The following is a 72,089-nucleotide window of genomic DNA, read 5'->3' on the forward strand; positions in this document are numbered from 1 at the left end:
TTGGTGTTATTATTAGACCCAGTTATTAAATTGAATATTAAATATTATATCATATATTAAATATTACACCCAGAATTAAGGAAAAGGCTTCTAATCTTTCTACCTTGCATTTGTATATCAAACAATATATCATGTGCATTTTTTATTTGCACTACACAAGAACATTAAGATGTGTTTTGACACCCATCTTACATAAGAGAAAATGAGGTTGCCTGGGATCATAGAGCTACTGAGTAGCAAAACCATATATCTTATTGCAAAGTACTCTGTTATTTCTGTTCTGCATCCAGTTCTGTAGTTTTGGCATAGCCTTTTTTATTTATAAGTTTGTTATTTGGGGCATGCTGTTAGCTTCACTACACCTCAGTTGCTCCATTTATTAAGAGTTTAAGGATGAGTTGGGGTGGAAGAATGAGGGGTTGGGTATGTGTGAACATGAGCTTGGGATTAGTCTAGTTTTCTGATTTGATCATGGCTGAAAGAATGACATTTACAGGCAGGACATATATTTTGGCTAATAAATTTAAAATTTAATTCTCTCTCTTTCTATAACAACAATACTAACAAAAATCAAAGACTAACATTTACTGAACACTCATTCCAGTTTAGGCATTGTGCTTAAATGTTTGCATGCTTAATTTAATCTTCACAACCACCTCATGAATTAGATGCCATTATAATCCCCATTTTGCAAATATGGAAACTGATGCTTAAAGATAATACATAGTTGCCCAAGGACACACAGCTTGTCAACTGGGGCTGCATAGCCTCTGCAAGTGGTCCTGACTGCCAGGCCAACTGTTTGCCTCCACTAAAGGACCACTAAATTTGAGAAACTAGGGTAGATCATATTATAGGGACTTCTGGGACTTATTAAAAAGAGACGGGCTTCATGAATTGCTGTATTAAGTGATACTGTAGCAAATTACTTGCATCGCTGACATCAGAGTTGAAAGTTACTTAAAGTTTCCAAGACCTCCTTCTACTCTAAAAGTCTCTGTTGTTTGTTAAAGTGACTGAAAAAAAAAAAAAAAGATTACATAAAGAACATGCCTCCTCAAACCTTACCACTTTTAATCTGTTCCCAGCAAATTCAGAGCTATTATCTATGCAATTCACATACTTACTCCAGGAGTCTTCAAAGCTGAATGGGCATGATAATCCTTTGGGGGCAGGGATAAATATTAGAATTCTATTTTTAGCTCATCCCTTTAAAAATCTATATCTGGGAGGGAGAAGATGGTGGCATAGAGAGGAATGGAAGTTAGTTAGCTCCCCCAGAGCAACTAACAACAACAACAAAAAAAAAACAGAAACAAATAGCAAAAGATCTGGAATAACTGCTGGGAGACAATGGCTACTGTCCACACATCGTGCAACAATCTGAATTGGGAGAAATGCCCAAGATCACAGCATAAAATCTGTAAGTAAAAACTGCAGACCTGAGCCGAGAGCCCCTCTCCCACGGCAACCTGAACTGCAAAACCCCGCAGTGCTACGGAGCAGCCCTCTCTGACAAGCGAATATGCCTCAGCCCAGCTCCAACTGTTTTTTTTTTTTTTAATTTTTATTGAGATGTTCACATACCATACAATTATCCAAAGATTCAAAGTGTACAATCAGTTGCCCCCAGTACCCTCATACAGCTGTGCATCCATCACCACACTTAATTTTTGTTAAATTTTTAGAATCTTTTCATTACTCTAGACAAGAAATAAAGCAAAAGAAGAAAAGAAAAAAAAAAAAAAAGGGAAAGTTAACTCTAATCCTCCCATATCCCTAACCTTCCATTGTTGACTCATAGTATTGGTATAGTACATTTGTTACTGTTTATGAAAGAACGTTGAAATACTACTAACTGTAATATATAGTTTGCAATAGATATATATTTTTTCCCTATATGCCTCTCTATTATTAACTTCTAGTTGTAGCATCATACATTTGTTCTGGTTCATGGAAGAGATTTCTAATATTTGTACAGTTAATCATGGACATTGCCCACCATAGGATTCAGTTTTATACATTCCCATCTTTTGACCTCCAACTTTCCTTCTGGTGATATATGTGACTCTGAGCTTCCCCTTTCCACCACATTCACGCACCATTTGGCACTGTTAGTTATTCTCACATCTTGCTACTGACACCTCTATTCATTTCCAAACATTTAAGTTCAACCTAGTTGAACATTCTGGTCATACTAAGCAACTGCTCCCCATTATTTAGCCTCGTTTTATATCTTGGTACCTTATATTTCATGTCTATGAATTCACATATTATAATTAGTTCCTATCAGTGAGACCCTGCAAGATTTGTCCTTATGTGTCTGGCTTATTTCACTCAGTATATTGCCCTCAAGTTTTTGCCATCAACCCATTTTTTTTTTTTTTAAGATGGTTTTGTTCACATGCCGTACACTTCATCCTAAGTAAGCAATCAATGGTTCCCTGTATAGTCACATATTTATGTGTTCACCACCCTCACCACTATCTATATAAGGGAATCTACATTTCTTCCACAAGGCAGGAGGGAGAGTCAAAGAAAGTAGAGAGGCTAAAGAAAAAGAAAAAAGAAAAGAAGAAAAAAAATGACAGCTAGGAAGCAGCAAAAGGAAAGATAAACTTAGATCAAAGTAGAACGAAGAGTCAGACAACACCACCAATGTCAAGTGTCTCACACCCTTCCCCTATCCCCTGCTCTTACCTGCATTTACCTTGGTATATCACCATTGTTACATTAAAGGAAGCATAATACAATGATTCTGTTAATTGCAGTCTCTAGTTTATTTTGATTGCATCCCTCCCCCAATGCCTTCCCCCCCATTTTTAACACCTTGCAAGGTTGACATTCACTTGTTATCCCTTGTGAAAGAACATATTTGTACATTTTATCACAATTGTTGAACACTCTAGATGTCACTGAGTTACACAGTCCCAGTCTTTATCTTTCCTCCTTTCTTCTGGTGTCTCTCATGCCCCCAACCTTCCTCTCTCAACCACATTCATAGTTATATTCAGTGTACTTACTTTGCTGTGCTACCATCTCCCAAAATCATGTTCCAAATCTCTCACTCCTGTCTTGTCCTATCACTCTGTAGTGCTCCCTTTAGTATTTCCTGTAGGGTGGGTGTCTTGTTCAAAAAGTCTCTCGTTGTCTGTTTGTCTGAAAATATTTTGAGCTCTCCCTCATATTTGAAGGACAGTTTTGCTGGATATAGGATTCTTGGTTGGAGGTTTTCTCTTTCAGTATCTCAAATACATCACAACACTTCCTTCTTGCCTCCATGGTTTCTGCTGAGAGATCTGCACATAGTCTTATTAAGCTTCCTTTATAGTGATGGATCGCTTTTCTCTTGCTGCTTTCAGGATTCTCTCTTTGTCTTTGACATTTGATAATCTGATTATTAAGTGTCTTGGCATAGGCCTATTCAGATCTATTCTGCTTGGAGTATGCTGTGCTTCTTGAATACGTAATTTTATGTCTTTCATAAGAGATGGGAAATTTTCATTGATTACTTCCTCTATTATTGCTTCTGCCCCTTTTCCCTTCTCTTCTCCTTCTGGGACACCAATGATACATACATTCTTGTATTTTGTTTCATCCTTAAGTTCCCGGAAACATTGCTCATATTTTTTCATTCTTTACTCCATCTGCTCCTTTGCATGTAGGCTTTCAGGTGCCTTGTTCTCCAGTTCCTGAGTGTTTTCTTCTACCTCTTGAGATCTGCTGTTGTATGTTTCCATTGTGTCTTTCATCTCTTGTGTTGTGCCTTTTATTTCCATAGATTCTGCTAGTTGTTTTTCCAAACTTTCGATTTTTGCCTTTTGTATGCCCAGTGTTTTCTTTATAGCGTTTATCTCTTTTGCCATATCTTCTCTAAACTTTTTGAATTGATTTAGCATTAGTTGTTTAAATTCCTGTATCTCAGTTGAAGTGTAAGTTTGTTCCTGTGACTGGGCCATAACTTCATTTTTCTTAGTGTAGGTTGTAGTTTCCTGTTGTCTAGGCACCTGACCTCCTAGGCCACTCCAATCAGGTTTTCCCAGACGAGAACAAGCTCAGGTCACAGAAGGAGGAAATATTCAGTATCTGGTTTCCCTGATGGTTTTTCTTAGAGGATTGACACACCCTGTGCTTTTCTGCCCAGCAGGTGCACCTGTCAGCCTGTCAGGGGCTGCTGTAAGGGGGTGTGGCCTGCCCCTTACCTCCCCCAGGCTCTGGGGTTTGGTTTTGAATGGAAGGCAGGTGGTAGAGCTGGGCCCCTCCCTTTCCTCTTGGGAAACTGTGGCCCCTCCAGAGAGGTCATTTGCATACAAATAGATTCTTTGTTTTCTGACTCTCCTGGTCAGAGTGCTGCAATTTTAAAATGGCTGAGGCTTTCTCTACTGCAAAGAGCTGTGAGCTGAAAATGGCTGAGGCTATCTCCACTGAGCTGCCCAGGTTGACAGAGAGAGAAAGGGACAGAAAGCTCCCAGATTCACCCTTCGGCTAGAGATAGCACCTGATCCTCTGGGCTCCCTGCCCTGAGACAGATATTTCCCCTAACTCTCCCAAGGTCAGTCGTCACCAAAAGCCTCTGTCTGCTTGTTGGGGATTTGCTGTCTATATTGAGCAGTTAACATTAAAAGCCCAGTTGGAGGTGGGCTGAGGTACACTCAGTTCTGCTCTCTAGCACCGCGAGGTTTCCATGAAGGAGGGGCTCTTGGCTCTCAGCTCTTGGCTCTCAGCGCGGGTCCGCAATTTTACTTACAGATTTTATGCTGCGATCTCGGGCATTCCTCCCAATTCACATTGGTGTATGATGAGTGGACAGTCACATTTGTCTCCCTGCAGTTATTCCAGGTTATTTACTAGTTTCTCGGTTGTTTATGAATTGTTCCAGGGGGACTAACAGTCTTCCACTCCTCTCTATGCCATCATCTTAGCTTCTCTTTCCAACTGGCATTTTAATGTTAACTGCTCAATACAGACAGCGAATCCCCAACAAGCAGACAAGGCTTTTGGTGATGACTGACCTTGAAGAGTCAGGGGAAGTATCTGTCTCAGGATGGGGAGCCCAAAGGATCAGGTGCTATCTCTGGCCGACGGGTGAATCTGGGGGCCATAGACTGACCCTGAAAGGGGACTTTCTGTCCCTTTCTCTCTCTCTCAATCTGGGCAGCTCAGTGGAGAAAGCCTCAGCCATTTTCAGCTTGCAGTGCTCTGCAGTAGAGAAAGCCTCAGCCATTTTAAACTCACAGAACTCTGACCCAGACAAGGATGGAGGTAGCAGAGTCAGAGAAACAAAGAATCTATTTATATGCAATGACCTCTCTCTAGGGGGCATATCTTCCCAAGAGGAAAGAGGTGGGGCCCAGCTGTACTACTACCTGCCTTCCATTCAGAACCAGACCCCAGAACCTGGGGGAAAACAGCCATTGGCCACACATCCTTACACCACTCTGGAGTGACAGGCTGACAGGTGCCACCTGCTGGGCAGAAAAGCTTGGGGTGTGTCAATCCTCTAAGACACACCATCAGTGAAACCGGATACTGTATGTTTCTTCCTTCTGGGACCTGAACCTGTTCTCATCTGGGAAAACCTGATTGGAGTGGCCAAGGAGGTCAGATGCCTAGACAACAGAAAACTACAACCTACACTAAGAAACATGAAGTTATGGCCCAGTCAAAGGAACAAACTTACACTTCAACTGAGATACAGGAATTAAAACAACTAATGCTAAATCAATTCAAAAAGTTTAGAGAAGATATGGCAAAAGAAATAAAGGCTATAAAGAAAACACTGGGCATGTATAAGGCAGAAATTGAAAGTCTGAAAAAACAACTAGCAGAATCTATGGAAGTGAAAGGCACAAAACAAGATATGAAAGACACAATGGAAACATACAACAGCAGATCTCAAGAGGTAGAAGAAAACACTCAGGAACTGGAGAACAAGGAACCTGAAAGCCTACACACAAAGGAACAGATGGAGTAAAGAATGAAAAAATATGAGCAATGTTTCCGGGAACTTAAGGATGAAACAAAATACAAGAATGTATGTATCATTGGTGTCCCAGAAGGAGAAGAGAAGGGAAAAGGGGCAGAAGCAATAATAGAGGAAGTAATCAATGAAAATTTCCCATCTCTTATGAAAGACATAAAATTACGTATTCAAGAAGCACAGCATACTCCAAACAGAATAGATCTGAATGGGCTTATGCCAAGACACTTAATAATCAGATTATCAAATGTCAAAGACAAAGAGAGAATCCTGAAAGCAGCAAGAGAAAAGCGATCCATCACATATAAAGGAAGCTTAATAAGACTATGTGCAGATCTCTCAGCAGAAACCATGGAGGCAAGAAGGAAGTGGTGTGATGTATTTGAGATACTGAAAGAGAAAACCTCCAACCAAGAATCCTATATCCAGCAAAACTGTCCTTCAAATATGAGGGAGAGTTCAAAATATTCTCTGACAAACAGACAATGACAGAGTTTGTGAACAAGATACCAGCTCTACAGGAAATACTAAAGGGAGCACTATAGGCTGATAGGAAAAAACAGGAGTGAGAGGTTTGGAGCACAATTTTGGGTGATGGTGGCACAGCAATGTCAGTACACTGAACAAGGATAACTATGAATATGGTTCAAAGAGGAAGGTTAGGAGCATGTGGGACACCAGAAGAAAAGAAGAAAGATACAGACTGGGACTGTATAACTCAGTGAAATCTAGAGTGTTCAACAATTGTGATAAAATATACAAATATGTTTTTTCATGAGGGAGAACAAATGAATGTCAACCTTGCAGGGTGTTAAAAATAGGGAGGTATTGGGGGAAAAATACAATCAACGTAAACTAGAGATTATAGTTAACAGAATCATTGTATTATGCTTCCCTTAGTGTAACCAAGGCAGTACACCAAGGTAAATGCAGATAAAAGGGGGGCATAGGAGAGGTGTGTGAGACTGTTGGTATTGGTGATGTTGTCTGACTCTTTATTCTACTTTGATCTAAGGTTATCTTTTCTTTTGCTGCTTCCTAGCTGTCATTTTTTTTTCTCTTTTGTTTTTCTTTTTCTTTTGCCACTCTACCTTCTTTGATTCTTCCTCCTGCTTTGTGGAAGAAATGTAGATGTCCTTATATAGATAGTGGTGAGGGTGATGAACACATAAATATGTGACTATGCAGGGAGCCATCGATTGCTTACCTAGGATGGAATGTATGGGGTGTGAACAAAACCATCTTAAAAAAAAAAAAATGGGTGGGTGATGAAACCTTGAGGGCAATATACTGAGTGAAATAAGCCAGACACATAAGGACAAATATTGCAGGGTTTCACTGATAGGAACTAATTATAATATGTAAACTCTTAGACATGAAATATAAGTTACCAAGACATAGAATGAGGCTAAAGAATGGGGAGCAGTTGCTAAGTCTGAGCAGAATGTTCAACAGGTTGAACTTAATGTTTGGAAATGAACAGAGATAACAGTAGCACGTTGTGTGAATAACTAACAGTGCTGAATGGTGCGTGAATGTGGTGGAAAGGGGAAACTCAGAGTCATACATGTCACCAGAAGGAAAGCTGGAGGTTAAAAGTTGGGAATGTATAAAACAGTGAACCTTGTGGTGGGCAATGTCTGAGATTAACTGTACAAATATTAGAAATCTCTTCCATGAACCAGAACAAACGTATGACGCTACAACTAGAAGTTAATAATAGAGGGGCATACAGGAAAATATATATACCTATTGCAAACTATATATTACAGTTAGTAGTATTTCAACCTTCTTTCATAAACAGTAACAAATGTACTATACCAATACTATGAGTCAGCAATGGAAGGGGATTGATTAGGGATATGGGAGGATTTGAGTTTCCTTTTTTTTTTTTTGGTCTTTGTTTCTTTTCTGAAGTAATGAAAATGTTCTAAAAATTGAACAAAAATTAATTGTGGTGATGGATGTACAGCTGTATGATGGTACCAGGGGCAATTGATTGTACACTTTGGATCTTTGGATAATTGTATGGTATGTGAACAATCACAATAAAAAAAAAAAGAAAAAAAAGTCTGTGTGCATAATACATTAATGTAGTCATGCTTATATTAAAACATTAAATCAATTAATAAGTAAACAAATATTTGTTATGGGTTTGTGATAAAAAAAGTTTGGAGGCTAGTGGTTTACCTATTTTTCTATGTGAAGCTTGATATTCCTATGGATAGAGAGAAAGCCTATGTTCCACTTATCTATTCCTGTGTAACAAACCAACCTCAAAAAATTGGTAGTTTAAAATAGTATCAATAGCATAGCATTTTGAATATACTTAATGCTACTGAATTGTACACTTGAAAGTGGTGAAAATGGGAAATTTTATGTTGTGTACAGGTTGCCACAGTAAAAATAATAATAAAAAAAAAAACACAGCAGTATCATTATTTAATTTTTAATTTGGTTTTATTGAGATATATTCACATACCATACAATCATCCAGATTTTACAATTAGTTGTTCACAGTACCATAATATAGTTGTGCATTTATCACCACAGTTTTTGAACATTTTCAGCACTTCAAAAAGATAAAAATAAGAATAAAAATTAAAATAAGAAAGAACACCCAAAACATCCCATTCCCTCCATACCCCCTTTTTATTCATTTAATTTTTGTCCCCATTTTTCTACTCATCTTCCCATATACTGGATAAACGGAGTGTGAGCCACAAGGTTTTCACAATCACATGGTCTCACCATGTAAGCTATATAGTTATACAATCATCTTCAAGAATCAAGGCTACTGGGTTGCAGTGCAAATGTTTCAGGTATTTCCTTCTAGCTATTCCAACACACTATACACTGAAAAGGGATATCTATATATTGCATAAGAATAACCTCTAGAATGACCTCTCAACTCTATCTGAAATTGCTCAGCCAGCAAAATTTTATTTGTTTCATTTCTCTTCCCTCCTTTGGTTGAGAAGACTTTCTCAGTCCCATGATGCTGGGTCCAGGCTCATCCCTGAGAGTTATGTCCCACATTGCCAGGGAGATTTATACCATTGGGATCCGTGTCCCATGTAGGGGAGGGAGTGAGTTTACCTGTAGAATTGGCTTAGAGAGGCCATATTGGAGCAACAAGAGGTTTTCAGGGACAATTGTAAGTAGGCTTAGCCTCTCCTTTGCATAAACAAGCTTCATAAGGGCAAGCCCCAAGATCAAGGGCTTGGCCTTCCAAATTGTTAGGTCCCAATTCTTGTGAGAATATCAGTAATTCCCCTGGTGGGGAAGTGTAATATGTCCACATTTTTCCCCAGTCCCTCAAGGGGATTTTGCAAATTCAGTATTTAATTTTGCCACAAATCTATCATTTGGACAGGGCTCAGCAAGGGACAGATTCTTTCTTCTCTATTAGTTATAGTGGATTGAAGACTGAGCTAGAACATTCTGCAGATTGCTCACTCATAGGTGTTGTGGTTGATAGGAAGACTCAGTTGGAGACAAAATACCTGGAGCTCCTCAGCATCCTTCTCATGCTCTGTGTGGTTTCTCCACATGATCTCTCTATCACGGCAGTTTTAGGTTAGCTGGATGTATTCCATGGCAGCTCAGGGCCCTCAAGGTATATATCCCAAGAGAGACAGAGCCAGGCAAAAGCTCAATTGCCTTATGCCAGTGTAGCTTCAGACATAGTATAGGGTCATTTCTATTGCATCCTATTCCTTAGGAGTAAATCATTTTGGGAAGTAGATTCTGCCTTTTTATGGGAGGGAGGCATGTCAAAGAATTAGCAAACATATTTTAACACCTCCATACTTTGCATAACCTGGTTGAGGACAGTGAAAGGCCAACAATGCAGTTAGGAGCCACTTAACTAAATTTGGGCATTAAGCTGTGGAATGGGTTTGTACCAGAGTTACTGAGCTGGTCTGGATGGGTCTCCAGACTAGAGTGCATTAAACCCACCTGTCTCACTTCCATTCCCTCCTCCCTACCATAGTCCTTTCAGAGGCAGTGGGAAGCACCTCCTTGTATATGAGGATTTGAAAGGGCATTTGAAAACTCTTCTTTGGAGGTAGAAATGGGAAAAAGATTTAAAAATAGACTAGCTGGCACCTTTCCAAAGGAGTGTGGGCGGCTGGATTCTTTTTCCTGCTTTAAACCTGAAAGCAGCTAGTCAAAGATCCTCCCACAAAAATATCATCTGTGTCAAAATGTCATAATAGGTGTGTCAGCTAATAAAAAATATGTACAACTCCCCTTAAACAGATCATTTCACTAATAGGTGTGTGTGCTAATAAAAATATGTATGCCCTCATCATAAGGTCATATCAATAATAAAGTTATGTGCTAATAAAAAGTAAGTACTTTTGCTATAAGAATTTTCCTAGTATAAATTAATTGGTGTTACTAAAGCAAGAGTTTAGCCAATGATCATTGAGAATCACTTTCCTCTTTGCACATCCCCAAACATTTCAGATAAATAAAATTTGCCACATGTATGTGAGTAAAAATCTTTTCTATAAATAGTGAAACACTGGTAAAGGAATTCACTCTTAGTAACCTGCTCCATTGAGGGTGAGAGAGTTCAATGTATTGATTAATGTAGCTTTCATTTAAGTCTTGGTTTCTAAGTATATATCTATTCCTGAAATTATCTTGAAAGACTAATAACATCCTCCTTGGACATTTGATCAAGTAACTTAAAACTTAGAAGCCACAGAAGAATGAAGAACACTTGAAAGTTGTTCAGAGGAGAATCTCAAAGATGATTGAAGGGTTGAAAAATAAGACCCCAGAAAAGTGTAATTTATTGATATTAATCAGCTTTAACAGTGAAGAATTTGAGGGGATGACAATTTGTGTCCTGTTGACCAGAACTCTCCACTGAGCTCCACCATACACCTACAGCACTATGCCAGTCGATGACCACAATTGGGACTCTGGAGCAATGGAAGTTTCTACAATGGTTTTGATTCTATTCCTCTCCCTTGCCACCAGGTTGAAAGTACATTAAATATAATTTTAATGCATTGTAATACTTTGAAAATGGGTAATCCATGGAATCCTTATTCTCAGATCAAGCCAGGAAATACAGTTTGTCCATTCTAAACTCTTAAGCAGGAAGATACCTCACTGTTCATCTCCATCTAGCTGAGTCAGGACCTTCACCTTGGTCAGTTTTGGAAAAAAAAAGCATGTAAAAATAAAAATTTGAAATTAAAAATGACAATGCAATTTCAAGGCTGGTTATTAAATCATTTTCTATAGTGGTTACTAGTTGATTTTTCTCTCCCTAGAATGACTTAAATAAGATGCTACCTTAAGACACTGAAGATAGAGAAGATTTACGTATTTCTTTGGGGTCTAAGCACATATGAATTTTCTTCTTTTTTTTTTAAACACTTTCTTCATTTTTGTTAAGAACTCTTCAGTGTTCTAACTAAAAAAAAACTTATTTGCACAGTTATAGCTTGCCTATAAATATTCTGTAAGTCATTAATGCATGATTCGAGTCCATAAAAGAAAAATTTGGTACTGTTATATTTATAGAGAATTTGTTGCATGCTTATGTTTCCTAATTACTCCATTAGCAAATATTCTCTTTGGGGCTTTTTCCTGTAATTGATTAGCTTACTTTCTATTTTGATAAAGGTGGCTGTTACATCAGTGCTTAAGCTGTGTTGTATAATAGACATTGTTGCCCCAGCTCTATTTTCTTTACCTTAAAACCAAATGTCTCTTTGGTAAAAGTGTTACACATAGAAAAGACCCTAGACTCTGCTTCTTCTTGTAAATTAGTTTATTTTGTTACATTTTTGTTTCACTTTTGTGAGTTTCTAGTTGTAATCTTGTTGTAACTGAGTGATCAATGAGAGATTTTTGATTGGATTTCAAAAGAATATTCTATCTAGCTTTGGTATAAAGACATCCACTTAAGGCATCTTAAGTGTGTTTTGTAGGCCCAGGTTTTCTAATTCTTTGAGACCTCAAATCTGATAAATGTCATATTTTTCCATGCCTATGAATGCCCTAAAAGTAGATTAAGGACTACACTCAGCAAAAACATTGGATGTTTGTATTTCCTTCCTTGGTGTGCATTTAGGAGGAAATATGCCAATACCTAACCTAGACACATTAGCAGTTTATGAACTACTGGGAAAAAATGTGCAGATTTCAAAACTTTGGCTACATATCACTTCCTGGAATATTTAACAAAGAGATATTTCCCTTTGATAGTATCTAGGAATTGAATTTTTAGTCTGATGTTATAACTCAAAATTGCTTTTGCTTTAATTGCTAATTTTGTAAATTATTTGGATTAACTTAATTAATGAGGATTAACCCCCTCCTTTTCTATAGCAGGAAGGGCTCATGTGGTAGTCTGCCCCCAAGAAATCATCTTGTGCACTCTGGTGTTCTTTCTTAGGTTTGATAAAAATCTAAAGTAGGATGCCAAATGAAACAATTGGCACAGCCAGTCAAAACAGCTGGAGACTCATTGGTCAGTGCCCTATACGACTCTTTGTTGGAACCTTCTCTTTCCTCCATTTCTCAGCTGTGTGAAGCACAAGCTATAAGGATACTAAACTATCCTGAAAGGAAAAGTTATCATACTTGGGTTTACCACAAATCATCTTTATCATTCAGTGAAGCTCATTACTCCATTTCAGGCTCTTTTCCCTTTGAAACAATAAATAAGTATGGAGGAACTACAGTGTGCCATGCAGTGCTGCAGGATCTGGGGATGGGCAGTGAACCAGACAGGCATGGAGCTTGTGCTCTGATGGGGAGAGGCAAACACAAAATAAAATAAATATGTTATATGGTATATTAGAAGGTGGTAAGTGGTGTGCAAAATAGTGAAATGGAAATGGCAAAAAGAATGCTGGGGGTGGGTTTTTTATTTTCAATTTTCAATTGGGTGGTCTGTATAGTTCAGGGGAAGGCCTGACTGAGAAGGTATCTTTTGAGAAAAGATGTGGAAGAGGTAAAGGCATGAGCCATGTGGAAATGAAAGGGAAGAAAATTCCAGGTGGAGAGAACAGTGAGTGCAGATGTCATGTGGTGGGAATGTGCCTTGGCAAGGAGGCAGTGGGATAATGAAAGATGAGGTCAGAGGTTGGGGAGGCAGATCACATAGGACCTTACAGGCCATTTAATGACTCTAAGTCAGAAAAGGGGACATTTGAGGATTTTGTATAAAGGAGTAACCTGATCTGGCTTAGGTTTTAATCTAAGGTTTGGGTGCTTTATGGAGAACATAAAATACAGAGGCCTTATCCATTAAAATCTCTCCTAGCTGTAGGTCCAGGATATATGAAGCTTCATGGTTTCTCTCCTAATTCTCTGACCAGCATTCAAGGAGGAAGAAAATCCTGTTCAAGCCTTTCTTGGTCCGCTACTAGAATCAGCCATTCAGCAGGCTGTAAGAATTAGTTCTCCTTGAATGGGGTCTGTAGGGCCAGTCAAATCTTCACTTTCTCATGGCTTTCTAAAAATGATTTACAAGAAGGTGATTGTGTTTCAGAAGTATAAGGGAATTGCTGATGGTGTATATGAAGGTCCATGCTATATGTAAGTGACGAGGTACTTTCCACCACAGCTCAGTATAAACCAGCTGTGTTTCTTAGGAACATAGAGAGACCTTTGCCCCTCTCCTTCCGATTGTTTACTAAATCATGAGAGGCTGCCCTCTGAACGTTCACATGCACTTATTCCCTTATCAAAAGTGAAAGAATTCATCTCAATGTGGCAGGATCACATGGGGTTCTCGAGTGAGGGCCATGCTAGTTAGTTAACACTCTAAAACTGATAGTGGGGAACATAGTTAAGTTCTTCAAAAATGTTAAAAGAGGAAATTGTCTTCCACTACTAAAATTGTTTGCAAAACTAATTTTAGAAGTTCATTTTTACATGCTAACTATAAATCCTCACATTGTTATTTGGGCATTAAATACTTTATGTGTGTGATGATCTGCAGTACATTGACATTTTAAGAGGGTAGACTCTAATATGAAGTGAAACAGCTGTTGTTCTGTACATTCAAATGATGGCTGATGATATTAATTTTTTTAAAAAAAGAGTAAGAAAACTTCATCTATTTTTACTAACATTATCATTAAATCAAAGTTTCCTTGTATGGATGTGAAATTTCTATATTTAGCAAGTGCATCTGTCGAGTAGAGAAGTAGAAACTACAGCTCAAATTTGCTCACATTCTCTGAGAGAGAGAGAACACCATTGTTCTCTGTAATGGATTTTTATACTCAGAAAAGAAAACAACATCATAAAAAAAGATGTGGGTGGCAATTACCTAAGGGTATTTGGTTCGTCTGTAAAAGGCATCAAAATCCCCTAAAACTATGCTTAATAAAGGAAAGATAAGAATAATATATTAAAATTCATAAAAATGATTTGGCAAGATATTCACAATTCATCTCGTGTGCATGCATAAGACCATTTCCCTGCATCACAGTATATCAAAAAGAATATATAGGTTGGTATCAAGAGTTTTTAATTTTATTTTTTCTTTTGTATGCTTCCTGTGCCCAAATTTATTTTAAAATAAAGAATATAATATGGTAAATATGACTGACTTGGGTCAAGCACTCCTATTAAACTGGAGAAAAGTATTTAACCCCTACCCCAATCCACAAAGAAAGGACTGCCAATAGTGTATGTGTACACATATATCCATGTGTATACATTGGTATCAAGATTTTTATTGTCAAAGTACAATCTAATTGTGACAGAGCTAAGGGAGCTATTAAGTATGACATAGTTTAATGAAATACAACGGGACTGCTGAGTTTTAGAAAGCTTATTCACAAGGTTGGTTCCCAGCTTTGCTCCTCTCCTTCCAACCGTTCCCTAACCCATGAGAGGCTCCCCTCTGAATGTTCACATGCACTTACACACTTACCAAAGATGAAATAATTCATCTCAATGTCGTGTAATCACAATTCAGCTTTACACTGAATTGCTCACTTTGGAAAGTTGCTTTTGTGTAGTCAATAGGGGAGTCAAGATAATAACCAGACTATAGGGAACAATGATGAGTAAAACTGGTGATTAGATTTTTTATTTTCCTGATCCTTTAATTTAAATATTTTTAATTTCCATCTACCCAGCTGATTAATGAGTGAATTTAGAGTTGTTTAGACAAGCATTATGCTCTGATGCAAATCACTTTTCCAGAAAGTTAGGAGACTCCAAAGATCTGAGGCTGACTGCTAGATGTCCTGTACACAGCCACTGTGCACTGTCCATCACCAATGTGCAAAACCAGCAAGAAGTCCAGCTGGCTTTGATTTAGAGGCCATTAGGCAAATTGGCTCAATTATAAAAATCATTTCTTTTTTAGTAACAATAGCAGGTACTTACATAGTGCCATTATATGCCAGGCCCTATTTGAGCTCATATATTTGCTATGATGTGTATATCAGATAGCTTTTGCTTCATAAGAAACCATCCTAAAATATCGTGTCTGAAAATAATAATTTTGTATTATTCATGAGTCTACAGGTTAGCTGGGAAGTCTTGCTGATCTAAACGGAGCTAGGCTGGGCTTGCTAACATGTCTTCTGCCAGGTGTGGGTCAGGCAGGCAGTTTTACTGATCTCAGCTGGGCCGTCTTATCTCTGTGAGGCCTCGGCTGGAACAATTGGACTGGCTGCTTGTGGTCCATGTAATCACTCATCATCCAGCATCCTGATCACATTTTGGACATGCCATGTTGACATGGGTGGATGCAGGGGTCCCTTGAAAGAGAATGGAAGGTGCAAGGCCTCTTGAGGCCTGGGTTTAGAATCAACATGCTAGTATTTCCAGTGAGTTCAGTTGGCCAAACCAAGTCACAAGGCCAACATGTATTCAAGGAGAGGGGAAATAGATGCCACATTTTGATGAGAGGAGCTGTAATGGGTATGGATCTAGGGAGGAGTAAGGCCTGTGTCCATTTTTACAATATACCACAGGTGGGTAGTTTTTTCCATTTTATAGATGAGGGAAATGAGATATAGTGTTCAAGTGATGCCAGGTTGTATAGCTTCTAAGTATCCAAGTCAGAATTCAGACACAAAAAGTCTAAATCTAGGTCCATGCTCTTAAACTGATGTGCTACATATTTATTTTGTGTTTGTGTTACCTAGATGTCTCTGTTGTACATATGTGGAAAACAGGAAATCAAATTTATTACCCTATTCCTTGGGCAGGACTTCTGATTCCCTTGGCACCATCCCTTCACCCCATTCCCTGGACCAAATGTTTGAAATAAATAACACTTCTTTTCTCCCTTGAAATTTTCTCTTGGTGTTTAAACTCTTATCTAAAACAGGCATATCATAAAGGTTTTTAAAGTAAGTTTTAGCAAAGTGCTACATTTAATATACTTTCATTGTTTAGAACACAAACTCCTGAGGGTAGGAGATATTTGTTTGTATTTTTATTTAATATTTTTGTTGTAAAATATTTTTTAGAATTTCAAAACAAGCTCACTCTTTTGCTAGCTGTTAACTCCATGAAGGTAGAGACTTCAACTATAAGTTATGGTAGTTAGCAAAAGTTAGGTGTTCACTAACTATGAATTAGATGAAAGAATGAAGGAAGCTGAAATTTTAATGATTATTAATAAATATTTTATTGATTTTATCAAGTACCTTAAACTAATATTATACTTTAAAAAAAAAATAACTTTTTTGTTCAATGCCACTTTCTTTTCTCATTATGTCTGTTACACTTTGTGTATGTATGTGTTTGTATATGGTATCATAATACTATATTCTGATTTTAAAGACATACTTTGCTAATTTTGAGTTTTATTGCTGTATAATTTCATTTAATGATTCACTATTGATCTGGACACATAGTAATCTTTAGGGCTTGTAGTAATGCTCTTGAAACTATGGAAACTTTCAGCTTGCTGAAAGTAAGCAGTACAAGAGGGGGAAGTAATATGGTCCCTTGCAAAAATGGAGTTTACAGCCCTCCTCTGCCTTTACTCTACTGTACTTTTGAAATCTAATCCTTTGACTATGCATTAATTAGAACCCATGCAAATATAAGTGTTAAAAACTCCTTGAAGTTCTTTTTTGGAGACTCTGCTCAGTCACCTGGTGTGTTGTTTGCAGTGCTTTTCTCACTTTACCAATGAAAAGTGAGACACAGACTGGATAGGCAGCTTTGTCAAACTGAAAATCAAGGCCAAGGTATTGGGTTGCCAAGATAAGAACTGAAGGAACCTCATTTAATAGCCCATTGTTCAAAAGACTAAGAAATGTAGTTTGTAAGAAAAGCATAATATGGAGAATATGTATCACCTCTCTTAATCATGAATGTGTGAATGGTGTGTTTGGAGATTTTTGATTAGCTGTTACTAAAGGGTTGGCATTTTGTTCGTTTGTAGAGTCAGCAGTGTAGCCAGCATGATTTATTAATAGAGGAACATTTCATGATTCATCTCATTAGTATGTATGATTGCTATCCGGAGACAGATCTTATGCCTAGAAGACAAAGAGCAAAATGAGTTTAAATTGATTTCTTCCTTCAGAGATTAGAGCACAAGTCATCATCAGAATGCACAAATAAAGCCCCAAGTGAGAAAACCACATAACAATTAGTTCTTCCTCTGTGTTAAACACCATTTTAACCTCAGAATCTGTCAATATCCAGCAATTAGTCTCAGAAATTTTTTCTGTGAATATATTCTACTACAATGAAATTTCTTGTCATTCATGATTCTGAGGATTTAATCACACAACAAAAAGTGGGATATACATTTGAGTCTGACTCAAAGAAGTCTGTGATCTTTCCAACACACCAAGTTGCTTTCTCCTCTGAGCTTTTTTAAAATTTTGTACTTGGTCTTCATATGTTATACAATTAGCATCATTTGCTCATACACTTGTTTATATATTTTTTCAATTTCTTCATTTGTCTCCACAGTGAGGAAAGAAACTGCATCAGTGTGAGGCCCATGAACCTTTCATCAGTGCTCCTCTGGATGAGCCACAGTCTGGAGCTTAGGATGCTAAGCCAGGTAGGCATGTCTTAGATGTATCTCACTGCCTGAGATGGAGGTGGGAAAGTAAAAAGTGCTTCCTCACAAAAAGGTGAGAAAAGGCATTCACGATATAAGCAACTTCTGCTAAAAACTTAACAGACTTAGAATCATTTCCTTCTTTTCTGTCAATATTTTGAATGCATCACATTAGTTAAGGGAGTTAACTAATCAGGGAGTGAAATGGGCCTGAAGAGTTGACTACTGCTGATATATAAAAGAAATAAAATTTAAATACAACACCACACACACACATCTGTGATGACCTGTTGCATAACATGACACAGTTGACAAGGGCTTTCATCTTGATTAGCAGGGGAGGGTGAAGTAGGGAGCACTCTATAAATCACCAGTTCTCTTTGTCTTTTTCAATTTGTAATGATCATACTGCCTGACAGGGAGGCAGAATAATTATAGTGTAGTCTTTGCAGACATGTGAAAAGAATCGCTTGGACCTCTTGTTAAAAACACAGATTTTTTTAAGCCCCACCCACATCTTGATGACTGAGAGTCTCCAGGGGAGTACCTGGAAATTAATATTCTTAATAAATTTGCAGGTGATTTGTATTAGCCAGTAGTTCAGAGGACCTGTAGAGTTCAACTCTGCCATTTACTGTGTTGGGTTGAGCAAGTTACTTCATCTATCTAAGTATCAGTTTCCTCCTCTGCAGAAACAGGGTGATGATAGTATCTTCCACAGGGTGATAGTGTGAACAGCGAGTGACATAATGTGTGCACTTGGCCCAGATGCTGAATATGCATTAGCTGCTGGTACGAATGCTACTGTCACTATCATTTTATTCATCCAATTTTAGGAAGTAATGAATATAAATGACAGGGAATCTTCAAGAGAAAAGACGTTAAAGGAGAAGAATGTCTCCTTTAGGTTGGATGAAGGCTGAGACATTCTAGGTTCCAGGTCAAGGAGAGAGTGGACTTGCGTAAAAATCCCAGGGGAACCTAGGGCATCTGACTCTCTTCACTTCCCTGTTCCAAGTGTTTGCTTTGTCTTCCTCTCCCCTTCTTGGAGGGGATCAGAAGCATTTTTTGCAGGACTTAATACATGGTCAATAATTGGCCAATAATATTTCCATTTTATAAAGTTTTCCTTTGAAATGTGCTGATAAAAAGGTAATTATTGCTTTGCATGATCAGTTCTGTCATTTATGCAAATATATGTAGCTCTCATAACATCAAATTCATTCATTTTTTCATCAATTCAGCACACATCTGTCGAGGACCTGCTGTGTGCCAGGCACCAGGCATTGTTTTAAGCCCAAAGATAGTAAATAGAACACATAGATACCCTGAAAAACCCTGAGTTTATCTTCTTGCATGTATATGCTCGGGGCGGGGGGGGGAGAATAGACAATAAGAAAAATAAATAAGTAAATTATGTAATAATATGGAGGGAAAAAAGCAAGGAATAAAGATTGTGTGTGTGTGTGTGTGTGTGTGTGTGTGTGCAAAATAAGGCCAGATCATGGAGGGCCTTGGTAAACACTGACTTTGACTTTAAGTGAGATCAGTAGTAGAAGTGAGGTGGTGAGGAGAGGTCAGATTCTGGATGTATTTTGGAGGTAAAGTTAAAGAACTTGTTGATGGATTAGATGTGGGGATTGAAAGAATGAGAGGAGTCAAGGGGGACTTCGGAAGCAAATGAAAGTTTGAAGTTTACATTCCTGAGATGGGAAAAGCTGTAGGGGAACAAGTTTTGGGGAGTAGAGCAGAAGCTAGGTTTTAGGCATCTTAAGTCAGAGAGATCCCTATTAGCCATCCAAGTGAGATGTTGAGAAGAAAACAATTGGATGCACAAGGGTCTGGAGTTCAGGGGAGGAGTTTGGGCCGGAGGCAGAAATTTGGAGTTGTAAACCTATACATGGTATTTAATGCCAAGACTACATGCGTTCTCCGCTGGAAAGTACAGAAGACTTGGTCAAGGGCAGAGCTATGGGACTTGGAATCTTAAGATATTGGAGAGATGGGAAGAAGCCATGTTAGAAGACTGAAAAAATGGCCAGTGAAGTGGAGGAAAACTAAGACAGTGTGTGTCCTGGAAGTCAAGGGGAGACATTGTTTCAAGAAGGGAGTGACCATCACAGTCAAAAGTTACTGAGACCAAGATGAGGATTTGAATTGACCATTGCCTTTAGCAAAGTGACAATCATTGGTGACTTTAATGAGAGCAATTTCAGGGAGTTGTGGTACAAGGGCCTGATTAGTGTGGGTTCAGGAGAGAAAGGGAGTAGAGGGATTAGATTACAGATAACTCCCATTAGTAGGAGCTTGGTTGTAAAGAGAAACTGAGAAATGAGCAGAGGCTGGAGAGGAAAGTAAAGCCAAAGAGTTGCTTTAAAATGGGAGAAATAGTGGAGCATTTTTAAGCTGAGAGGAGTGATCAAGTGCATAAGAAAATTGATGATACAGGAGAGACAGATTCTCAAAAGTACTCTCCTACTCCTTCCAACCCCAACACACACCCAAACATTCATACTCGTCTCCACTCTCCCTTTCTATACCCCAGTCAGCAAAGCAAATGCCCAAGGTCTTAGATAAACCAGACCACCTGTGGCTCTCCAAAGCCTCCCTAGGCCACAATGCTTCTTGCCATATAGAGATTTTTGTTTTCATTTTTGAAGGAAGGAAGAAAGGAGGAAAGGAAGGAAGGAAGGAAGGAAGGAAGGAAGGAGGGAAGGAAGGAAGGAAGGAAGGAGGGAAGGAAGGAAGGAAGGAAGGAGGGAAGGAAAGAAGAAATCATACTATATATATATTTTGGCAAATAGCTTTTTTCAAGCAGTTCCTCACTTAATCTCATTTTATTTTTATAGAAACCCATTGGGGTGAGTATTGTGCTGGTTTGGATGTATTATGTCCCCCAAAATGCCATTATCTTTGATGCAGTCTTGTGTGGGCAGGAAACTATTGGTGTTGATTGGGTTGGGGACTTTTGATTGGATGTTACCATGGAGATGTGATCACTCAGTTGAGGGCGAGATCTTTCATTGGATAATTTCCATGGAGATGTGGCCCTGCCCATTCAGCATGGTCCTTGATTAGTTTACTGGAGCATTATATAAGCTCAGACAGAAGGAGCAGGCTTGCTACAGCCAAGAGGGACACTTTGAAGAATGCACAGGAGCTGAGAGAGGAACTGCAGTTTAAAGAGACATTTTGGAGATGGGCTTTGAAAGCAGACTTTTGCTCCAGAGAAACTAGGATAGGACAAATGCCCCAAGAGCAACTGAGAGTGACATTGTGGAGAGAAGCTGAAGCCTAGAGAGGAACGTCCTGGGAGAAAGCCATTTTGAAACCAGAACTCTGGAGCAGATGCCAGCCATGTGCCTTCCCAGCTAACATTGGTTTTCCGGACACCATTGGCCATCCTCCAGTGAAGGTATCTGATTGTTGATGCATTACCTTGGGCACTTTATGGCCTTAATATTGTAACTGTGTAACCAAATAACCCCCCTTTTATAAAAGCCAATCCATTTCTGGTGTTTTGCATTCTGGCAGCATTAGTAAACTAGAACAAGTAGTATTTCCTTTTTACAAATGGGAAAACTGCATTCAGAGGGACTAAATAACTTCTTCAAGAACTCAGAGCTTATAACAGGCTGATTCAATTCAAACTCAAACCTATCAGAATCCCAAATACCAATTTCAAAGATTCCTCTGAAGTGGGAAATTAATGATAAGCCCATGGTTTGACCTAATGTTGGGAACATAGAGTCAGGGCCTTACCCAGTCGCCTAAATACTCTTATCATCAATATATAGCAGGACTTACCTTCAGGCCTTATGTGATTGCTAAGCCCTCCATGATCCGTTTACTGAAAACATTTGTTTCTCACATATTTAGATGCTCAAAGTGAAATACATTTTGCTACCAAAATTGACCCTCCCAATTTTTCAGTAAAGAAATACAGTTTAATGTGGAATGCCATCTAAAGTTATCCTGAATTTACTGAATATATCTTTGGATAGAAATAAGCCATTTTTGAGACACAGAAGTCATGTCATTTTGCCCTTAAGATGAGGTTAGCTGACGAGTCTCCTTCTGGACAGACGTTTCGAATATGCATGTGAGGGGAACTGCAACAGGCAGCAGCTGATAAGGGGCTTCTTATGGCCAAATAAAACCTGAGTTAACTTATGCATGCTCAGATCTCTTAGACAATTCCGCCTTTCTTGGCTCCTTCTATTGGGATGTCTTGTTTATCCATACAAATCTGTTACTGTTGTTTAGTTCCTGATTGTGCTTCCTCAGGAAGAATTTGCCTGGCAGTATTTTCAAACATTTCTTGCTGGATAAAGAAGACTTTTAGGATACTACTTGCAACAGAAATGACTTGCACCAAAACAGGTTGATTGAATAGGCTGGTGGAGTATAGGTAATTCTTGACATTCAAACAGAAAAGTAAGCCACCAATTCCATCCAAATGGTGTGTGATAGAAAAGAATGGTTGGGAAAAACTGGGCAGCTGAGCTACCAAAAAATAATTGCCCTGAACATACACGATTCATTATAGTCAAATAATCAGAGCCATATTAGGCATGTTGTTTTTGGAAAGTAAAGAAAAAGATACTCAACAAATATTTCCTGAATATCTACAACCCATGAAATACGAACAAGTTAGCTGAGTTTCCTTTTGGAATTCCCAGTCTAGTGGAGGAAAAAGTTGGGTGAGAACATGAAGGTCGTAATTCCTCACATGCAACACTGCTAAATGATTACCTTTTCCCATCCCACCCCAAAGTCAGGGATGCTCCTGTTTAACACTGTCACTACCAACATGGAAAGATATGCTTTCTTGGAGAAAAGGGAAAATAAACGCATATTTATAACTTCTTTTACCAAAATGGAAATCAGCTTTTATGAAAAGAGCTGAGCAAAATTAAACATGAAATTGGAAGTTATTACAGCTAGTCCACAGATTGGTGACTGGGGGTAGAATAAGGAATATTAAAAGAATGTGCAAAAGCTGAATTAAGTAGTCTTATTTATAGGGAATTTGTATAAAATATAAATCAATTGTTTATTTAGAGGAAAGAAGGAAAACTTACAATTGGAAGTCAGCTCCAAGACTCAATTTTAATTAATTTTTTGCCCCTTCAATCAGTTTTTTCCTTTTATTGTCTCTCTGTGGTTTAGTAAAGAGGTCATCCAAGATATGTGATTTTCTTTTCCCATTTCTTTCTTCCTTTAGGGATGTTCATGACCAAGTTTATTGGGCAATATTCACATATTCATAAGCTACTAATCTTTCCCGTGTGGTGCTTTTCCTTCAGCGAATTCAAGGTATTTTATAAAGTTTAAAAAATTATTTTTCCCTGGACTCCAGAGAGATGGAGAATCAAAATGTAGGAACTATTCAGAAAATAATGACTTTTTCATCCATTCTTCTATCCTGTGTTAACCAAGAATGTATTTCACATATTTTATGGTTAGACAATCATGGGCCTGATAACTCTATCTTATGTATCAAGTTCTTGCTGTTCAAAGAGACATTTATGTTCTTTAGCTAATTGTTTTAAACCATGACTTCCTGTTTCATATGTGTAAAGAGTAATTATATAAATGTCGTCTATTTAGTACTATTACTAATACTTCCATGCTACATATTTTTTATTTTAATCCTTCTTTTGGAAACTTAGTCTCTAGTATTTTACAAGCTGAAGACTGCTCTTGTGTAGATGTTTTTACCTGTTAAGTCACTATTTCCATATTAATAATAGGGTAAAGATATCAGGCTTCAGGTTAGATTATGACAGTATCTAATGTCTTTTCCACACTTACTTCTTCAAGCAAAGAGAAGACTTCCTCTCCTGTTTTCCTGAGAACTTTAAGAATTCCAATATGTATATTTTTCCAGCTGTTGTATTTTATTTGCTATTGGAAATTACCAGTTGAGATATCACTTTACTTATGAAAAATTTCCTAATACTAAATCCTAGCAGTTAAGACTGATTTCCACTACTGAAGTGGTATGATATCTTTATACACAAAGTAGAATTCTTTTAGGTTCCCTTCAGTTATTTGCATTGCTACTTCTAGCTCAGTAAAACATTAAATTGTCTTTTTCTCACATTAGCCATCTTTTCATACATGTTTTTTCTATGGTACTAAATAGATGGTTAAGATAAATGGAAACTCTCCTGGTTAATATTGCTAAAATGAAGCCATTTGATCTGATACCTCTTTTTGATTGTGAGCATATAATCATTGAAAATGATTATATGTTCAGAAAAGCCCTTGTTGGTTATGTGTCTATAACCATCATAGCAACAAACCTTTATCTTTGTTTCTTTTAAGGTGAATTATTTCCTTATTATGTATTTTTTAGATTAGCTCAAACAGACCTGCAGGGTGTTTTGAAAGACTGTAAGGCTCACATGAGATTTTGAAGTCATTAAAAATGACTTTTTTCTTGAACGACACCTTTTTGTTGTTGTTGAGGAATCTGCTGTTGCTTCCAAGAAAAGGGAACGGTGTGTTTTAGTGGGGAGTGTGCTTAACTGGGAGTCAGGATATTCCTGAGTGTCAGTTCTGCCACTAGTTACTTATAGAAATCACTCGGTCTCAGGGTTCAAGTTTCTTCATCTGTAAAGTGTGGAGGTAGGATGAAGGGATCCTAAAGGTCCTTTTTAACCTGGGATTGGAAAGGACTTTCTTTTTTCAATCTTCACCTATAAGTTTTCCATCAAATTTTCATGGACTTAGTGACTGATAAAACTCTTTAGAGCAGCCTCCTAGAAACTAGGAGGGTGAGAGTATTCACCACTTCAGGAGCCAAACTTTGAAATCATTCCCCTTCTGAGCATCCTCTCTTTAGAAGGAATGCACTGAGTAGATCTAGAGGCAGCTATTAGATTGTAAGGCAGGTTGCATGAATTAATTGTGTGTTCTCACCTAGAATCCTAAAAAAGAACTGTCTCCATGAAAATATAGCGGCTGTAATTTAATTTAGCCCAAAGTAAGTTGCCTTTAGCATCTACATAAAATGACATAAAGTTGACTGGAAAGTGAATTTTACTGTCTCACTGCTTTCATGTAAAATATTATTTGTTTGTTGTGTCTCTTATTTAGAGCTTTAAAATAAAATCTATGGAGAGTTCTATGGGCAGTTCTCAATCACGTGGCACATGTTATCCAGTTTCCATTTAATAAAGGGAACAGTGGCACATAGAGTGGACCACTATTGACTTAAATTATTCATTTAAATACAAGAAATGAAGAGTCATGATGACTGTCCTAAAGGGCCATACTGGCTCAGACAGGAGAGGCTCGCTTGTCAGGCAAGATGTCACTCACTGTCTCTTAAGAAACTGTTCTTATTTATGTCCTTAGAGACAGCAAATGTTCTTACTCCTTTGCTTGCATGTTGTATCAACAGTGAACTTTTTAGTACATGGATGACTTTAACTGTGATGAAGGTTTGTTTACTGCCCCATGATACCCGTGAAGTATTAATTTTCTTAGAAGAGTCATCTAAGAATTTGAGAGAGAAACAAGGCAAACATTTACATATTGAGAAAGACCAGACCCCAGTTTAAATATTTGGCCCTAGGCAAGTAGCTAAGTGCCTGGCATGTACGTAATCTGTGCTGTCTTCCATATGGAGACATACGCAACACAGAATTCATTTTAAGTATAAATTGTAAACACAAAGTAATATGCACTTATTGAGAATAGTCAAAGGAAAAGTTGCATTATTGTGGTTTTATATAATTATATGAGGTTGAACTTTTTGTACTCCAGTTATTTATTGGGGTTACTGCAGGAATGTATGAACTGGTTTCACAATTACGACAATTAGCAGAAAGACACTCACTTTGCATATAGAATTAGTATTTTAATTATGCTTTAAAAGTAGTTTCAAGAGTAAGCATTTTACCATGAATGTTATCAAAAAGTTGTGAAGATGACTGAAAGGAAAAATTTACTCTCCTATCATTTCAATATTGTCTCTGATTTTTTGATATTGGATTCCTCCCTCAAAGAAATCTGAAATATTGGATAGAAAAAAAATAAATTATGTTAGCACATATTATAGAATTTTAGAAAAGACCACCAAAAAACTACTTTGTCTTACGACTTTAATTAAGGGTGGTGTATGATTGCAAACTTGTCATGTACTAATAATGAGGGTTTTGTTTGTATGTGTCTGTATGATCTTGGGTAAATTCCAGCCCAAAAAGGAAATTACTTTTTAAAACTCTGTTCAATGTTAAGTGTGCATTGCTGTTCATTAGTTGGAGAGTTTAAACCTTCCCTTTATGCTCTCCTTGGCTTTTTGTCTCCATGTTGAAATATCTTCTGAGAATCTGCTTATGTCATTTCTGCTTCAAACATTATCATTAAGTACAAAAAATTCAGAGTCTGCAATTGCAGACTTTTATAGAGTTGGGAGAATAGTGGCATAATCTAAAAAGCAGCACATTTTGTGTATATGAATCAACTTCCACTTCCATAATGAATGGATTCTTATGCTTCTAGTCTGTTATATTATGCCATGGTCAGACTCTTGTCACCCATTGATAATGGTAATTGCATTGATTGCCTCAGCATTGGATGATCTTCTATGATTAAACATCTTTGCTTAGCAGACAGCTCATTCAAAATTTAGACCTAGAATTGCTGATATTCCATTTTCTTTCAATGCCCAAAGTCTCTGTAAATGTTTGACTGAAATGTTATCTAGAGATAGACAGACCTCTTTGAGAAATGGAGATTTACTTCAAATGTTTAAGTAGACTTTTTAGACCTTCATGATTCTTTTCATAAATAAATGTTACTATTTTAAATGCCATTTCAGCAGCTAATGATTGAAAATATAATGTCTCCCAGGACTTTATGTAAGAGTCATGGATACTCCCTGTTTATTTCTCTCCAGCCCACTTCTCTGCTGTCTCAAAATCTTTCTTACTTCAGTTCTAAATTGAATTGAGCCATGGTGTTCTGGTTGTATGTATTATGTCCCCCAGAAAAAGCCGTGTTCTTTGGTGCAATCTTGTGGGGGCAGACGTATTAGTGGGGATTAAATTAGAACATTTGGATTAGGTTGTTTCCTTGGAAATGCACCCCACCCAACTGTGGGTGATAACTCTGATTGGGTAATTTCCATGGAGGTGTGACCCTGCCCATTCAGCGTGGGCCTTGATTGGTTTACTGGGACACTATATAAGCTCAGACAGAAGGAGTGGGCTTGCTACAGCCAAGAGGGACAATTTGAAGAACTGAAGAATGTCCAGAAAGCTGAGAGAGTGGCTGCAGATGAGAGACAGTTTGAAGGTGGCCATTGAAAGCAGACTTTTGCTCTGGAGAAGCTAAGAGAGGACAAAATCTCCAAGAGCAAATGAGAATGACATTTTGAAGAGGAGATGTGGCCTAGAGAGGAACATCCTAGGAGAAAGCCATTTTGAAACCAGAATGCTGAAGCAGGTGCCAGCCACGTGCCTTCCCACGTGGCTGGTGTCTGCTCCAGTTTTCTGGATGCCATTGGCCATTCTCCAGTGAAGGTACCTGATTGTTGATGACTTACCTTGGACACTTTATGGCCTTAAGACTGTAATTTGAAACCAAATAAACTCCGTTTATAAAAGCCAATCCATTTCTGGTGTTTTGCATTCTGGCAGCATTGGCAAACTAGAACACATGGAATATCTATGTTAAGATGAGGAAGAGAGTAAAGCCTTTAGACCATAGCACCAAGTCAATAAAAAGGCAGGATAGTGGACTAAGTGAGAAGTGAGGCTATGGAATAAGGCAAACTTGGTTTTGAGTTGCAAATTTGTAATTTTTGGTTGCAAAGTTGTATAATCTTTTTCTTTTTTCTTTCTTTTTTTTTTTTTTTTTAAGGTTTAGGAGTTTTTAATGCTCTATGGCAGGGCAGAAATCTGCCTCCAACCCAGGCCATAGGTAAAGGCCCAGAGTACCCCAAAGAAAGGTTGTTAGGAATGGAGGGGCTTCCCTTGAAATGCAGTACAGTGACCCCCAACTCAGAAGCAAGAAAAGAAGAGAATGTAATGAGTACCAGGCACTATGCAAGGCACTTTCAAGGGTTATCTCAATTAATCCTCACAGCAACCCCATGAGGTAGGTATCCCCATCCTAAAGATGAGATTCCAGAGGCTCAGAGAGGCTAATCAACTTGTCCAGTGTCTAAAGTCCACAAGTCTCAGAGCTGAGATGAAAATCCAGGTCTTCTGTTTCTAAGGCCCATGCCTTTTGAATTCTCTCTCTGATCCAGCCTCATATTCCATAAGTTCACTCTTAATTCATGCCCAATGCATTGACCTGATCCCTGTGAGGAAAGGGGTCAGCTGAAGGAAGCTGTTCTATGAGGACTGGTGGGGATCTTGGCAAGATCTTTCCTCTAGAACAGCAAATATGACCTTAGATGTCACTGTCTAGGTCACTCTCAGCTGACTAGAGGCTCCCAAGGGAAGAGTGAGGTAGAACAGTTTGCAGGGGCCAGCAAATCCCACCTGCTGATTCTCTGTGCAGGGAGGGACCACAACAAGACCAAAGGGACAAAGATCAAAAGAAGGTGAAGAAAGCAGGAGTCAGGAGGTGATGTGGTAGTGTTTTTCAAAATTGCCACAGCAGGTCAGAAGATAATTTGACAGATGTTGAATTGTTTCCCAGCAACCAGGGAGCCCAGGAGGAACTTGTTGCTCCAGTTCAGAAGGTGAGTAGTCATCTGCTTGCCTGATAATGACCAAGGGCTTTGAATGTGTCTGCTGCCCAGGCCCTGGGAACATTCATTCTGTCAGTAGTGGCAGCAGCCCCAACTCCTTCAGCCTCTCCTTAGCCACTGCCTCCCAGCCCCTGTTGGTCTGTGGGCTCCTGGGTGAGGGTGCAGGAGCCCCTCCACCCAATCCTCTGGCATCAGACCTGCCAGAGCCCACTGTGCCCGCTGCTCCAGCAGTTGCCGCACTCCCACCACCAGCTGCACCCCCAGCAGCTGCACCTGCTCACAGAGGACCATGTCCAGATTCCAAGAAGCTGTTCTTGCTGCTTGGGCAGCAGGCAGTTCAGCAGGGGTGAGGTTATGGCCACTTGGAGCCAGGAAGAAGAGAAGACACAGGTTGTGGACAAAGCAGTGATGGAAGAAGACCTCGGGCTGCCCACAGAGGCTCTGGAAAAGCCCCAGAATCAGGCACCACTCATTTCTGATTGGGGGCACTCCAGTTCCAGCACTGGCAGCTTATAGTGCCCCTGGGGAGGGGCCAACACAGGCCCCCTGATGCCCAACCAGTCCTGGACCATACTCACCTCTCCAAAGGGCACCCCAGCATGCCAAAGGGTCCTGGGTTCATGCTCAGGAAACGCACTTCCTTCAGGCCCTGGCAGTAGCAGATCACATAGCTGTGATGTGGCTCCCATGCATACTCCATAGGATTATAGATGATGGCCACAGGCTCTGGGAACTGCAGTTGGTTCAGCTTAGCGTTGAGCCAGAGATCCTCCTCCAGGAAGCCCTCATCCAGTCTTTGAAGGCAGGGCTGGGGCTCTATCAGGGCACCTGCTGGCTCTTGGAGAGGCTCCAGTGAGAAAGCCTGGGGCATGGCCATGCTGCAGTCACGATTGTGGAGGCTGGCAAGTCCCAAATCTATAGAACAGTCCAGAGACTGAAAATTCGAGTAAGGGTGATGTTGAAGTCCTTAGGCTGAGTCTGTAGGGTAGACCGGAGAGGAGTCAAGGGTATAGTATTGAGGAAGAATTCCCTCCTAGTTGTGTGATCTTGGTCTAGGTATTTCATTTAGTCAAGTCCATTTTATTCATCTACAAAATGATGTTGAAAATGTCTCCTTTGTAGTTTTTATGATAAGCAAGTGAGATCCTTTAAAAATATCTTATCATAGTACCCAATACATTCAAAGTATAAAATAATAATAACTATTATTATTATTATTATTATTCACTTATGCCAGTCAGTGAAAAAAGCAACAAAAATAGTTAGACTTTTGCTTCTGGTCATGATGGAGTAAAAGAGAGCAAACTTAAAAATTTATGAAACAACTGTTTATGAAATAATACCACAGGCAATGTAGGACCATGGTTCCTTCTGAAAGAAAGGAAACAAATGAAATAAACTGTAGAATAATCCTGGCTTTATGTCCGTAGGCACCTTATGGAATGTGGTATGGGAGGGCTAGAAGAAGAGCATATTGGATTTGCTAAGTTGAGGAGATTGCTTTCAGAGGCTACAGTACCAAGAGTTGCAAGGCAGAGTTCTGAAAAGGAGGGAGCTAAGCAAAAACATAACTCTAGAAATCTGCACAGGAGTTCACTTGAGCCTTTGCTGAAACCCTAGATGTTCATGTATATGATGAAAATCCCCAAGGCCAAGCAAAGAACAACCAGGGAGCTCTAAGATAAGACAAAGCAGGGAGATGTTTGAGCTCTGAACAGCTGGAGTGGAGAGATCTTGTTGATCATTCAGAGAAATCACAGAGAACTGATAATGTCATGCTTAGCAGTAAGGCTACACTACTCCCAGAATAAAGACTACTTTTGATCTACTCTGACAAAGAAGAAACACAAGTCTTAAAGAATCAAGTAATTCCAAATTGACTTAACTGCTTGCTATACAAAAACCCACTATTCTTTTGTAGAAAGACAACAAAATCCAAATACTCATTGATGTGACAACAAAATGTTCAACACTGAATCAAAAACCAATAGGTAATGATACTACAAAGGAGAGGCTAAGCCTACTTAAAATTGCACCTAAGAGTCTCCGCAGAGAATCTCTTTGTTGCTTAGATGTGGCCTCTCTCTCTAAGCCCACTTGGCTGGAAAACTCACTGCCCTCCCCTCTATGTGGGACATGACTCTCAGGGGTGTAAGTCTCCCTGGCAATGTGGGATATGACTCCTGGGGATGAGCCTGGACCTGGCATCATGGGATTGAGAAAATCTTCTTGATCAAAAGGGGGCAGAGAAATGAAACAAAATAAAGCTTCAAATGGAGTCAAGAGGTCACTCTGGAGGGTACTCCTATGCACTATATAGAGATCTCTTTTTAGTTTTTAGTGTACTGGAATAGCTAGAAGGAAATACGTGAAACTGTTGAACTGCAACCCATTAGCCTTAATTCTTGAAGGTTATTGTATAACTATGTAGCTTCCATGGTGTGACTGTGTGATTGGGAAAACCTTGTGGTTCACACTGTCTATCCAGTGTATGGACAGATGAGTAGAAAAATGGAGACAAAAATTAAAGGAATAATAGGGGTGATGGGGGATGGGATGCTTTGGGTGTTCTTCTTTACTTGTGTTTTTATTTTTATTTTTATTTATTTATTTATTTTTGGAGTAAGGAAAATTTTCAAAAATTGACTGTGGTGATGAATGTACAACTATATGACGGTACTGTGAACAATTGTATACAATTGGATGATTGTGGGGTATGTGACTATTACTCAATAAAATAAATTTTAAATAAAAGAAAAAAAACAAGAAAAAAATACCAATAAGCATAACAAGAATAAGAATAACCATAACCAGGAGAAATATCAGTCAATATAAACAGAAAGAAAAATTACAGAAATGATGGAATTATCTGACAAATATTTTTTTACAAGTATTTTAAAATGAGTGCTATAATTATATTTAAGAACTTAATGTAAAATCTGAACATATGGGAGAGAAATGAAAAAATAAAAAAAGAAACAAGTGGTACTTTTAAATATAAAAAATTCGGTACCTGAAATGAAAAATTCACTGAATGAGATTAACAATACCTTAAGCACTATGGAAGAAAAGACAGAAATGTTGAACCCAAAGAAATAGAAACTATCCAGAAAGACATATACAAAGAGAAAAAATGGACCAAAAAAAGCTAACCAACTGTATTTAAGAGTCCCAGAAATGGGGAGGGAGTTACAGTTAAAATATGAAAAACCTCAAGCAGGTTTAACACAAAGGAAACTACACCATCACATATCAAAATAAACTTGCTGAAAATTAGTGACAAAAGGATTTAAAGGACAACAAACCAAAAAAGACCCAGGGAAAAAAAACTTTAATGATTGATCTCAGGCTTTTTTTTCAGACTATATTAGAACAACAGCTCTAGCATTCTGAAAGAAAAAAATCTAATGAAAATATCTTTTAAAAATGGAGATGAAAAATTTTCTTAGACACACAAAATCTGGTAGATTTTATTGCCAGCACCCATAAGTACTACAAGAAATGTTATAGGAAGTTCTTTAGATGGAATGAAAATTACAAACTTGCTTCTTATGTAAAGGAATGGAGAGTGCCAGACATGTTAAATATGTGAGTAAATATGAAAGGGAATGATTTTTCTATAATTAAAAACATTTCTTAGAATATAATTGACTAATAAAAATTCATAACAATGTATTGTGGAATTCATAATACATGAAGAAGATGTAAGGTAACAATGGTATAAAGGACAAAAGGTAAGAAAGTGAAAGTTTACTTTCTGTATAGGGTTCTTACAATATATGTGAAGTAATATGAGATTATTTGAAAATACACTTACACGTTATAGGTACACATTTTTAACCATAGAGCAACTAAAAAAACCAGATTTATAACTTGAAAGGTATTAGTGGAGATAAAATGGAATGATTAATATACTCAATCCAAAAACAGGAAAGAAAAGAGGAAAAAGAACAAAAAATAGATGAGAAAAACATATAAACAAATAGCAAGATGGAGGCTTTAAACTTAACCATAACAATAATGACATTGAATGTAAATGGTTGAGCCATTCTGATTAAAAGAGAGAGATTATTAGACTAGTAAAAAATTTCAACTGTATTCTCTCAGTATATTAATCATAATTATTTTAAATTTCCTATGTGATAATTACAACATTGTATAATATCCAGGTCTGGCTCTGATACTGTCTGATACAAGCCAAATATATCCACTCTCACCACTTCTCTTCAAAATTCTACTGGAGATCCTAGCCAGTGCAATAAGACAAGAAGATGAATTAGACATGTGGATTAGAAGAAAGAACTAAAGCTACTTTTATTCACTTATGACATGATAGTAAATGTGGAAACTCATAAGAAATCTATAAAAAATGGTACTAGGACACATAAGTATGTTTACCAAGGTTACAGAATACTGTCAATATTTAAAAAAATCAATAGTATTTCTAAAAATTAAAAACAAAGCAATACTATTTACCATAGCAACAAAAATGTAATACTTAGGGATAAATTTAACATAATATGTGTAACACCTGTACACTGGAAACTACAAAATGTTGCTGAGAGTAATTAAAGACCCAAATAAATGAAATAATATGTTTTTCATGGATTGGAAGACTCATGTATGTTAAGATATCATTTCTCCAAAAATGAAATTACAAATTCAATACCATCCAAATAAAAATCCTAGTAGGCTTTTTTTCCCATTATAAGAAATTGACAAGCTTATTCTAATATTTATATGAAAATTCAAATAACATAGAATAGCAAAAACAAGTAGAACAAAATTTGAAGACTTAAACTACATGATCTCAAGTCCTATTGAAATGCTACACTATTATATATATTAGCAAAAAGACATATATATCAATGGAACAGAATAGAGAGTCTAGAAATAGACCTACATACACAGGATTAATTGGTTTATGACAAAACATCAAGTAGTTGAATGTCTTTTCAACAAATGTTTCTGGAAGAATTGAGTATCCACATGAGAAAAAACATGAACCTGGTGTGAATATGATATGTAACTATCATACACATAAATTAACTCAAAATGGGGTTATAAACTTAAGGTTAAGAGCTAAAAGTAAAAAACTTTTAGAAGAAATAATAAGAGGAAATCTTTGTGAAATTGGGGCAGGTATAGATTTCCTACATAAGACATAGAAAGAATGACCATAAAATAAAATTTGCTAAATTGGATTCCACCAAAGTTAAAACTTCTGCTCTTAAAACAATATCATTAAAAAATTAAAAAGGCAAATCACAGAGTAGATGAAATATTCACTATATATATGACATAGTATTGTATCCAGGATATAGAAAGTACTGTTACAACTTAGTAATAAACATATAGCCCAATTGCCAACAAGTGGCAAACAATTTAAACAGAGACTTCAAAAAAGAAGATATATAAATGGGCAATAAATACAGGAAAAGTCAATAAGGAAATGCAAACTAAAATCATAATGAGATACCATTATATACCTACTAGAATGACTAAAATTAAAAAGACTGACAATGCCAAGTGTTTGATGGGGGTGTGCAACAAGTGGAACTTTCATCCCATTGCTTGTGGGAATGTAAAATGGAGCAACCATTTTGGAAAATAGGCAATTTTCTCTAAAATTAAACATACACCTAGAATACAACTCAGCAATTCCACTTCTAAATATTTATCTCAGGGGATAGAAATTAATAGAAATTTTATGTCTACTCAACAACTTTACATAAAAGTTTATAGTTGCTTTATTCATATTTGACCCTAATGAAAACAACACATATTGCCATCAAATTGAGGAAAGGATTGGTAAATTGTGGTATAGCTTACAATGGAATCCTACTTATCAATAAAAAGGAACACACTACTTACACACACAACACCATGCATGAATCTCAAAGACATTAGGCTGTGCCGAGGAAGAATAGCACAAGAGTACATACTCAGACTTCTGGATTACCAAGATGGTGGTGCAAGACTAGCCAGGTTTCCATCTTCCTCAAAACTCTGGAAAACAGTTATAGGGCACAGTAACTGGGTGTTCTAGTTTGTTAATGCTGCAGAATGCAAAACACCAGAAATGGACTGGCTTTTATAAAAGGGAGTTTATTTGGTTACACAGTTACAGTCTAAAGGTCATAAAGTGACCAAGGTAACACATCAGCAATCGGGTACCTTCACTGGAGGATGGCCAATGGTGTCTGGGAAACCTCTGTTAGCTGGGAAGGCATGTGGCTGGCATCTGCTCCAAAGTTCTGGTTTCAAAATGGCTTTCTCCCAGGACATTCCTCTCTAGGCTGCAGTTCCTCAAAAATGTCACTCTTAGTTGCGCTTCGGATATTTGTCCACTCTCAGCTTCTTCAGAGCAAGAGTCTGCTTTCAATGGCCATTTTCAAACTGTCTCTCATCTGCAGCTGCTGTGCTTTCTTAAAAGTGTCCCTCTTGGCTGTAGCTCCTCTTCAAAACATCACTCACAGCTGCACTGAGTTCCTTCTGTTATGTCAGCTCATTTATATGGCTCCACTGATCAACTTAGACCCATCCCAAATGGGCAGAGCAACACCTCCATGGAAATTATCCAATCAGAGTCATCACCCACAGCTGGGTGGGGCACATTCCAAAGAAACACTCAAAGAATTACAATCTAATCAACACTGATAACGTCTGCCCACACAAGATTACATCAAAGATAATGGCATTTGGGGGACACAATATATTCAAACGGGCACACTGGGTAAGTGCTGAATAAAAAAACTGAATTTAAAAACTGTATGAGAAGTTCATGGTGTTTTTGTTGGCCCCTCTCACCCCATTCATGGCATGATGTGGATCCAGCCTGTGCTCCTTTCATGGATGCCTGGTCATGTGCCTGAGGGAGATGAATAACACCTATTCTCATACCAGCATGTATGTATGTTGTTGCCAATCTATCAGGCACACACAACAACCAGAAGGATTGAATCAAGGACACTGGTCTCTGGTTCCCTTCCCAGAACTTAACTCTGCAGGCTGAAGCAGCTTGCTAACATCTAAAACACTGAAAGAAACAACTAAGCCAAAACAGCCTGGGCAAAGGATTACCTACAATACAGCACTCAGAAGGGAGAGAAAGGCAAAGAACACCTGGGAGGTGGTAAAGTCTATTTCATAGGAAGCTGATTCCTATGAATGGCAGATGTATTAGGTCACAAGTGCAAGCCCAGGACAAGACACAGGCTCAGAGGACTAAGAAGACCCTGTACCTTTGCTTTAGGCTGATCTTCTTGATAAGATGGCTAAACTTGGAAGGAGAGCATGAGCCAGTACAGAGCCATGAAAGGTGTGTTTTGCTTTGGTTTGTTTGATTTTGTTAACTCCTGGTGTTAAAGGAACTTTCTGTCATATCCCTAGTGACTACAATCTTAAGGAGTGAACAGCACAGGGATTAAATCCCAGAGTTAACCCATTAAAATATTAAATTGTACAGTGTGCTCAAAAGATTAGAAGACAAAGAAACAAGAAATGGTGGCCCATCTGAAAGAACAAGATAAAACTTCAGAAACCATGAATGAAGAATACAAGACGTTGGACATATAGAACAAAGACTTTAATAAAATGATCTGCAATATACTCAAGGAACTAAAGAAAAACATGAAGAAAGAACTAAAGGATATTAGGGAGGTGATGAATGAACAATATGATAATCTCAATAAAGGGATTTAAATTTTAAAAAAGAATTCAACAGAAATACTGGAATTGAAGGTCACAATAACTTGTAATAAAAATTTCCATGGATCATTTCAACATCAGAAAAGAGCTGACAGAAGTAAGAATCAGTGACCTTGAAGAAAAGAAAATTGAAATTATTCAGGCTGAGGAACAGAAAGTAAAAAGAATGGAAAAAAAAAAAGTGAACAGAGCCTAAGAGACCTGTTGGACATTACCAAGCATACCAATATATGTATTACAGAAGTCCCAGAAAAAGAATAAAGAAAGGGGCAGAAGGAATAGTCAAAGAAATAATGGCAAGAACTTCCCCAATTTAATGAAAAATATGAATATATGCATTCAAGATTCCCAAAATACCCCAAACAGAATAAATTAGAAAAGAACCACACCCAAACAAATAGTCAAACAGTTGAATGCCAAGGGCAAGCAGAGAGTTATGAAAGCTGCAAGAGAAGGGCAACATGTTATATGCAAAGAATCCCCAATAAGTTTAAGTGTCATTTTCTCATCAGAAACCATAGAGGCAAGAAGACAATGGGACAAATTATTTAAAGTGATGGAAACAAAACAAAACAAAACAACTGCCAACCAATAATTTTATATGGGGCAATTGTCTTTCAAAAATGAAGGAAGATAAGACATTCCCAGATATATGCAAGCTGAGGGAGTTCATCACCACTAGACCTGTTCTACAAGCAATCTTGAAGGGAGTTCTTCAGGTGGAAGGGAAGGAACACTAAAGAGTGGATTGAAGTTGCATAAAGAAATAAAGATTCTGTTTACAAGAGACTCACCTTGTATGTGTGTATGTATGGTTAAATAAAAATTAGAGGAGATTAATTTCTCTAAAATTAAGCACACATATACATGTATGTGCATGTTCTTAAAATGAGTGCTTTTTGTTATATGTAAATTAAACCACAATAAAGTTGATTACTAAAAAGAAAAAAATTTTGAGCAATTTACTGTACTTTAGCCTCCACATTGATTCTTTGGGATTAATGAAAAGTAATATGCATCTAGAATCGTAACATTTTACACATATGCTTTCATTTAATCACCATAATTAGCAAGGGGTATATATTGTATTTTCCTTATTTTATTAAAAAAGAAATCATTGTTTATAAATGTAATTACCTAGTCTCCCATAGTTATTAAGGTTTGAAACTTAGGTCTTCAATCTTCCTTTTCCTTTCTACTGTGTAAGTGACAGTGCTCTGCCCTACTCCTGGGAGATAGAACAGAGGACTGTGCAGTACGAACTAATATTAAAAGTCATTCCCATCCTCCTGGAAAGAAGCATGTTCATTTTGAGGGCCAGTACTTGCTGCCTGTAATTTTTGGTAAGCACACTAACAGAAGCAGGTAGACAGAACAGGTATATGAGGTAGCAATATAAAGGGGAAGAAGATCTATAACAGTTGGCCTTTGGAGTCCCTTCTTAAATTGAGGAGGTATGATATAAGAAATTATTAATCAGTAATGTTCATCCTTAAGTCTAAACTTAATGTTCATCCTTAAGTCTAAACTAAATTTAAGATCTCAAATAACTTTTACTTTGGAAACGTATACAGAGAAGAATTATTTCAGAAATGCCTTTTTGATTGACTGGAATGTGAGATTAATTTTATAATCTTTATTTAACCATGAGCTTAGTTGGTGCCTGATTGTTCTTCCTTTTTTTTTAAAAAAAAAACTTAGATATACCATGTTGTAGCAGAAGGAAAAGTACAGCATATTGGTAAAATTCAAGGAATTGTTATTGACTGACTCTGTTTCTGATTCTCAGTAGCTTAGCAGAGGTTGTGGCTAGATGGTGGACTTTGGTGGACTGTCTGTCTATTACTTTAGTTTGTGTGGGCTTTTATGATAAAATGCAACAAACTAGTTGTTTTAAATAACAGGAATTTATTGTCTCACAGTTTCAGAGGGTAGAAATCCAAAATCAAGGGTTAGGCTTTCTCTGAAGTCTGTAGAATTCTAGTGGTAGCTTACTGGCAATCTATCACACTGTGACCTGTCTTTCCATCTCCTCTAGTGGCTACTATTTCCATGTCCAAATTTTCTCTGCTTGTAAGGACTCATCCTAATACGATCTTTTAAGTCCCTTTTTAGAAATGCGTCCACAGCCCAGGACCAACCTGGGGTTAGGACTTGAAAATCCCATTGACACTAAGTTCATACCCACAGGACCATTGGGTTAGGCCTTGAACATGTCTTTGTGGATCACATGATTCAATCCCCAATACTGTCTATTTATCTATTATCGATCTACATTCTATCCATCTACCTCATTTAATCCCCATGTGAATCTGGTGGTATACATATTATTATCCTGGTTTAATAAATGAGCAGATCAAGGGTTAGGATAAATACATTTACTGCTTACTTATGCTTTCTAGTTTTCTGTAATGCACACATGCTAATTATATAATAAAAAAGTTAAATATATGTACTTAGCTTCTAATATAAATTTAATTCAATTTATTTTTTAAAATTTCATAGGATTTTAAGGGAACAATTTCTAATACCTGGCAAAAATTTGTGCTTCTATTCTTTTTTTGTCTGTGTCTCAATCATGCTTTGTTATCTTTAAAGAGCTCTGCAACCTTGTCACCTAACTGCTCTATTTGGCTGCCAGTCTCTTGTCTCCCTCTTCAGCATTTGTTAGGTGGATACCTTTTCCTTGGAAAGAGAAATCCATGGTTTGTTGCCTTTGCCAATAACAAAAATGTTGGAAAGCAAGGTGGCAAAGCTGTTGCCATTGGCATCTTTCACATGAAGCCAGGATGTCTCTCTCTCTGTTGGTGATCGCACCTATCCTTCCCAGGCTATCACCTCCAGTCACCGAACACGGGTTACCAGTATCTAACTTTATGAAATCTGCCATCTTGCCCATTTCCAAATCAATTGGAATGGTGTCATTCACCTTGATGAGCGGGCCAGGGTAGCAGATGGTGTGGGCATCCTGGGTCAGCAGATGAGGGGTCCCTTTTGTGCCTACAAAGATCGTCCTCCCTTTGCACAACTTGTACTTGGCCTCCTCAGGCATGATATGATGAACAGCAGAGTGATCCTTGGTGTTGTAGATCAGACAGAAATTCTCTCCAGGCTTGTCAATGCTGATGACATTCAAAAAACCAGCAGGATTCGTTTTATCAGTTCAGACCTTGCGATCAATCTTCATGAACCACTGCATACAGATCTTCTTTACTTCATCTCCTGTCAGAACCTACTTAAGTCTGTTCCTTAAGCAAAGATGAGGGGGAGACATTCTCTCAGCTTATGGACACCAGTGAATGGACAAGGAACAAACACTGGTCAGTTTGTCCAGCATCCTATGCTTTGGATCTGCTCCATGCTTCAGATGCTTTTTGGGGCAATGACCCATAGCTGCGCTAAGCACAGAGAGAGCTGGGCTTCTATTCTGAGTACATTTCACTTCAAAGGAGTTGTATTAGTTTTTAAGGACTGCTGTATCAAAAGACCACAAACTGAACGGCTTAAAACAAGAGAAGTTTATCCTGTTACTGTTCCTAAGGCCAGAAAGCCAAAATCAAGGTGTCAGCAGGGCCACACCCTTCCAAAGTCTCTGGGAGAGAATACTTCCTTGCTTTTTCTAGCTTCTGGTAGCTCCTATCATCCTTTATCTGTACATACATCTCTCCAATCTCTACATCTTCACATGACCTTCTCTGTTTGTCTGATTGTCTCTCTGTGTCTTCTCTTCTTATGAGAACACTTGTCATTGGATTTAGGGCCCATCCTAAACCCAAGATGATCTCACCTTGAGATCCTTTCATTACATTTGCAAAGGCCCTATTTCAAAATAAGATCACATTCCAAAGTTCCAGGTAGACATGAATTTTGGGGGACACTACTCAACCCCCTAGAGAAAGAAATAACTTCTATAAAGTTGATTGTAAAGCAGTTCTCTATAAATATAATTCTGTTTTCTCCTTGAAGTTTTAATATTAAATTAGATTTATTTCATAAAATTTTGTGTGCTATCAAAAAAGAAATGTAATTCTTAAGTTTCAGCTAACTTCTATAACCATATTTTGTTAACTTTCTCAGTCATTACAGAGGTTACTAAGGGCAGAGCTTGATTCATGAAACCAATAAAATCATCACATTTACAGAAAAGACATGCGATATACCTTGTTATGTTTATTTGCCCATAGTAGCATAAATGTCTAAAAGAACAACCCACAATGACTGGGAATGAGATGAACAGAACCCACCTCTGTCCCACTTCCAATAAACTGTGGCAAAGCAGTGGACAAATCGTCTCAGGTAAATCTGTTCTCATTACTCTGAACATTGCTATCTTATGGAAGTATGGTTGGTCTGAACTGATGCAGGGAGAAGGCACAAGCCAAGCAGCACCAAAAATTCAAATTGCTGTAGTAAATGAATTGCTTGAGGAACTCTTTGACTGGCACAGTAAGAACCTTAAATTAGGTTCTGGGCAAGCAGGATAGGAGTGGTGAACTTAGTTACTAAAACTCCTCCCGAGAGCACCTGAAAAATCAGATCTATTTTCTTCAAAAATGTATAAATCTATTCCATGATTAATTCTATAATTAATACCTACCTCACATACCTGTATTCATGAGATAAAAACTGAATCTGAAACACAATAGGTAATATTGTTTAGGATTTACTTTTCAAAGTATGTAAGAGACTCTTCATTTGAGAGTTACTAAAAAATATTGAAAACAATTTTCTCCACTAGAAATCATTGCTAAGAACTAGTTTTAGATGTTAGCTTCCCGCCTGTCCCCAGTTAAGCAACTTCATCTTCAGAAACATGTTTTTTCTGAATACCAATTTGATAAAAACTTTTCTAACACCATAAAATCACACTAAATGTTTTCTCCAAACAACTGGCTCTACTGCTTCACTAGAGTGTGCTGCTTATGCAATTATATAAGGTGTTTCAGGCAGAAGTTTGAGTTGGAACACAGTTTTCATTAGGGTTTTCAATATTCTTGATGTTTAGATAAATCTCAGGAAATCTGCCTTTGATGCACCCAATTATCACCTTGCTATAGTTTACAGTAACAAGGGCTGATGTCAGTCTTTCCTCACAGGCAAGGTGAAGCTTAGCAATGATTAAATTTACAAATAAAATGCAAAATTTAATACTGGATTTAGACCCCAAGTGCTTATGAGTTATACTTAAATTATTTGAGGGTGAAGGAGAAATAACATAATTCTGGGAAGTTTGTCTACCTCCAAAGAAAGCCTCAGACAGAAAATCTCATAACTTGAGTTAATAATTATTAAAATTATTCATATGATGTTATCAGTATGCAAAAGGACCAGAAGAGAAGCCTTTCTTCAATGCAGTAAAATCCTTAAAGATTTCAAATGAATGTAGGCATCAATTAACTTTATCTCTCTCTCCCTCTCTTTCTTATTCCCTTCATTCCATTCCCTTTGTTTCTCTGACCCTCATTCTTTCCTTTCTTCTCCTCCCTTCCTCCTTATTCCTCCCTCCTTTCCTTCCTTCCTCCCCTCCCCTCCTCTCCCCTCCCCTCCCCTCCCCTTCCCTTCCCTTCCTTTCCCTTCCCTCCTTGTTGCCTTCAAATAAAATATTTGAATGAAGAGAAAGACCAAAATGATAATATCAAGGACTTAAATGTAAAAATAATTATAATAATATCATCGGTATGCAAAGTTCTGGAGATAGAAGATTCTGACAGCATCTGTTTATCTGTGCAACACCTTCAAGGCTGTCACAGGAAAAATAATTTTAAAATGATAACCCAAGGGGCTATAGAGTCCAGAATCATACAAGATTCTTTGATCATCACAAGAGATTTACAAAAGTAGGAGAATGTTTCCTTTATATTAGGATTTTTTAAGTGAAAATTTAAAATCTTTAGTTACTGCCCAATGAAACAGTAAACCAGAATTTCATTATCTGAACACTTTTTTAAAATCAGATTTTAACTGTAATTCATTTGAAATCACATCTCCTGCAGGTATTTGGAGAGAAACACACCTTCTTGGAAGAAGCAGCCTAATGGTTTGCAAAAAATTCTCTTTTTTAAGAGTACATTCTGGTACAAGGGAGAAATATGCTTTATGTATATTTGATTTTTATTTTATAGCTAGTATTCCTAAGTCAAGTTGTATCAACTGTTTTGTGAAAAACATGAGAAATTCAATTGTCATTACGATTTGAATTGTGGGGAGACTTTAGAGAGGTGTGACCCCACAAGAAGTTGGAAGTATGGCACTGGAGTGCATGTGACAATTGAGATCTGGGGCCATTAGATGAAGAGCACTCTGCTGAGGAGGAGTCTTTTAGGTGAAGCTAGGAAGAGCTTATCACAGAAGCAAATTAAGTGAACAAACAGTAGAATGTTGAAGATAGCACTTTGTGGGAGGTCACACACGTTTAGGGGATTGCAAAAGAAGCCAGACAGGGTGTCCAGAAAGTAGTAATGATGGTTTGAAGCTGTATGTACCCCGGAAAAGATGATGTTCTCAAAGCTAATCCATTCTTGTGGGTGTAGACCTATTGTGGGTGGGACCTTTTGATTAGGCTAGTTCCATTTATGCACGCCCCAGGACTCCTCTTACTGGAGTCCTTTATAAGATATGAAATTCAGAGAAGCACATAGAGAAGCTGAGAGAGAAAAGCCAGAGAAGCTGAGAGAGGACACACAGAAAACAGAGAGAAACCACAGAAAACAGAGAGAAACCACAGAAACAGAATGGAAGCTACTGAAGGCAGAGGTTGGAAGTAATGAAACCTGGGACTGAAGGGAGAGACCAGCAGACATCACCATGTGTCTTGCCATGTAACAGAGGAGTCCAAGATTGCCAATGGCTGGTCTTTGGGTAGAAAGCATCACCTGGTGATGCTTTGATTTGGACAGTTTCACAGCCTCAGAATTGTAAACTTGTAAGTTAATAAATCCCCATTGTAAAAGCCAACCCATTTCCAGTATACTACATTTCATCAGATTTAGCTAACTAAAGCAGGATTCAAAATACTAAAGTTCAAGATGATCGCAGTTAGTGGCTCTCAACTTTTTTTCCCAGACTCAATTCACCTGCAGTGCATTCTTTATAGTGAAGTTCACCATACTCCAGGTGAATCAGAACCTTGGGAAAGTATTGTTGTGATTTAGATATGGTTTGGGGAGGTAGAGACCTCTTCCTTCTCTAGTCCCTGTAAATCCTCTTTTAGGAACCAAGGTGTCAGCTGGGAATAATGACGTTTCTTGATGCCAGAAAGAGTAAGCAGGATTTGCCCAAAGAGGAGTGACTTGGAATCACAATTACATCTCATACATTTAAAGGAACCACTCAGAAAAGTTTAGTCATTCTTCTTGTCCCTTTTCCTTTTAGTTGCTAAGTGAACATACTTTTTATTGCATAAGAAGAGGGATTATAATATTAAATTGTTGACTTTGGGAGTTTAAAAATTTCTGCTGGATGTGGGCTCTTCTTTGGAAAAAATAGCATCTTATTTTGCTAAACAAAACAAATAAGTAAACAAATAATCCCTCCCAATACTGTCATAAATAGAATACACTCATGTATATAATAATAATTTTCTTTGTAGCAGGAAGTAGCCATGCTGCAAATATGGCGCATTGTTATTTTACATCATTGCAGAAAGCTCCATTAGACAGTGCCAAGCTAGACTAAATATCTTATGAAATATTCCCTCTCTAATTAGAATCCTATATCTGGTTTGATTTCTAAAATAGCAGAGTAAATAAGATAGTAAATAAATAAATAAAATAGTAAATAGTAAATAAACATGAGTGAGTTACTCAAAAGCCATGATGTTGCATTTGTTGAACATGGCACGTGAAGGTTCATGTTAAGATGGAGGCAAATTTTATATGAATGGGTAAAGAAATCCCAAAAGGAAACTTGGTGATACCCACAAAATGGGTTTGGAAGTAGCATTTGTGCAGGTGCAGCTAACATTCCTATGGCTAACATAGCATGTTTTCAACCTGACCTCTTAATTATTTGTCCAGTGCAATTTTTGTCATCTTAAAATTATAGTGATTTTGCTTCATTTCTTCAAAATACATTGCAGAACTAAGAAGGAAAATTGAATGCTCTATTTTTGCTTTCCTTACTCAGTCTTTAGGATAAGGTGTTAAATTAGATCATAATTTCTATATTACAGAGAGATATTTTCCTAGTCCAGTTACTATCAAATTATGGCCTACAGAGGTTTTAGCTCCATGATCCCTCTTTTAATTGAGAGGAATATAGTTAAAAGAAAAGAATGTCAGTCTTTACCATAGTTAACAATAACAGGTCATAATGTATCTTTTCATTATCTCACATCATGCAAAAATCAATATAAATACGAAAAGTAAAATAAAAAGATTTTGAGAAAATAGAATATCTTTGTGACCCTTGAGGTAGACAAATATTTCTAATTTGTTAAAGGAAAAATGATAAATTGTATTATGTAAAAATTAAAGATTTCTTTTCATCAGGGCACCCTTAAGAGATTAAGAAGGCAAGATACAGAATAGAAGTTATTTGTAATACATATAATGGACAAAGGATTTGTATCCAAAATATATAACTCCTACAAATCAATACTAAAAAGGAGAAAACCCGATAGAAAAATGGACAAACATCATAAACATGATCTTCAAAAAGATGATGTCCAAATGACCAATATATATGAAAGTTGACTGGCATCATTGATCATTAGGGAAATGCAAATTAGAACTATAATATGATCTCATCACACATCACTCAAAATGACAATGAGGAGAAACACTGAAAATATCAACATTCCTGCTGGATCAGACCCCTTGAAAAACTATTTGGCTGTAAAGTTAAGCAAAGACATATCCTTATCACCCAGCAATTCCACTCTAAGCTATGTACAAATATGTACAAATATGCACCAATAGGCATGCACAAAAATGTTCACAGAAGCACTATTCACAAGAGCATCAAATTGGAAACAACTCTTCAGCAAGAGTAAAATGGTTATATGTTTGTCTAGTCATACAGCAGAATACTATACAGTGGTGAGAATGAATGGACTACAAAATATTCAAGAACAGGGATGTATCTCATAAATATAATATTAAGGAAAAGAAACAAGACAATGGGGGTACATAGTTTATGAGTCCATTTATACAAAATTTTAAAAATAAATAAACTCACTTATGGTATTCGAAGCCTGAATGGTGGTTATTCTTATAGGAATCATTTCTGAGAGGAGACTGGTTACATGAATGTGTTCACTTTGTGTACACTTACAATGAGCACTTTCTGTGTGTATATGATTTTTAATTAAAATGTGTATTAAAAAAAGAATAACAGGTTATCAAATTATGTCTTTGGTACAGAGAAGATACGCACCTGGGCAGAAGCCTTTGATGAAGCTCCTGTGTTGCTAAATTCTTAGAAAATATGTAGGAAGAACGCCTAACTATTAGTGTCCTCTCTTATCTTGTGAGAAGATCTACAGAAAATAAGAACTTCCCACATAAGTCTTCAAAACAGAAGCTTCCTGGAGCTTCCGAAAACACTAAGGAAAACCCAATTGGGTCTACCCAGGACCCTTCAGCAGGGCTCTTGTTTTCTGAGCCCCAATGGAGGGTCAGAGAAAGTCTTTTAGTTGTCTCAATCCCAGGACAAGGTATTCTGATGTCTCTGAAATCAAACAGCATGGGCCAGAGCCAGCACGCTGAGCCTGACTTATTTGAGAAATGGTTTCTGTTAACACATCCTGCCCTCAGTGACCTCTGAGGGCTGTCAGAATTACGGCCTAAGAAGGCCTCAGTGCATCTGCTTACTCATGATGCATTCATTGGTGTTGGAACAGAGAACTCAGGGGTGGTACAAAGTGTACCCATGTCACAGTGGACCTTTTTACAATGAAATGTCCAGCTGCATGTGCCTGAGCGTCTTGTACTTAGATCTGTTTACCTGTGTTAGTTTATTCAGCAAAGGGTTAATGGGAGTCTACCCTGTTCAAGGCATTTACAGAAAAAGCAAAATGGAACCCAATGTTACTGCTGGAAATTAACTATATTTTGAATTCTCTTGGGGTAAAATGCCATGCTACCAATATTCTTCTCCAGTGCCAGAAGTCTGCAAGTAAAAAATTGTATGCTCAATTAAGTCCAGAAAGCCAGACTAGAGCTCCCAGATTGCACTTCTCACAGTTTGTATACTTTATGCCAAGACAAGTTCATTACCTTCTGGGATATTTCTAAGTATTAATATACAAGCGTGAAAACAAACATTGCTTAATACTCTCTGAAATTAGCCGAAGGGCATCAACAATAGGAAATCTCCTAAAAGAAATTAAAAGGAAAAGAAAAATAAGTACTTTCTAGAGAAGAATTTTATTTTGCAATTGTAAATTGCAAAAGAGTTGAAAAAGAAACACTAAAATGCATGAAGAAAATATTTGAAATAATTCCAAATATAGTAACAGAGTACCTTTTATTACTTTGCCTAAAGAAAGATTATTTTGTTGTTGGTTAAGGGACTTGACTCATTAAAATCTACTTATATAGGTGATGAATTTGTTGGGTGAGAAGGTTCCAACTTTCAGAGAGAGAAATGTGACAATTCTTTTAATGAATCTGTCCATGAGACGCAGGTTCATGAAGAAGAAACTCAAGCCGGGGAGAATACATTTCACCTATGCATATTGAGAAGGAACTCCGTGAGGCCCACATTTAATCTACATTCATGGAAAACACTTGTACCTTCTAAACTCTGCTTATTCATGCAACTGGATTAACTAAGTACATAAACTGCTGCTTTCAGCTCGGGTTCTCCTGTTTTCTGCCGGTAAAGGTCACGCTGACTAATACACGAAGCCTTTTGATTATATCTCAGAGGTAGCTCACCCCACTGCACCTGCTTTTGAATATCTGGCAAGAGACAGGCTTACAAGTGAATATAGCTCTTTCAAGAAGTTGCTTATTTTAAGATTAAATTAGCATTTCCATAGGTGCCAAAGCCCTGGCAGAGAATAGGTACCTCTGAGTGAGCTGAAGACAGGTACATTGTGGAATTCTGGCAGCATCTGCATGTTCACCTTACCCTGGGAATGATGCCTCTAAATGTTTGCTAAATGAGTAAATGAATGAACGAATGAGCAAATTAACTATTTTCTTTGTCCCCCTTTACTCCAGTTGCCAGCATTTTATTTTGTGTGCAGAGACTTATTTTATGACTCTGAAGAGAAGGAAGACGTGTAGTTTTTTTTTCACAATCCTTCCTACCTTTCCTCAAATATAGACCATACTTGTCACGTGGACTAAAATGTTTACTGTCACAGTGACTGAAATTCAGCTATTAGAATTATCTCTTTTTTAGGTTAACCAGTGCCTCAATCTTTCAAAGAATATCAGAGGAGAAAAAAGAGATAAATTTGGAGGATGTAGAGGATTAAATAGAGCAGAGGGGGCACCGAATGCAATAGCAAGAGGTTAGACTTCCTTTTGTGATTCAGTGGAGAATCAGTGGGGGTTTGGGGCAGAGGAATACCATGGGTGGATGTGTGTTTTAGAAGGGAATTTCCTGTGGTTATGTGTACAGTTGATTAGGAAAGAATCTAGAAGCAGGATGTTCAGGTCACTGGCTATCCTTGTAGTACAGGCAGAAGGTGATAAGGCCTGACACAACTAATCTGTGCTCTTAGCAGTTAAGGTAGTGGTTACCCTTGTGGGATTTGACTGGGAGACAGCACAAGGGAAGTTCTAGAATACTGGCAAGATTCTGCTTCTTGATCCTGCTGTTGAATAGTTAGATATGTTTATTTGCAAAAATGCATTGAGCTGTATATTTTGTGCACCTTTGTGTAAATGTATTTATTACATGTCAATAACAAGTTTGAAAGACAGATAATGATGCCTTAATCAGGGCAATGGGGGCAAATAGGGGGTCAATTCTAGAGATAGAAAGCCTAAATTTGTACAATATATGGAAAAGGAGAATAAATGAAAGTTACAAAAATAACTTTGTAATATTTAGTCTTATAAATGAAGTCATTCCATTTATAGAGTTAGGAACCTCATAAAGAAGAACTATGTTTGGGGGAGAACCAATGGGTTCAACATTGGATATATGAGATGCCAATAAGACATTTAGGTGGAACTATCCAATAAGCAAATGTGAGTGCTCTTTGGAAGGCAGATGAGAGTTAAAAATATGGAGCTTATCAGAAATCATACGGATAGAAGAAAACAGTTGAAACAGTAGTAGTATAGGAGAGCCCTAAGAGAGCAAGAAAAGAAGACAATTGAGTACTAAACCTTAGAAAACTTTATCTATGTAAAAAATGTATCTTAGTTCACAGCATTGTAGCTTTGGAATACAATATAGTTCTGTTTTTTATTTTATGTGGTAAGATTTAAGCCTTTTTTTATTTTCTGTATTTTCCAAATCATCTTCAACAAAAAATGCATTACTTCTGAAATTATGTAAGAAAGTTATATAGTGAAATAAAGTTATATTATATGGAATGACAGAAAGGAGACTGAAAATAGCAGTGTTATTTAGATAATATATGAAAACAACTGCTACTCCTGTGGTTGTATGACTATATTCTTTTTGTTTATAGAAATATATATTTTAAAAACATTTGTTTTTAATTTTTTTCTTCAAAAATATCCAACTAAATGTGATGAAATTGGGCATTCAAGGTTAACCTTACCATTTTTTACCTTCATGTTCATTTTATCAATTTGCACAGTTTTAAGTAAGGGAAAGTATAGATATAGTCTCAGTGTGTCATTTATAAACAGTAAGGGATCTCATACCAAGAAGGTATTATCACAGTAAAATAATTTATTTGGAAAGTATAAATTTTATTTAAAAATTCAGATATTGTGTACTTACATTTGGATTTAATTCTATTTCAAATCAATTAAACAGTTCATTAATTGAAAGAGTCTTTATAAAGATTGATGGAATGGCAATGTCATGAAGGGAAAACATATTCTTAAAAGAAATTCCAAATTATTTCCAACTCATCTAGAAGGTTTTAATTATCGATATGAATTTTCTGGAAATCTTTGCTATTATGTAATACATATAAATCTTATCTGTGAAAACTATAAATTTAACCTGCCAGTCATAATTTCTTTTGGACTGTGTCATGATGACACATGTGCTGGGAAGGGCTTACCCCAGCTGTCACATACGAGAGACAAGTGACAGCTGTCATGACGGAGATCATCAGTGAGACGCTAAATCTGCCATCCTCATCTGAATAAAATAGCTAGGAGGAATGGTTTTTTGCAACAATTCATCCCCAAAAGGGAAGGCTAGTTCACTAGATTTGAGTATGTTTGGAGTGTGAAGAATATTTTCTTGGAGAATGCAAGGTAACCTGTGGGATTTGTACTAAGGATTTGTAACGATTATCGTTTCCTTGAGAGCAAGGTTTCTTTAATAGCCTTTAATGTCACCCAGTACAAAGGTCTGTGTATTCCATGTAAATTTTTCTCATTGCTTGTTACAAAAAGGTAAGATGATGATTAATATTTGCAGCATTTACTTCTTTAAGGAAAATGTTCTTATGCTCTTAATTACTCCAAATACATACGTTTCACCTTTGAAACTATGGACCAGAAAAATTTATCAGGTGTACTAAGAAATACTAATTATCAATCAAGGATCAATATATCTGATGACCATACAAAAGAGAAACTGGGGTTTTTCCCTTCATTGGGTAAAGTGAATTTTTATATTTTTAAAAGGGTAGGATTATAATATGCATTTCTTTCATGGTTGGTCCTTTATAGTGCCTAATACACTACCAAGGTGCTTGAGTATATCACTGATATGAAATGTCCAGTTCAGAATTCCAACATGTGGAAAGAATATCCTAATTTCACTCCCCCACCCATTCCCACCCTTGTCCCCATTTCTTAAAACCCTTCAGTACAATGAACACATTCATTACCATTTTCACTTTGTTTCTGAGGCAATTGATGGACTCTTCTCCAGGCAATGATGATTCAAGATGTTGGAGGGAACAAGGCCAAGACTGTCAATAGCCTTGCCTTTCAAAATGTTCCAATCGCATATTAATCCTTTTCCAAATAGATGCCGGACAAATCCATTTTGACCCAGCACCAGAACAATGAAGCCAAATCTAGAATCATCCATTCTGGCTTAGGTCAAACCACTGGCAAATGCATTTTTGAAAATTTAGTTTTTTAAGGAATTAAATCCAGTTCCTTTCCACATGGGGAAAAGCCAGTAATGAAAGCTGATGATTGTAAAAGTGAGACCTAGGAACCACAGGACATATTTATTTTGGAAAGAAAATTAAAAACACTAAGAAGTTAAGCCATAAAGCATTTTACACACAAGTTTAGATTAAGCCAACAGTTTAAAAGATAAATATTTTGCATTTTTTATACAGATGTCCAAGATAAAAAGCTGTCATGTTAAAAGAAAATGTAAGATTACTATGGAAAAGCCTCCACAAATGGTTTCTGAGGTATATGTAATTTTAGTTTTTTGTTTGTTTTTCTCAAAGAAAAGTAATTCTCAAAATAATATATGTAGAGTCTTCAACCAGATGGATGTCTAAAATAGAGTTCAGCAATTTTCCAAAAGTGATAGGTTACTTGTTTCTGAATTCCTAGGAAATGGTGGTTAGGGATGGAAATGACTGGAGCTAAGAGGTTTGCTGGCCAATCTCTATGTGATGCCATGATAAAGTCCATGAGTTTCTATCCAAGAGCAGGGAAAAGGACATGGTGGTATCATCTGGCTCTCATGCTACCTTATATATCACAGGGACCATGTGCCAATCAGAATCCCATCAGGAAGCAGATGGCACATTCAAAATAAGAGAGAGGGGGATTCACTTGAAAATGGATAATGTATCTTGCTGGAAAATAGGAGGACCCCAGGGGATAGAGCAGTAACCTCTGTTGATACCACCAGCTGCACTGTTACCACACCTAGTCAGGAAGGGATGTGAGGAGGAAGAGCTTCCTGAAACCTGGAAGAAGAGAGTCATGTAGATTTGAATGCCTTGAAAGGAGCAGGGACCTTTAGTGTAAGTAGCACAGCTAGCTCAAGAAGACATTGCAGGGTGGGGGCCAAGAGAATAAACACCCTGACCTTGCGTTACTCTTTTCTTCCTGTTGATCTCCTGTTGAGGATCCATATTGGCTGAGCTGAAATCTAACTGGAAGCCAGAAGCAGGAGGTGGAGGGCATGTGGGAGTAATCTACTGCAGACCAGTCTCCAAGATAGAGAGCAGGTAGAGAAAGATCTGGAGGGACCAAGTGAAGACTCTGGCCCAGACCACTAGCTGCCAATGACCAGATGAAACCAAATGATCCTGCTTCCCATCCTCAGGGATCCATTTACTACCCTGAAGGCTGGGAAACTACTTTTTCCCTTGTGTCTTAATTAAATTGATTTATTTCTACTTATTCTTTTATAGTTTTTATTGATAAAATAACCCTTTATGAATTTGAAGAAAATAATGGTTTCTTCCAACTTTCTTTTGCACAATTTGAGAATTATATTTAAAATAAATTTTACCCAGGGCACCTCTTTATTTTCTCTCTGACCACCCTTTGGCCCTTCTTTTTTTAAAAAAAAAATCTCCACCTTGTAAGAAAAAAACTTGCCATGTACTTTATTGTTCTTGTGTTTGCATGTGCATGTACATGTGTGTGTGTTATCTGAAGCCTAACAAATGTCATAATATGTGTAAGTATTTTTGCTAGATTTTTCTTGTCAAGTCCATTTTGAATTGTGTAATTCAAGTATTAACAGTCTGACCTAGTTTACTAACCCTTGTAAATCTGAGAGCATATTCCTCATTCACTTTCCAGATTTTCAAATATTGGAAAAGGTGGGGCTCAGAGCTGATTCTTATGAGATGCTAGGTGATATTATATAGCATCAAACTCTTCCTTAGATACGATCTTGAAGCCAGACATTGTAGTACTAATATTAGAATGGTCAAGATGAGCCCATCCTAGCTTGGTAATACAAATGTCTTTAGGGCTGCGACAAAAGTATGTTTCTTGGAATAGCACTTACCATTTCTCATTACTTAACCCATCCTTGGCTATCAACTTTGTGACTACTATAGAATGAAAAAATAGTTCTGTTATGATTTTCTCTTTATGATGCTATAGTGTTACTTAATAGAATGCTATAGGATGGACCCAGTCCTAGATAACATTTTCTTTAAGACTTTGGTTAGAGTGAAGATTGGATTCTTATCAAGTCTGCACATGATTTAAAGTTTGTAATAGACACTGCTGGTGCCCTTTGGACCATTTTTACCAGTTCTGTCTCCCAGTTTCTCTGTGCATTGCCACTAACTGCTTGACTCCTGACTTCAGAGGTTTGCTTTAGGGTATTGGAGACTCTTGCCCATAAAGAGAGCCAGAAGCCTGAGGAGTTAATTTCATTTCCCACCCCCAGTGCCCACAGTTAGGGAACGATTGGTGTGGGATTACAAAAACCCATCTCCTGTGCCTCAAGGTGGATCAAACTCTGAGGTGTAATTTTTGCTTCCCCCAGAATCAGACTGGTTGAAATCACCTCCTTGCTGAGATTATTCCCCTTTCCTTTCCTGCTATCCCCACTCCCTCACTGGTTTCTTCTGGGAGAATTTCCTTAATACTTCTGGATTCTTAACTTAATTATTGCTTCCAAGAGGACCCAACCCACAACAGGTTGAAAGGAAGGTAATGTCTTATCACAGATTAGAAATTAGGAATATGGAATTTAACAGGGATTAATAAAGAGCTCTGCATGGGGGTTAAAAAAACAAGTAAAGAAAAAAAACGAAAGAACAAGTGCATGGAAAAAGAGGCCAAGCTTGGTAGTGCTTAACACAATACATTATCAGGACAGTTAAATAGAATGTGATCATTATATAACTCAAACTTGTATAAGTGAGTTGATATAGAATTTTCGTGTAATAGAGGTGAAGAGTCTGGATCCTAGTGCATTGTAGTCTCATTATGTTTTGTATTTATGACAAACAGATTTATTTCTGGAAACGGCATTTTATGCATTTTAAACAGAAAATAATTTAAATAGAGCAAATTAGGTAATTGTTGGAAGGGCTGGAGAAGCAGGCACTAGGCTGGGCCCCCAGGAATGACTCATGGTACACACAGGACTCACTTGCCAGGGGAACTAGTATAAAGTCTTTAATCAGGAAAGATGGAGAATCAGAAGTCTGTGCTTGAAAAGAGTGAGTTCAAGCACATACCTCTACACTTGAGGAAAGGATGTTGCATGAAATAAGCCAGAAACGAAAAGACAGACATTATAATGCCTCACTAATGTGAACTAACTTTAAGGTGAAAACTCCGAGAATTGAATCTGAGAGCATAGGTTATCAGGGGAAAGCTTATTTTAATGGTTCCTAGATTGTAAGTTCTTACAGCAGTTACCTCTATTCCTGAGTTGTAATAGCTATTTCTAGATTCTGAGATGCTGAGTTCTTATGTATAACCTGGTTGGTCCCTGGAACTTCAGGTATCTGTGTGACACCTGAGACTCAAAGCTAGAGTTTGGTAGCTATGAATGTTAACATTACCCATACAGCAAATGTTAAAGCTGTGAAAGAGATCATACTTCAATTAGTGATGTGAACAAAATGACCTTTGTTAGGACTAAGGTAAATCAGACTAAAGGGTAGAGGATGATATTGACTGTGTTTTTTTTTTAAATGCAATTTTATTGAGATATATTCACATACCATACAATCATCTGAAGTGTAAAATTCTTCACAATATCATCATATAATAGTCCATTCATCACCACAATCAATTTTTGAACCTTTTCATTACTCCAAGAAATAAAAATGAAAATAAGAACAAAACTGAAAATAAAAGTATAAAAGAACACTCAAAACATCTCCTACTCCCCCCCACCCCCACTATTCATTTACTTTTTGTCCCTCTTTTTTGTATTCATCTGTCCATACACTGGATAAAGGGAATGTGAGCCACAGTGTTTTCACAATCATACAGTCACACCATATAAGCTATATAGTTACACAATTGTCTTCAAGAATCAAGGATACTGGATTGCAGTTCAACAGTTTCAGGTATTTCCATCTATCTATGCTAATACACTAATAAATAAAAAGGAATATCTATAAAATGCATAAGAATAACCTCCAGAATGACCTCTTGACTCCATTTGAAATCTCTCAGCCACTGAAACTTTGTTTCATTTCTCTTTCCACTTTTGGTCAAGAAGGCTTTCTCAATCCCACAATGCCAGGCCCAGGCTCATTGCTGGGAGTCATGCCCCACGTTTTCAGGGAGATTTACACCCTTGAAGTCATGTGCCACATAGAGGGGAGGGCAGTGAGTGCACCTGCAGTGTTGGCTTAGAGAGAGGGGCCACATCTGAGCAACAAAAGAGGTTCTCTGGGGGTGAGTCTCAGGAACAACTATAAGCAGGCTTAGCCTCTCCTTTGTGGTAACAAGCTTCATAAGGGCAAGTCCCAAGATCGAGGGCTTGGTCTACCACAATGGTAGTCCCAATGCTTGCAAGAATATCAGGAATTCCTCAGGTGGGGAATTTTTAATATTTCCAGTTTTTCCCCAGTCCCTCAAAGGGGCTTTGCAAATACATTTTATTCTCTGGCCAAATTACTCTGGATGTATCGGGGATTCATGTTAACCTATACAAAACAACCAGATCTCACCCCCTATTTAAGTTTCCATGTAATTATGGTGTTTGAATAAACTGACCATACAAGATGAATTATATAGTGTTCTCCAGAAAATATAGATTTTCCACCAAATAAACACCAATTCCTTTGGTCTCACATAGAAGTTAAAGTTTTGAAACACAGCCAATATCATTCTTTTCCCTTTAGTCTGGTTTAACTTAGTCCTAACTAAGTCCTTTTTGTTTGTATCTCTAATTAAAGTCTGATTTCTTTTTCAGCTTCTTTACATTTGCTGTACAGGGTAATCTTGACATTCAAAACTGCCAAGCACTGACTTGAGTCTCAGATGTCACACAGATACCCAATGTTCCAGTGACTGACTTGGTTATACACAAACAGCTCATCATCTCAGAATTTAGAGATAACCATTGCAACTCATGAATAGATGTGACTGCTGTAAGAGCTTAAGAACCTTTACCATGAGCCTTCCACTGATAAACTATGCTCTCAGTTTCAATTCTCAGAGTTTGCACATTATAACTAGTCCATATTAGTGAGCCAGTATAATCTTTATCTTTTCAATTCTTGCTTATTTCACTCAACATACTGTCCTCAAGGTCCATTTACCTAGTTGAATACCTCATAACTTCATTTCTTCTTGTGCTGCTCAATATTCCATTGAATGTATACAACACAGTTTACCATTCCATTTATAGGTCGATGTACCCTTTGGTTGCATCCATCTGTTGCAAATCATGAATACTGTCACCATAAACAACAGTGTGCAATATCCACTCATGTCTCTGCCCTCAGTTCTTCCAAGTATGTACCCAATAACAGGTTTGCAGGACCATGTGGCAACCCCATAGTTAGCTTCCTGTGGAACCACAATATTGACCTCAAGATGGGCTGCACCATTCTACTTCCCTACCAACCGTAAATAGGTACATTCTTCTACCCACATTTTCTCCAGCTTTTGTACCCCTCCGCTTATTTTTTACACAGTTTTATTCACACACCATACAATCCATTTTAAGTAAACAGTGATTCCCAGTAGTGGCACATAGTTATTCACTCACCTCCAAAACCTATTTGAGGACATTTCCATTTCTTCCACAAAGAAAGAGAAAAAGGGTGAAAAATGAAGAATAAAACTATAAAAGATAGAAGAAAAATAAAAATAAAGTAAAATACAATGAAAAGGTCGGACACCACCACCACCAAGAATCCCATATCACTCTCTTGTATCCCTCTCTTACAGACATTTAACTTTGGTATATTGCCTTTGTTACAATTAATGAAAGCATCTTACAATGTTACAATTAACTATAGACTCTAGCTTGCATTGATTGAACTTTTTTCCTTTGTACCATCCATATATCAGCATCTTGCAATGTTGACATTCATCTGTTCTCCCTCTTTTAAAACCATTCTTATATTTGTACATTTAATCACCATCATTTACTACTCTTGGCTTCACTAAGTTATACAGTCTTTATCTTCTATCTTTCTGTCTGGTGTCATGCATGCCCCTACCCTTCCTCTTTCAAACATTCTCACATTCATCTTTGTTCAGAGTACTTATTGTGCCACCATCATATAGTATTATGCTATCCATTTCTGGATCTATACAATCAATCCTGTTTACCCTTATATACTCCTTCAACATCAAATACCCAATTTCTACCCTCTTTCTATCTTCTGGTAACCTGTGTTCTCAACTTTAACTCTCAAATTTTGCTCATCAATGTTAGCTGATATTAGTGAGTCCACAGAGTACCTGTCCTTTTGTTTCTGGCTAATTTCACTCAACAAAATGTCTACTGTCTACGATTTTGATTTTTTGAATTTATATGTCATATCTCATTTTATTTTCCCTCTCTCTCTCTTTTTACTCTCATTGATAGTCTTCATTTCTACACTGTTCTCCAAAACTGTACCCCCTGTCTTTTCCTCTCTTCATGTAGTGCTTTCTTTACTATTTCTTGTAGAGCAGGTGTCATGCTCACAAACTCTCTCAGTGTCTGTTTTTCTGAAAATATTTTATAATTTCCCTCATTTTTGAAGGACAGTTTTTCTAGATATAGAATTCTTGGTTGGCAGTTTTTCTCTTTCAGTATCTTAAATATATCGTACCAGTGCCTTCTTGCCTCCATGGTTTCTACTGAGAAATCTGCACATAGTCTTATCAAGATTCCCTTGTATGTGATGGATTGCTTTTCTCTTGCTGCTTTCAGAATTCTCTCTTTGTCTTTGACATTTGATAATTTGATTATTAAGTGTCTTGGAGTAGGTCTATTCAGATCTATCCTATTTGGGGTTTGCTGCACTTATTGGATCTGCAATTCTATGTCTTTCGTAAGAGATGGGAAATTTTCAGTAATTATTTCCTCTGTTATTGTTTCTGCCCCTTTTCCCTTCTCTTCCTTCTGGGACACCATGATATATATATTCATGTGCTTCATGTTGTCATTCATGACATGAGATGCTGCTCATATTTTTCCATTCTTTTCCCTGTCTGTTCTTTTGTGCGTAGGAATTCAGATGTCTTGTCCTCTAGTTCCTCAATCCTTTCTTCTGCCTCTTCAAATCTGCTGTTCTATGTCTTGTGTTTCTCATCTCTTTGATTGTGCTTTCCATTCCCTTATGTTCTGCCAATTGTTTTTTCAAACTTTCAAGTTTTTCCTTATGTTCACCCAATATCTTCTTTATGTCCTTCATCTCTTTTGCTGTATCTTCCCTCAAATCATTAATTTGATCTTTGTATTGATTTAGCATATTTGTTTGAAGATCTTTTATTAGTTGTTTCAACTCCTGTATCTCAATTTTTTAATTTTTTAAATTTTATTTTGAAATAAATTCAAACTTACAGGAACAGTTGCAAAAACAATACAAACCCACACACAGAACTCCAGCTTACCATGACCCCCTCCCCTGATACCCTGATCCACCAACTTTAACATCCTGTCACACTACCATTTCTTTCTTTCCCTCCCTCCCTCCCTCCCGATCTATCATTCATCATCTATTGCTTTGTCTTCTGAACATATGAGAGCAAACTGCACACATCCTTGAACAAACAATATAATTCACATATACAGTTCCCATGAACAAGAACATTCTTTTATGCAATCCCATTAAGTGCAGCTAAGAAGTTCAAGAAATTCAACATTGATACAAAGCTTACATTCTATATTTCCTTTTTTTTATTATGTCCCAACTGTGTCCCTTTGAGCCTCCTCTCCTCCATCCCCGTATCCCATCCAGGATCATCCTTGGCATTAATTGTCATTATCTATTTAGACTGTCTTTTTTTCTCTCTCTCTCTCTTTTTTTTTTTTTCACTTGTGGAAACATATATATACAGCCTAAATCTTCCCATTCCGCCCCCTCCCTAGCTTTCCATTAGTGGGATTAATCACATTTAGAATGTTGCAATGCTATCATCTTCCCACCATTCATTACTAGAAATTTCCCTTCACTCCAAGCAGAAACCCTACACTCATTTCTTAACTCCCCATTGCCCCTTCCCCCAGTTCTCGTAACCCATACTCCACTTTTCATCTCTATGGTCATATTCTCTGATACCTTCTTTATGTTTACTGAGGGGCTTAAATTTAACCTCTTAAATCTTTAACAATATTGTTTTTCTTTGATATCAACTTAACTTCAATAGGACACATAAACCATGTTCCTGTACTCCTCCATTCCCCCACCTTTATGTAGTTCTTGTCAAAAATTACATATTTTACATTGAGTCCAAAACAACTGTTTTGTCATTACAGTTTATGTATTTTAGATCCTGTAGGAAGTAAATAGTGGAGTTACAAATCAAAAATACAGTAATATTGGTATTTATATTTACCATGTGATCTTTACTGGAAATCTTTATTTCTTCACATGGCTTCAGTCAATTGTTTAGTGTTCCTTCCTTTCAGCCTGCTCACTTCCCCTTAGCCTTTCTGAAAGGACTGATCTACTGGTGATGAAGTCCCTCGGCTTTTGATTATCTGGAAATGTTTTCATCCCCCCCTCATTTTTACCCTCCAGTTGTTTGTGAATTTTCTAAGTCTCTGATGGTTATTGACTTTTATTTGTATTCCATTGTGGTCAGGGAATGTGCTTTGAATAAATTCATTTTTTTTTAATTTATTGATTCTTGTTTTATGTCCTAGCCTATGGTCTATTCTGGAGAAAGATCCATGATCACTAGAGAAGAATGTGTGTCCTGGTGATTTGGGATGTAATGTTCTATAATATGTCTGTTAAATTTCTCTATCTCTCTCTCCTTTCTTTGTTTCTCTGTTGGTAGGGCTCCCTTTAGTATCTGAAGTAGGGCAGGTCTTTTATTAACAAAATCTCTCAGCATTTGTTTGTCTGTGAAAAATTTAAGCTCTCCCTCAAATTTGAAGGAGAGTTTTGCTGGATAAAGTATTCTTGGTTGGAAATTTTTCTCTCTCAGAATTTTAAATATGTCATGCCACTGCCTTCTCACCTCCATGGTGGCTGCTGAGTAGTCGTCACTACTTAGTCTTATGTTGTTTCCTTTGTATGTGATGAATTGCTTTACTTTTGCTGCTTTCAGAACTTGCTCCTTCCCTTCAGTATTTGACAGTCTGATCAGAATATGTCTTGGAGTGGGTTTATTTGGATTTATTCTATTTAGAGTTTGCTGGGCATTTATGCTTTGTGTATTTATATTGTGTAGAAGGTTTGGGAAGTTTTCCCCAATAATTTCTTTGAATACTCTTTGTAGACCTTTACCCTTCTCTTCCCCTTCTGGGACACCAATGAGTCTTAAATATGGACGTTTTATTTTATCTATCGTATCCCTGAGATCCATTTCAATTTTTTCAATTTTTTCCCCTATTCTTTCTTTTGTTCTTTCATTTTCTGTTCTTTGGTCCTCAAGGACACTGAGTCTTTGCTCAACTTCCTCTAATCTTGTATTATGAGTATCCAGAGCCTTTTTAATTTGGCCAACAGTTTCTTTTATTTCCATAAGATCTTCTGTTTTTTTATTTACTCTTGCAATTTCTTCTTTATGCTCTTCTAGGGTCTTCTTCATGTCCTTTATATCCTGTGCCATGCTCTGGTTGTTTGTCTGTAGTTCTTTGATTAATTGCACCAAGTATTGTGTCTCTTCTGATCTTTTGATTTGGGTGTTTGGGTTCTCCATATCGTCTGGTTTGATCATATGCTTTAAAATTTTCTGTTGTTTTTGGCCTCTTGCCATTTGCTTTACTTATAGGGTTCTTTCAGGATATAAAGAACACCGATCTCTAATTTGTCAGATCTAGCTTGGTGGAGTACATTTTCTCTAACTAACCAGCAGATGGCATCTGCGAGTCACCTATTCCCTTCGAGTCAGTTCTCCCCAACTTTGTCTTTGTGGTATGTGGGGGTCTAGTTCTTGTGGGGTTCAGTTGGTGCACTAAGTTTGGGTGTGTTGTTGGTGCTGTCTGCCCTGAATGTGGGGTGTGTGTCTGGGTGTTTAGGGAGGCAGGGCAGCCTTAATAGTCAAACCTCCCAGGTGTTCCCAGAGTTTAAGGCTGTTGTAAGAGTCTAAGCTTTCATTTCAGTCTTGCCACAGATTGTCTCAGCCACTGACCCACAAGTCCTTGGTTTTGGCATAGCGTCCCTGGGATTTCCGAGCAGGCCCCCCTTCTCAGCCATGCTCTTCCAGGACCTCTGCTGAGGGAAGGTTGTGTCACATCACAATTGCTCGCCAGCCTCCAGGGAAGCCCTGGGCTGCCAGACCATGCAGGGGCGTTCCCAGCCTGCTTTAAAGATGATTGAATGGGGCATGTTAATTTCCCCCTTTTCACACAGTTCTGCCTTCCCAGCTCTGGGACAATTAGCTATGGGTGTACTAAAGTCCACTGTCCATGGCCGATACTGTGGCATGTGCACGGTGCTTCGGGAATCACTCCCCATCACACTGGGACCCTTGGCCTGGCTCTGGGCTATAGGTCCTGCCCGGGCAGGAGCGTCTCCAGCCCTCTGGGGAGATGGATGCAAGGGGTGTGGTTTCTTTCTCTTTTTGGCTCCCTCTGCCCCCCTGGCCCCAGGTCAATCAGCAGCGGGCTATCCTCCATGCCAGACACCAAGACTTGGCCTAGCCCACTCCTGCTGTGCTTCACTGCGTGGTTCTCACTGTCATAACCAAAGCCACTCCCAGTTTTTTTTTTTTTTAAAGAACTAGTCCATCTCCGAACACCAACGCACGGTTTCCCCACACCGCAGTATGGCTGCGGGACTTTCAGTCAGCTCACTCACTCGTTTCAGAATGCAGACTCCCGGTTTCACCAAATGCACGGTCCCTGTTGATTTAGCAGACCTTGTCTGGCTGGTGCATCTCTGGAAGTGGTGTTCTGGGTCACTTTCTGGCTTTTATCTAGTATCTTTCATGGAGGTGTTTTTTTTTGCCCTGTTTTACCTAACCGCCATCTTAGGTTCTCTCTCCTGTGTTTCATTTGAAGTGTAAGTTTGTTCCTTTGACTGAGCCATATCGTCATTTTCTTCTAGTGTGATTTGTAATTTTTTGTTGTTTAGGCATCTGGTTTCCTTAATTACCCCAATCAGATTTTATCCAGACCAGATAGGCCCTGGTTTTAAGAGAGTGTAGTCTGTATCAGGTTCTCTAAGGATGAGACCCAGAAGGTTGTCAGACTTTCCTGTGAGGCCTCTAGACACTGTGCTTTTCTTATTCTGCCCAGCAGGTATGACTGTGTTTTAAAATTTTGGCTTCTGTGTGAGACCAAAGTAGAGATATTTATTTGGTGGAAAATCTTTAGTTTCCACAGGACACTATGTAATTTAACTTGTATAGTCAGTTTATTCAAACACCATAATTACCTGGGATGTTGAATTGGGAGTGAGATTTGGTTGGTTTGTATAGGTTAGCATGAATACCTGATATATCCCAGAGTAATTTGGGCAGAGGATAAAAAAGTGTTTGAAAAGCCCCCTTGAGGGAATGGGAAAAAATGTGGAAATATTAAATTTCTCCCCCTGGGGAATTCCTTATTTCTCACAAATATTGGGGACTACCAATTTAGAAGGCCAAGCACTTAATCTAGGGGCTTGCCCTTATGAAGCCTGTTACTGCAAAGGGGAGGCTAAACCTACTTATAACTGTGCCTAAGAGTCACCCCCAGAGAGCCTCTTTTGTTGCTCATATATGGCCCCTCTCTTTAAGCCAAGTTGGCAGGTGGACTTGCTGCCATCCCCCCATGTGGAACATGACTCCCAGGATTTAAATCTCCCTGGCAATAAAGGACATGACTCCCAGGGATGAGTCTTAACCCAGCATCATGGGATTGAGAATGCTTTCTTGACCAAAAGTGGGAAGAGAAATGTAAAGTTTCTCTTAAAGTAGTGTTTTTCTCAAAGTAAAGTTTCAGGGGCTGATAAATATCAAATGGAGTTGAGAGGTCATTCTGGAGGTTATTCTAATGCATTATATAGACATCCCTTTTTACTTTTAGTGTATTAGAATAGTTAGAAGGAAATGCCTGTAACTATTGAACTGTAACACAGTAGCCTTGATTCTTGAAGATGAGTGTATAGCTGTATTGCTTATACAGCGTTGACCATGTGATTGTAGAAACCTTGTGACTCACGCTCCCTTTGTCCAGTGTATGGACAGATGAGTACAAAAATGGGGACAAAAATTAAATTAATAATTGAGGGGGGGATAGGTTGTTTTGGGTGTTCTTTTTTACTTTTATTTTTATTCTTATTTATTTATTTTTTTGGAGCAATGAAAATGTTCAAAAATTGACTGTGGTGATGAATGCACATCTACTTGATGATACTGTGAACCATTACTGTGCACTTTGGATAATTGCATGGTGTCTGAGTATATCTCAATAAAACTGCAAGGAAAAACAAAAAACAAAAAAAATGAAAAAAAGAACATACCTCTGTAGCTGTAATCTTGAAATCAGGAAAGGGACACTTGTTGCAACTGCTTGAGCCATGTACATGAAGCGGAACAATCTTGACACATATGAGGATGGAGATTGGATGCTGAAATCTCTATGAACATCCCTGCCAGCAAAAAACAGCCAAAAGCAGTGTGCAGATGGCCTTCATTTCACTTGCCTTACAAGTATCTTATGATTACTTCTAATTGGCAGACCTATTTTTTCAACCTAGTTCTAGAAAGTCCGAGAAATCTAGTTTTTAGCTTTCCACACATTGAAGTAGTGGCCAGCCTACTTGAAGGAGGTGGGAATAATTATGGAGTGCTCATCAAGCCCATCATGGTGCACGACTCAAAGGAGCATCCTTCATAATGCAAAGCGGTGGCCTAGCACTGCCAATTGCCCATTTCACTCACGACACTGATTAATAAAGACCATCTGGCATCAAGTGTTCTATTTTAAGTGTGTGTTAAAGAAATGGATGTGTCGTTATGGATAACCATCTGAATGAAAAGGGGTTAAAAAACCACATTAAAAGAAAAAAGGAGTGAAAACGGGAATTAAAATAGCAGTTTAAAAATATTTGAGGAAGCAGGTGTAGATGTTATAGGTTTCAGTATATATCAGAATGGAGATCAATACATACAAGTTAACAAAAAGGTAGGTTTCAGGTTGGGTTTTTCATCTGAAATTTTTCTAAGATTTCTTTCAAATCAAAGGTCCTAGAATTCTGAGCTATTATAATATTTGCAGATAGGTCTAGGTCCCTAGGTACTCTTTGCAAGGTACAAAGTAAAGTATGATTTTAGTGGCCCCTTCATTTTTACTATTTTCTAACATATTCTACTACTTGTTTTTTAAGGGGTGTGTAAATTTTCATGTTGCTTATTCTATTTTAATTTTATTCAGAAATTTTGTTTTCCTTGTCCTGTACTTGAACAATAGTTTCATATCCTACACGTATGCAAGAGAAATATATTCTGAAATCAAAAAGGCATTATTCATTAATGCTATAATGTTGTATTTTGAGAATACTTAATTGTTAAGAAATGAATATTCCAGGAGACATAGGAAAAAACAAGGGAAGGTATATAGATGGGTAGTTTGGGCAGTTGAGAATCATAATGAATTCTACCAGGAAAAAAATCAAAATATATTGAAAAATAATCCAAAACTCAGGTATTTTATGGGCAGAAGAAACCTAGACTGCTGTATTGCCAAAAGACTCTTTGATGAAACTAGAAAGCAAATGATTCTGCTATCTGTGGTGTCAATAAATTAAGACTGATATAACTTTGGCCTGTTAAGGAAGGATCCTCATGGACCAGGGTGGAGATGGTTTTACAGTTTCAACATTGCAATTGTTGACTTTGTGAAACTGAATTCTAGAAATAAATGGCAGTGAAAAGGGAAGATTTAATGAGGGCATTAGGTAAAAATGAGATCTGAAGATGGATACACAGCAAATGTAAATTGTGTACTTGTAATTGTATACTTGTAATATTTTAAAGGATATAGATGACTATAGTAAATAAAATACCTAAATTAAAGCTCTTTCAGGTCATTAATCTTTGGGAAAATGCAGTGGAATATATACATAAAAGAACATTTTTACATGAACACTCTTGTGTTCAGCAGTAACTGAAAACATTTCCCATCCTTTAAAGGGGTGAGGTAGAAATTCATCCCTATGAATGCCAACTCAATGTTTGCCTAAATCAGCAATAAATTTCACAAGCCATACACTCTAATGAACATGGTCTGCTAAAGGAAGAATAATAGAAATAATGTCTTGAATATATGTGTGCAACATGGAACAAAAGTTAAATAGAAACAACTCATGTGGACAAATGTGAAATTTTAAAATAGCAGCTCTAATTTTGATTTTCTATGCTATATAAATAAATGAATTATTTTTTTTTCTTGAAAATAAAGTCTATATTTTCACAGTATACTTTAGTTTTGGTCCCTTGATTGAGATCTCTCATCTACCATATCATGAATTGTGCACCAGTGTTCTTAAGGCGTAACATTTTTCATACGTTGAGCAGATCTTGCTCATTGACTATTGTGTGATCCTGAAAGTAATCAGTTTTACTACCTAACCTTACACTGTGTCTCTTCTTGATGACACCACTTTAGAAAAAGCAATGAATGTTTTAATCAGTTGGCAATTTTTTTCCCTACACATTTGCTCAGATAGACAATGTTGACAGGCACAAGTAAAGAATTAGGAGGTCTATGTTAGGATAGACTTCGTCAGTTTGTGGCAATGAGGATTTTGGAATATGAGAAGATTTTCAATGTGGGGAAAGCGGAGGAGACCTGCTTTATTGAGATTGCCCAGCACACCTCAAGATCAATAATAGCGACCATGTACCTATCAACTACCATGTGCAAGACAATATTATATGTGCTGTAAATGAAGCCTCATTTAATTTTCTCAGCCTGCTGAGGCAGATAATATTATCACCTCATCTCCATTATACAGTGAACAAAGCATTGAAGTGCAGAGAGGTTAAGTAACTCGCATACAACAAATGCAGTATTCAAACCCAGGTTCCTAACCATTGATTAAATTATACTGCTTCTATTACTTGGCATGTAAAAGATATAAGTAGCATTACTTTATTATTATTTGTAAAAAATTGTTTACACTTAAAATGGAAAAATGAATTAATGTTGAGCTTGAAGTTTTCCCAATGGATTGATGTGAAGAGACCTAAGGTAAATTAGAGTTACTGACTCTTCTGCTTTATTTGCAGATGTGGCTGGAGCAGAAAATAGCAGGAAGCCCATCATTTTCTTCCTAGAAGAGACACACTTGTCATTCAGTTTTCATCCAAGATTCTATCTGGTAGTATCTATGGCAGAAATAATTTGATCAATCAAAAAAAGTCTCTTCGGTGGGTTAATTAGACCCTTGCATCAGACTTTGGTCTTATTGATTTGACCACTTTATTGAAAATTAAATATATATATATATATATATATATATATATACTTTTAAAGGCATGTAGGCCCAGCTGGCAGGAGGGAATCTCATTTGTAGTAATAGCATTTTAGAGTCCTTACCATTCCAAACAATACTGTGAAAGGTACTATGGCAAAAAAAAAAAAAAAAAAAAAAAAAATCACTTTAGTGTTTGACTATGCACTTGTGTACATTAAAAAGGAACAGTTTTCTGTATATTGGTTTTAAATTGATTTTACAGTAAGCCCTGATGTTTTTTGAGGAACTGTTACAAAAATGAGTAATAGCAGATGAGGCCACTGATTTATAGTGTCAAACATGTTCCATTTGGAGCAGTAGTTCTTAACTCTATAAGCACATTAGTATCATTCAGGAAGATTTTAAAACATAAGAATTCCTAGGCTCTACCTCAAGAGATTCTGATTTAATTGGTTTAAATTAAACCAATTGGGGGGATCCCTAGTATCAGAATTTTAAAAAAATTCCTCAAGTGAGGGTTGGAAACAATTAGAGTTATTCTTCAGTTCACAAATCTTCACCAGGTCTATTCTCAAAGAAATATTTATCAAAAGGAAGATCTCTCTGATGCTTTAATAAGACATTATGGTCAAATTGTAACAATTAATTGACTCTGTTTTTCCTTCCTGCAAAAGAAGTTTTCAACTAAGAAAATCTATCCTGAAAGTATTAAAGGGAGAAACAGATTAGAAGTTTATTCATTTAAGTAATTGAATTCTATTTGTGTCACATAACTTGACTGAGGCAAAGGCTACATAAGAACAACAACAACAAAAAGGCCAGGGAAGATCAAGAAAGGAAGGGAGGTGGATTGGAGTGTTATGATCATGCATAAGAATATTCCACTTCACTTTCATCTTGATCATTTCTCATGGTGAATCATTTGCTTTCTTTTTCCTTCTGTTCCCTTTTTCTTTTGCCCATCGTGAATGCTCTTCCAATTGTAAAAAGGCTTTTTTTTTTTTTTTTTAAATTGTCAACCTAGATTTTTAGGGCTGAAAACTAAAAATTTCATGTCAGAGAATTTTAATGTATAGATCCAACTTTTTCTGGAATATTCCTCCATTTGGACATTGAGGGTTAGAGACAATGCTATGCGCTCACCAAACTGTTTCTTTTTTTTTTTCCCTGTCAATACTCTCCAATTGAAGACAACCAGGAACACACCTGTAGTTGAACAAGTTGAGTTTATTACTTTTGCGTTGAGGGAGAACACAGTGTGGAGAGCTGAATAGAGGTCCCCAAAAGGATATGTCCATGACTTAATCTCCAGAACCTATGAATGTGATCTTATTTGGAACAAAAAGGTCTTTGCAGATGTAATTAGTTAAGGATCTTGAGAGAAAGAGATCCTCTTTGATTAACTGGGTGAGCCCTAAATCCAATGGCATATCCTTATAAGAGGCACACAGACAGAAGAGGAGAAGGCCATGTGAAGACAGAGGCAGAAAATAGAGTGATGTCAAGGAATGCTGACAGTTGCCAAAAGCTTGAAGGGGCAAGGAATGGATTCTTTCCTAAAGCCTTCAGAGGGAGTACAGCTCTGCCAACATCTCAATTTCAGACATCTGGCCTCAAAAATTGTGACAGAATATACTTCACTTCTTTTAAACCACCCAGTTTGTGGTAATTGTCATGGAAGCCATAAGAATCTAATACCCTCAGTAAGAGGTATTAGAAAGAACCTATGGCTTTGGTTGGCTGACTTGAGGGAGAGTCTGGGGATGTAGGGGTTCATTCCAGATTGTATGACGTCAGAAATCAGGGGCAAGTCTTTTGCTGAACATCTCAATAAATCTTATCTATAGAAAGGGGAGAATAGAAGGAGGATGCAGCTATATTTGCTAAAGAAGGAGAAGTCACTCATTTGGTCAAGGAGAGGGTGCTTGGTATTTTTGTGGGTAGCACTTGTTTTTGTCTGTGCTTAGACAAAATTGTGCAGTAGCTTTTCTTTGTCTCATTTTATCATGGTCTGAGGTTGGTATTCAATGAGTTTGTTTATGTCCAATAAAACAACATGGCCTGTGACTGCCAGACAAGTTTCTTAATATCAGGGGCTGCTCTTTCTTCTTTCTTGGATTTCCTCAGTGACAGTACATAGCATCTGAGGATCTTGTATCTCTGCCTGCTCAAGAAGCCACTCTGCCATGTCTGGGAGGTAAATTCATGCAGAATTCAGCTCTAGCATTTTCATTAAAGCCCTCCAGCATTGGATTTATCTTCCTATTTGAAGGGGAAAAGCAATACTATTTTATAAGATAATAATATTTTATAGTTTAAATGGAGCTCTCATATTTGTAGAAGCCATTTGGAAGTAGGAAATTTTGTTTTTTAGATCAGATTTATATTTGCTTTTAGTGAAATTGTGTTTTAGCATCTAATACCTGCTTTGCTTCTCTAATGCATTGTCCTGTTTGTCTCTATCTGCTTGTCTAATGTCTTGAATATTTTTTGTCTTTAAGAGTAAAAGTCTTTAGGGAGAGTGTGAGCATAGGCCCTATAAATTCATTTTCAAGTTGACCTTAGGGACTGACAAGTTCAGAAGATTTTATTTTCAGTAAGCTTTGGACAAACTTTGTCCGAGGTCACCTTTTCAAAACCTTATAGGGGCTTCTTTCTCAGTCTTGTTTTTATGTTCTTGAGAATATCTTTTGTTTTAGTTTCATCTGCTTGTAATTAAGAGCTTTTGTCTGGCCCCCAGTGTGTGATGATTGGTCTTTGACCAAGTTCCCAGGATTCAGGTTCACACAGCACCACTCTTAACAGACACACTGTAGTTCTTATGGGGTCTTTTCAAACTAAAACTGCCTCTTCCAGATCAAACACCTGCTTGCTTTATGTTTTCACTCTATAGTATTAACTATTGTGTATATATTCTAACTGGCTAGTATTTTGTTGAGGATTATTGCATCTCTATTCATAAAGGATATTGATTTGTAACTTTTTTTTCTTATGGTATCTTTATTTGGCTTTATTGTTAGGGTGATGTCAGCCTCATAGTATGCATTGGGAAGTGTTCCCTCATCTTCAATTTTTCAGAAGAGTTTGAGCAGGATTGATGTTAGTTCTTCTTGGAAGGTTTGCTAAAATTCACCAAATGAAACTACCTGGTCCTCAGTTTTTCTTTTTTGGGAGGCATTTGATTACTGATTCAATCTCCTTAGTTTTCACTGGTCTGTTGAGAATTTCTGTTTCTACGTATGTCAGTGTAGGTGGTTTGTGTATTTCCAGAAATTTGCCCATTTCATCTAGGTTTTCTAATTTATTGGCATACAAATATTCTCATTACCCTCTTAAAATCATTTTTATTTCTGTGGTGTTAGTAGTAATGTCCCTTCCTTCATTTCTTATTTTAGTTATTTGTGTCCCCTATTCTTTTTTCTTTGTGAGTCTAGCTAAATGTTTGCCAATTTTATTACTCTTTTCGAAGAACAAACTTTTGATTTTGCTTATTCTCTCTATTGTTATTTTTTAATTCTCTGTTTCATTTATCTCCGCTCTAAACTTTATTTCCTTCCTTCTGCTTGCTTTGGCTTTAATTACTCTCCTTTTTATAGATCCTCCAGTTGCGAGTTGTGGGTCTCTGATTTTTTATCTTTCTTCTTTTTTAATGTAAGCATTTAGAGCTTTCAACAATGCCTTAGCTGCATCCCATACATTTTGGTGTGTTATGTTCTTGTTTTCATTTGCCTCAAGGTATTCCTTAATTTCCGTTTTGATTTCTTCTTTGAACCATTGTTTGTTCATGAGTGTGTTGTTTAATTTCCACATCCTGTAAATTTTCCAGTTCTCCCTCTGCTATTGATTTCTAGTTTCATTCCATTGTGGTCAGAGAAGATACACTGTATGACTTCATTTTAAAAAAAATTTATTGATACTTGTTTTTTCACCTACCATATGGTATCCTGGAGAATGAACCACATGTTTTAGAGAAGAATGTGTATTCTGCTGCTGTTGGGCAAAGTGATCTATGTATATCTGTCAGGTCTAGATGGTTTAGAGTATCATTCAAGTCTTGTGGTTCCTTATTGATCTTCTGTATAGATGTTCTATTAATAATTGAAATTGGTGTATTGAGGTTTCCAATACACCAATTTCAATAATTCCCTGAGTTGGAAGTGTGCCAGCATGTTAGAGAATCTGTAAGAGATCACTTGAATGGAATGGAATGAAAGAATGTAAGAAATGTAGTAGATAGAGTCAGGTGGGTGACACAGCCCAGATCCTCAATGGCCTGGTAGACCATCATATGGCTTAAGGTTTTTACTTTTATGGGACAATAAGCCAATGGGGGATTTTTAGCATAATGCATAGTCTGATTCTCATTTTACTCTGGCAGCTGGTTTGAGACTAGTCTGTAATGGGCAAGAAAGGATGAAGATATACTGGTTAGGGGACTAATTATAATCTGGACAGGAAATTGTGGTGACTTGGGCCCAGGTGGTAGTACTGAGGGTTGTCAGAAATGGCTAAGGCCTGGGTATGTTCTATAGGTGGATCCAACAGGATTTGTGATAGATTAGATGTTTTGTGTGTAAAAAAAGAAAAACGAGTCAAGAATGACTCCAAATGAGAGGATAGACTTGCAATTAACTGATATGAGGAAGACTGTGGGAGAGTAGGTTTTGGGGAGGGTCAGAACAAGATTTTAGTTTTCATTGTGTTACGCTGAGATGCCTCTTAGACATTTCCATATTAAAGGGAGCACCCACAATTTAACTTGAATAATATCTTGAATAGTTTGTTATTACTTACCATATTATGCTTCCCCCCACCCTGAATATATTTCAATCTACTTGCATATGGATATTTTAGACTCATTCTTTATCCTTCATTTTGTCAGGTATACTTTTTTTTTTCACTTTTCTAAAGACTATTTTTTATTTCTTTGGTAATTTTACATTCACAACACCCTCCTGAAATGTGAGTCATTAGTTGAGACACATCTGCACGTTAGCAGACATTTTGGGAAGAAATTAACTGACACACATGGGGGATGGTTGCTAACATTCTTAACTAGCTCTACCATTCCACGTATTTCAAAACATTTGTTTCAAGCCACTGTGCTCTGCTCCATGAATGTGAGGTTTCCAAATAATAATTTCAAATTATCTTTGAGAAACCTGGTGTGCTGCACCCACAGTATTATAGGGCTAACTAAATATGGCAGCCATCTATGTGTTACATAACCATGATGAGCTTTTAGTTTATTCATTTGTTTGTATTTTTCATGAGCATTCCTTTTGATTGATTTACATGGAATATGTGAGCAAAGAGCATTTTCCTACTGCAAAAAAATTATTTCTAGGAGCTATAGTGTATAGATAATACAAAAATTCATGGTAAATAACTTGTTTTGACACTGACGTGAATCATACTTTTTTTAATTCAATTTTATTGAGATTGTTCACATGGCATACAATCAACCAAAGCACACAATCAATTGCCCACGGTGCCATCATACAGCTGTGCATCCATTATTCCCAAAAAGAAATAAAAACAAAAAAGAAAACTCAAATCCTCCCATACCCCTAACCACCCCCATCCATTATTGAATCATAGTATTGTACAGTAAATTTGTTTCAGTTGATGAAAGAATGTTAAAATACTACTAACTGTAGTACCTAGTTTGCAGTAGGTACATTTTTTCCCTATACACACTTCTATTATTAAGTTCTAGTTATAGTGTCATACCTTTGTTCTAGTTCATGAAAGAGATTTCTAATATTTGTACAATTAATCATGAACATTGTCCACCACAAGATTCACTGTTTTATGCACTCGCATATTTTAATCTCCAACTTTCCTTCTGGTGACATATGTGACACTAAGCTTCCCCATTCCACCACATTCACACACCATTCAGCACTGTTAGTTATTCTCACAAAAATGTGCTTCTGTCACCTCTGTGCATTTCCAAACACTTAAGCTCAACCTGGTTTAATATTCTGTTCATAATAAGCAAATGCACCCCATTCTTTAGCCTCGTTCTATATCCTGGTAAGTTATATTTCATGTCTATGAGTCTCCATATTATAATTAGCTCATATCAGTG

General features: G+C 37.3%; 2 pseudogenes; both read right to left on the reverse strand.

Annotated features, from left to right (window-relative positions):
* Positions 1-28,801: 28,801 nt before the first annotated feature.
* On the reverse strand, positions 28,802-29,614 carry LOC119540878 (annotated as a pseudogene).
* A 9,450-nt stretch (positions 29,615-39,064) lies between these two features.
* LOC119540067 lies at positions 39,065-39,838 on the reverse strand (annotated as a pseudogene).
* Positions 39,839-72,089: the final 32,251 nt, after the last annotated feature.

The sequence above is a fragment of the Choloepus didactylus genome, chromosome 7, assembly GCF_015220235.1.
Source record: "Choloepus didactylus isolate mChoDid1 chromosome 7, mChoDid1.pri, whole genome shotgun sequence".
Taxonomy (NCBI): Eukaryota; Metazoa; Chordata; class Mammalia; order Pilosa; family Megalonychidae; genus Choloepus; species Choloepus didactylus.